Source organism: Quercus robur, chromosome 8 (genome assembly GCF_932294415.1).
Source record: "Quercus robur chromosome 8, dhQueRobu3.1, whole genome shotgun sequence".
In the NCBI taxonomy this organism is placed as follows: Eukaryota; Viridiplantae; Streptophyta; class Magnoliopsida; order Fagales; family Fagaceae; genus Quercus; species Quercus robur.
In genome coordinates this window covers 22453685-22525773 of record NC_065541.1, presented here as the reverse complement: position 1 = coordinate 22525773, position 72089 = coordinate 22453685, and the positions used below count along the sequence as shown (strand labels likewise).

Here is a 72089-nt window from a genome sequence, read left to right as displayed (position 1 = left end):
TCTATCTTTCATTCTTCTTCACATTGAAGACATTTAGTTTAGCTCTACATCCTCCTTTCTTTTTCTTCAAATTAAAGACATTTACTCTCAGAGGCTTCAACAAATTTTCAGGTTCTATCTTTTGCAAGTTCCTCTTTGTTTTCTTTTCTTTTGTTTATGATTGACTTTCTTTAAGTTCTACTTTTTTTTTCTTATATGTATCACATTAACTCTTTTTTTTTTCTTCTTCTTCTTTTTTTTTTAAACGTAATTTTGAAATAAATGGTTCCTTCATGCTGTAAGTATTGTGATCCAAAGACAGGGCTGCCTTATGTTACAAAAGAAGCATTCAAAATCATTCGTAAACAGTTAAACAGTATGGCTTCTCTTACCTTCTTTAATAGCCTTTGTTTACATTTTATTTAAAAAAATTTGAATTGAAATAAAAATAGTTACCTATAAATGATCAATTACTATTTCCTTCTCCTTCCTCACTTCACTTCTTTTTATTTTTTTCCTTCTTCAATTTTTTTTTTTTTTTTACCATCATTGTATATGTTTTTGGCGTTAAATTTTTTTATCTTTTTATATAGGAATGTAGCAACCTTGAGTTCTACATTTTTTTTTTTAATGTATCACGTTAACTATCCTTTTTTTTTTTCTTTTTTAAAAAAAATGTAATTTTGAAATGTTGGTGGTCATTGAATGTATATGTTTTTGGCATTAAATTTTTTTATTTTTTTATTTAGGTATGTAGCATCCTTGAGTTCTACTTTTTTTTTTTTTATATGTATCACGTTAACTCTTTTTTTTTTTTTTCTTTAAAAAAAAATTAATTTTGAAATGTTGGTGGTGACTGAATAATTTTAAACGTGAGTAAGGAAAGTGAAGTTAAAAGAAAATAATAAATAAATCTTGATAAAAGAAAAAAGGAAAAAAGAAAAAAGAAAAGAGAGAGAGAGGGAGAGAGAGAGAGAGAACGTGAGGTGAATTGCTTTGAAAACTAACAAAAAGTTGTCCTATTTTGTAGGGAGTTAGATATATATCTTTATTCTGAACAATTTTAATAGGATTTTCAGGAAAAATGATCTCATCAAAATTTAAATCAAATACAAACTCTAACAAACTTAAGCTATTATCTTTAATAACATGCACGCTAACGTTGGTTTGTTAATTAAATTTTTTTTTAAAAAAAAAAAAATACTTGGTTTAACCTTAATTCTTTTATCTCTCTCAGATTCACGTACGCACAAACTTTTTGGATTGCATTGAGGAGTCATTGGAATGGAATATTAGATAAGTTTGGGTGAGAATTCCACATTTTTCATGCCTAAGATACCCTCATCATACCCACTTACAAGTTTTTAACTACCGGGGATAGATATGTAAATTAAAACTCCTACACTTTAAAACCACAAACTCACGTACGCTTTGTAGTTTCTATCTCACTTTCTCTCTCTCATTCTTCTTCAAATTGAAGACATTTAGTTTAGCTCTACATCCTCCTTTCTTTTTCTTCAGATTAAAGACATTTACTGTCAGAGGTTTCAACAAATTTTCAGGTTCTATCTTTTGCAAGTTCCTCTTTGTTTTCTTTTCTTTTGTTTATGATTGACTTTCTTTAAGTTCTACTTTTTTTTTTTTCCTTATATGTATCACGTTAACTCTCTTTTTTTTTTCTTCTTTTTCTTTTTTTTTAAAATGTAATTTTGAAATAAATGGTTCCTTCATGTTGTAGGTATTGTGATCCAAAAACAGGGCTGCCTTATGCTACAAAAGAAGCATTCAAAATCATTCGTAAACAGTTAAACAGTATGGCTTCCCTTACCTCCTTTAATAGTCTTTGTTTACATTTTATTTAAAAATAGTTACATATAAATGATCAATTACTATTTCCTTCTCCTTCCTCACTTCACTTCTTTTTTTTTTTCCTTCTTCATATTTTTTTTTTCTTTTTAAGAAAGTTTTTTTTTTTTTTTTTACCATCATTGTATATGTTTTTGGCGTTAAATTTTTTTATTTTTTTTATATAGGTATGTAGCAACCTTGAGTTCTATATATATATATATTTAATGTATCATGTTAACTGTCCCTTTTTTTTTTAAAATGTAATTTTGAAATGTTGGTGGTGACGGAATGTATATGTTTTTGGCGTTAAATTTTTTTATTTAGGTATGTAGCAACCTTGACGATATGAAGGTGCAACCTAGTCGAGGAATATATACATTTCGTGCCCAAGGTGCCATCTATCGTAGAATTGGTAGTCTTTTACCACATACACCTCTAAGTGTACGACATCTACAATTGTATATCTACGACACCGATCTTGAAATACAACGCAGAATGTCTCAATCTGTAGAAGCTCATGAAAATATTGTGCAACTTATTCAAATGATCTTAGACATGCATAACCCATTTGTGGAGAAATTTCGTCAACTATCTCGAAGTCCAAATTTACATCAATGTAAACTCCTGATTAAAGAACAACCTTTAAACCAACCTCAATATTGCATTCCTAGTGCTCAGAGGCTCTTCTATTTTTTGGGTAAAGGTTAATTTAGAGCATTTATTATAATTTGGGATTACTACATTTTTCAATCACAAAAAAAAAACCTAGGGGTGTGATGAGTGTCATGTATGGAGAAATAATTTTCCAATTACACCCCTAGATTTTTTTGTGATGAAAAATTATTATGATTGGAAAATTATTTCTCCACACATGACACTCATCACACCCCTAGGTTTTTTTTGTTATTATTATTTTTTTTTTTATAGCTATCATAGTTATCAAATGCTATATGTAGAAAAATAATAATTAAAGAGATAATATCAATTGTTTTTGAACTTTTTGGTGTTGTGAGAACCACGAACTGGAAATCCTATTTTCTGTGGTTTGAGGATGATGCCCCCATCGTTGCTTTAAAGTAGCGACTTTTAAGGTGGAGATTCATAAGTTAAAAAGATGCTTTGTTTGTTTTTTCCTATCTATTCCTCCGTCACCTCATCATCTTCTTATGGTTGTGTGAGTTGTATCAAGATATGTAGCAGGGGTGATCACATCAATTCATGCAATCTCTTGGCACCTTTTTAACTTTGTCGCTATATATGTGCACTATTCACTCTTGTGTTTTTAGATTTTCCTAAAACAAAAGGTCGAAATTTCATTTTTGATGCTTTCATTTTCTTAAATTAATATTCCACCTATGAATTGATGGTTTGTTTCATAATACAATTATCGTTTGGAGAAGGATTGTAGTTCTTTAACAGAACTCTTCCTAAGGTTGTGACTCTCCATGACAGGGGGTATACTTATCTATGAATAGGAGGGATCTTAGAACACGCGTCATTCTAATCTCCCTCAAATTTTCCTTCATAGTGATGTTTATCTTCCAACTAAATTAGATTGGATATATGATGCATGTTTATAAGTATTTTTTTTTTTTAAATGCATCATTAAGAAGTAAAGAGTTCTTTCTCTTTCTAAAGAATATTTTTGAACTTAGTGAAAGGGTATAATTAAAGTGTGTATGTTTAGCAATTAGTTTGTTTTTCAAAAAGAAAAAAAAAATTATATATATATATATATATATTACCTTTAAAGTTTGGAATTGTTTTCATCTTTTCCTTTCATGTTTGATTTCGTTTTCATGTTAACCATGGCATCCATTTTTACTGGCAATCTGATAGTTAAGTGACAAATAAGTGTCATCCATTAAGACTTGTCACCCATATAAGCTCATTATGTTAAGTAATTAGAAAGTTAAATGATAAATAAGTGTCATCTATTAAGACACATCACTAGAATAATAACATAAATGGTTGTATAAAAAAATTAAAAAAAAAAAAAAAAAAAAAAAAAAAAAAAAAAACATAAATGGTTGACAATATGAAAAGCCCGTAATTAAACTTAAAATATTAAAATTGAAAATTTTGAAACTCATGTAAATTTCCAAATTAAAAATAACCCCAAATTTTAAGGGAAATAAAGACACCTAAGTATATTTTTTGGAAATGCCAAACAAAATAGAATTTTTTGGGTACCCAAGTCTTCCTCAATGCATAATATCATTTTCCTTATATTAAAAGAATGGACATTACACTTTCAAATATCGTTGTCTTGGGCTGTCCTTCTATGGGGAAAATTCTTAGGAATGAGGCTCATCGCATCATTTTCATAAAATGTCGATATTAATTAGTCTAAATTATGTAGTTTGATCATGATTCTTAGAATTTATGGTAAATGCCCAAACACCTATGTTAATTTGTGGAAATTATTTTCTCCCAAACTCATACGCATATTTGGTTCTTTCAACAACACTGTTTATTGATGTCCTTTTCAAAAAAAAAAAAATAACAATTAAAAAAAAAAAAAAAAAAACAACAACAACAACAACAACACCGTTTATAGTCCATTGTTGGATTTTTTTTTTTTTTTAAATTAAATCATTTTACTTTTTGTTTACATTTTTGAATGTTGCCACATAAACTTTGAAATTTAATATTTTTTCATGTCATTATTTTAATATTAATTTTTAATCAAGTTTTAATTTTATAATCTCATATCTACATCCTTCGTTTGAATCTTGATATATATATATATATATGTGTGTGTGTGTTGGGGGGTAAAATAAATAGTTTCACATACAAATACAATTGTAATAAATATTTATTATAATAAATGTCTATTATAGCTATCATAGTTATCAAATTTTATATTTAGAAAAAAAAAAATTAAAGAGATAATATCAATTGTTTTTGAACTTTTTGGTGTTGTGAGAACCACGAACTGGAAATCCTATTTTATGTGGTTTGAGGATGATGCCCCCCCACCGTTGCTTTAAAGTAGCGGCTTTTAAGGTGGAGGTTCATAAGTTGATATAATTCCCCCTAGGTTAAGAAATTTGTTTGTTTTTTCCTATCTATTCCTTCGTCACCTCATCATCTTCTTATGGTTGTGTGAGTTGTATCAAGTTTTGTAGCAGGTGTGGTCACATCAATTCATGCAATCCGTTTTGCCCCTTCATGTTTTCATATTAACCATGACATCCATTTTTATTGGCAGTCTTACGGTTAAGTGACAAATAAGTGTCATCCATTAAAACATGTCATCCATATAAGTTCATTATGCTAGATAATTGGAAAGTTAAATGATAAATAAGTGTCATCTATTATCCATATAAGTTCATTATGCTAGATAATTGGAAAGTTAAATGATAAATAAGTGTCATCTATTAAGACACATCAATAGAATAATAACATAAATAGATGACAATATGAAAAGTACATAACTAAACTGAAAGGATAAAAATTGAAAATTTTGAAACTCATGTGAATGTCCAAATTAAAAATAACCCTAAACTTTAAGGGAAAAAAAAGGCACCTAAGTATAACTTTTGGGAATGCCAAACAAAATAGAATTTTTTGGGTACCCAAGTCTTCCTCAATGCAGAATATAATTTTCCTGATATTAAAAGAATGGACCTTACACTTTCAAGTATCATTGTCTTGACTTTCTCAAAAAACTAATACTCCGTATATATCGTTATCTTGAGAAGTCTTTCTATGGAGAAAATTCTTAGGAATGAGGCTTATCACATCATTTTGATAAAATGTCGATATTCATTAGTTTAAATTACGTAGTTTGATCTTGATTCTTAGAATTTATGGTAAATGCACAAACACCTTTGTTAATTTGTGGAAATTATTTTCTGCCAAACTCATACGCATATTTGGTTCTTTCAACAACACCGTTCATTGATGTCCATTTATTTATTTATTATTAAAAAAAAAAAAAAAAAAAAACAACAACAACAACAACAACAACGTTTATAGTCCATTGTTGGATTTTTTTGTTCTTTAATTTTTTTTTTTTTTTTTTCCAGGAGATAAAACATCAATTATTGGTTGTAAAAAAAAAACGAGTGTAATGTAGTAACACGGGTATAGAACTAAAGAAGGCATAACTTAAACTAGTCTAATTTAAGTGGGTGTTTAGGTGAGAGTGGGATGCAACAATTATGGCCTTGGAACTTGGTTCCAGCTTAGTCGATTGTGCTCGGTAATGCAGTTTCCCGAGCATTTCATGATTTTCCCGGACACGGTTCATACGCTTGTTCGGGAAAGCTTATGCCGAACACTTCTCAGAATTTAAGGCCCAAAACTTGTTTTTACACTAAGGCAGTTTCAAGAAGGGCATAGGGCAATAGGGCTGTTCCGTTGGGCCTGGGCCCCGGGCCCATATGGGTCTTGGGATCTCGGTGCCGTACATTAGCCCCCCTTGATTCATACCCAGTTGCCGGGAAGAATCAAGGAGTTGGCCGAACTTTTTGACCTCGGAGATCTTATGGCCTGGGACTCGTGGTTATGGTTTCTCATTAATGCTCATTTCAAAAGACGTGCCATTTTACGGCGTCAGGTACAGTTGTCATTATTGCCTGACGGTTCGTGAACCGAAGTGGCGCGCGTATCGGTTACGTTTGGTATTCGCAGGGCCGTTCGTAAATTGTGCCCATTTATTGCTTGATTAAACGTTTCTTTGCCCCCCCTTTTGACTCTATAAATAGTTTCCCTCAGAACATTTTTTCATTTTTCCTCCACCTCTAATCTTTCGCGCTTATTCTCTGCCGACCAACTTTTTGTGCGCTTACTCACCTGCCCAGTGTTCCTTTCCTCCTTAGAACCCAAAGTAAGTTTTCTTCCCCTTACTATTCCTTCAGCTTTATTTCTTCAAGTTCCCTTTCATAGCATTAAGCGTTATAGATGGGTTACTCTTATCTTCTAGAGTCCCCGGCTGCCTTGGCCACCTTTAGGAGCACATTTAGTATTCTCGATGACGTGGAAGTGGCTTACTGCCATGAGAGTGATATTGCTCTCCACCGAGGATTAGGCACAGCCTTCTTTCCTCTGATGTCAATTTTAGAAGGCGGGATTAGGTTCTCCGTAGATCCCCTTTTGACATATACACTTAGGTACTACGGACTGTGTCCCGACCAGCTTCCCCCCAACTTTTATCGGGTAGTTAGCTGCGTCAGTAGGTTGAACCATACATTTGATTTATAGTTAAATTACCATGACATTAACCATATGTATAGCCTCTGTGGGAACAAAGCTACCAACTATTACCTAAAGACAAGAGATAATCGAGTACGGCTGATATCATGCCTACCTGATTCGAACAGGAACTCCGCCGGGGAGTTCGTTCAGGTGCGCGGCAATTGGTTTGTCGGGGACGTCCCTTGCCTCCTTTCACTTCGTGAAGTGGGTTTGTACCAATCCCTTGGTCTAATTGTCTTCCTCCACTTTTCCTTTTCTTTTTATTGAAGTAAATCTTTATTATCAGATACTGATATGACACTTGCTCTTTTGCAGACGGCAAAGTGTTTGTTCCGGACATCAAAACCGTCCATGCCAAGGATTTGAACTCCATCCTTCGTTCCAAGATATACGTGCATTGGGACGGACAACTCCGGGCTTTGCAACTAATCCTCGGAGTAGAGCCAATTTACTCCACCTGGCAGAACTTTAAGCAGGCACTTCTAGTTGATAGCCCCCTGCTGTCATACATAGACGTCCGGTACGCAAACTTCTTGCCGCCGAAACTTACAACCGGGGAGGCGAGGGAGTTTGGACAGCGCTTCACCTGCTCGGACGAGCTAGCCCCTTTGCGAGACGAGTCCGCGGAACACGTGTCTCGGCGCCTTAGAGAGTTAGCCCACGAAGCTATCCAACAAGAAGACCCTATTCAAGAGCAGCCGCAGCCCGAGAATCCGCCCGTCGAGCCCCAGCAACCAGTGATTGAAGCGGCTGCCTTGTCGACTGAAGTTATCCAACCCAGCGGAAGGATGGTGTCAAGGAAGGTCATGACCATTGACCGCTTTGTGCCCGGTGCACGGCAGCCCAACCAGCCCCCACCTTCTCAAGGTCGGAGCCAGGTGCCTCAGCCTCCACCCTCTTCTCAAGCTGGACGGGCCCGTAAGAAACAAAAGGTCACCGATCAACCATCCACGAGCCCGGGAGATGCTGCCGTCCAGACTCCTCCCCAGCCAACAAGGGGGATCGATATCCGTGAGCCGTAGACCCAGGTTGGTACAGGGGTTGCGTCCTCCTCCCAAGTGGCTCCAGCGTGGAAGCCCAAGTTCTTATTGGACGGCAAGCCTTTGCCTTCGACCGCCTGTGTGCGGATGTGGGAGAAAGGCGAGGGTGGCCGTATTGCCCAAACTCTGGCCGAGGGTCTTCTTCTTCCCGAGGACGTGCACGCCTTTGAGGAGGGATCTGAGGAGTCTGTGGGGCGCCGGTTAGAGTGGCACGCTATCGCGGTAATTCTTTAGTTATCTATTTCTTCCCATACATTCACTTCTGCTTACTTACTAACTTTTGTGCTTGCTAGGTTGTCCAACTGGCTCACATAATGGCTGGCCGGGCACGGGATCTTGCCAAGGAAGTCGAGCGCGAAAAGGGGGCGCGGGAGTCAGCGGCCAAAACAGCGAAGGAAAAACTAAAGGCAGCTGAGTCCGCCGAGAAGAAGGCTGCTGCTGCGAAGAAAAACAGGGCGTTGGCGGAAAAGAGGTGTGCGGAGCTCTTGACTAAGCAGAACGAAACGGAAGTCGAGCTAGCTGAGGCCATCAGCCTCAATACTTCCAATGCCGAGGAACTAGCCGACCTTAGGGCAGCCCTGGCGGCCTGCGAGCAGAAGTGGTACAACGAAGGCTTTACTGATGCCGAGAAATCTGCAGAGCCAGTAGTGGCCCAGGCTCAGAACCTGGGTTTTGAGGCCGGGTGGTTCGCCGCTCTCCAAGCACTGGGAGTTCCCGAGGATTCACACCTGAGAGACCCCGGCCAAATTCCCTTTCCGAGCCCTATTGCTGCCATGTAGGATCCCCCGGCTGCTGTTGAGGAGGAGGAAACGGCAAGCATGAGGGAGCTAGTTGAAAAATTTGACGCTTATGCCGAGCCAGAGGACATGGAAGCCACCAGCATCCCGATTGTACAGGACCTTCTCGGCGAAGACTCGCGTTACCCCCTGACTGACCAGCCAGAAATGACGGATCCGACCCGACCCTCCAGCTGATTTTCTGTAGCCTCTCACTTTATTTATGCTTTCACCTATTTTTATCACATTTTCAGTTTTCTTAATGGTTTATTTGCCTATGTCACCGGGATGTGGTGAACAAACAATTTCCTTTACTTGTTTGATCGGTAAACAGCTTCTTTTTTTAACTTTGGTTTTAATTCGTTGAATGAATTTCTATCTATTTGTATGTTTCGCTTGGACTATGCCAGTGTTTTGGCCGTAAATGGAATGATACCCCAAAACCTATTGCGCGGTGCTTTGGAGAATCCGAGAGTGTCAATGGATTTAATGTTTGTAAAGGGTTAGGGTTTCCGTATGTACGGCGATTTTGATCCTACCGAGGATGATGTTTTCATCCTTTATCCTTTTATTCCTTTGTGACGATAAGGCTTCCACCCGCTCGGCGAATTTAGCCTAACCGAGGGCCAGGTTTCTGTCCTTAGTGTTTTTAGTGATAAGGTTTCCAGATGCTCGGCAATTTTAATCGAGCCGAGGGCTAGGTTTCTGTCCTTAGAGATTTTAATGATAAGGTTTCCACCTGCTTGGCGATTTTAATTGAGCCGAGGGCCAAGTTTCTGTCCTTAGTGTTTTTAGTGATAAGGTTTCCACATGCTCGACGATTTTAATCGAACCGAGGGCTAGGTTTCTGTCCTTAGAGATTTTAATGATAAGGTTTCCATCTGCTCGGTGATTTTAATCGACCCAAGGGCCAGGTTTCTGTCCTTAGAGATTTTAATGATAAGGTTTCCACCTGCTCGGCGATTTTAATCGAGCCGAGGGCTAGGTTTCTGTCCTTAGAGATTTTAATGATAAGGTTTCGACCTGCTCGGCGATTTTAATCGAGCCAAGGGCTAGGTTTCTGTCCTTAGAGATTTTAATGATAAGGTTTCCACCAAGCAGAGATTTTAATGATAAGGTTTCCACCTGCTCGGCGATTTTAATCGAGCTGAGGGCCAGGTTTCCGTCCTTAGAGATTTTAATGATAAGGTTTCCACCTGCTCGGCAATTTTAATCAAGCCGAGGGCCAGGTTTCCGTCCTTAGAGTTTCTATTTACAATTCTCTTGGTGTGCAATTATGGAATCAAAAACAGCATATACAAGCAACTTCATCATAATCTTGATTTTAGTAAAATACAAGTTCTGGCTTACACGGATGGTCACGCGTAGAACTTCTTTAAGTTGTTGGCGTTCCACGGCCGGGGAAGCGGCCTCTCGTCAAGGTCTTCTAAGTAGTAGGCCCCTGCACCGGCAATTGCGGTAACTCTGTACGGTCCTTCCCAGGTTTGAGCAAGCTTCCCTATAGCTATGTCTCGCACGTTTCCCACGACCTTTCTTAGTACCAATTCTCCGGCACTGAATTCCCTCCCCTTTACATCTTGGTTGTATCTTTGGGCTAGTTTCTGCTGATACTTGGCGAGCCGTATGGTTACGGCCTCCCTGCATTCTTCTAGCCAATCCAAACGCTCCATTATCAGGTCGGAATTTTGGGCGGGGTCAAACCCCGCGACCCGTGCACTGCATAAGCTCACCTCGTTGGTATCACAGCCTCCGCCCCGTATGTTAAAGAGAAAGGGGTCTCGCCCGTGGATCTTCTGGGGGTCGTACAGTAAGCCCATAATACATTGGGTAGCTCTTCTGCCCATCTTCCTTTCGCCTCGTCGAACCTCCTCTTGAGCCCATTTAAAATAGTCTTGTTCACTGTCTCAGCTTGGCCGTTGCTTTGTGGATAAGCCGGGGTTGAATACTTGTTCCTGATGCCGAGTTCGTTACAGAAGGTCCGAAAAGCTTTGCTATCGAACTGTAGCCCATTGTCTGTTACTAGCGAATTTGGCACCCCACACCTTGTGACTATGTTTTTCCATACAAACTTTTTCACATCAGTATCCCGGATGTTTGCCAAGGCCTCGGCTTCCGCCCATTTTGTGAAGTAATCTACAGCCACTAATACAAAACGGCGGTTTCCTGTTGCTCGGGGGAATGGTCCGAGGATGTCAAGCCCCCATTGTGCGAACGGCCACGGGCTGCTGACGGGGTTCAGACGACCTGCTGGCTGATGGATCAAAGGGGCGTGCTTTTGACACTGTTCGCACCTCCGAACATATTCGGCGGCATCCTTCTGCATCTGTGGCCACCAAAACCCCTGGGTCATCGCTCTGTACGCTAAAGATCGTCCCCCAACATGGCCGCCACACACTCCCCTCATGTAGCTCGGTCAGAAGCTCGCTTACTTTCTCGAGATGTAAGCATAGAAGTTAAGGGCCTGCGAAGGACCTTCGGTACAGTTTGTGATCCGAAGACAGCCAGTACCGGGGAGCTACCCGACGAATCTTTTTGGCCTCGTCTTCATCATCTGGAACTTTATCCTCGGCAAGGAAATCTATGATCGAGTTCATCCAGCACGGATTAGCCACCGCTACCTTGGCAACCTCCACTCTGGCTTGGTCGTGAATACTCTTCACACTGATACTTGGTTCCCTTATAAGCTCTATTGTGACTAGCCGTGGCGTATCCTCGGTAGCCGATGAGGCTAACGTGGCAAGTGAGTCGGCGTGTTTGTTTTGTGACCGAATTACCTGGGACACCTTTACCATTCCGAATTGACCGATAATCTGCTTTGCCGCACTTAGATAAGCTTTCATTCGAGAGTCCCGAGACTCGAAGTCTCTTGTAATTTGATAAACAACCAGCCGAGAGTCCGAATAAATCTCAACATCTTTTGCGCCTAGATGCAATACGGCCCTCAAACTGACCAGTAGGGCCTCATACTCGGCTTCGTTGTTTGAGGCTTTGAATCCCAATCTGAAGAAGTGTTCCAATCGTGTGCCCTCAAGGGTGATTATGACAATACCAGCCCCGACCCCCATAGCATTTGAAGCGCCGTCCACAAATACCTTCTACGGACGAATTTCTGCATTACAGATTACCTTGCCGTCGTTCTTGGGTGTGAATTCTGCGATGAAATCTGCAAGAACCTGTCCCTTCACTGAACTTCTAGGTTGGTACCTTATGTCAAACGATCCCAACCGAGTCCCCCATTTGGCAATTCGGCCCGTGAAGTCTGATCTCTTTAACAGTGACTGTAATGGATACTCGGTGAGGACGAACACCGTATGAGCCTGGAAGTAGTGTGGCAACTTCCTAGTGGCGTGCACCAGGGCTAAGACCAACTTCTCCAAGGGTAGGTACCTTGTCTCGGCTTCTACCAAGGTTTTGCTTATGTAATACACAGGCATCTGTACTCCTTGGTCCCTTAGTAACACAGCACTTACGGCATGGTCGGTGACTAAGAGGTACATAAACAAATCCTCCCCGGGCTTCGGGGCCGTCAACCTTGGCACCTTTGCCAAGTATTCCTTCAGCTCTCGAAAAGCCTCATCACATCCCTCGTCCCAATGAAACCCCTTCCACTTCTTCAGAAGTTGATAAAATGGCCGGCAGCGATCGGCGAATTTGGAGATGAATCGGTTTAGGGCGGCTAACATCCCGGTAAGCACTTGCACTTCCTTGGGATTGCTTGGTGGTCTGAGACAGTTCACGGCCTCTATTTGGTCGAGGTTAGCCTCTATTCCCCGAGTAGAGATCAAATAACCTAGGAACTTGACAGCCGTAGTATCTCGAATACTCCCCGGAGGTCTTCCGTATGTTGTGACTCTTTTTTGCTTTTTACCACCATGTCGTCAATATATACTTCAACCGTGCATCCAATTTTTTCTCGAAACATTCTCGTCATCATCCGCTGGTACGTGGCTCCAGCGTTCTTCAATCCAAACGGCATGACCTCGTAATGATAGTTTGCACTCGGGGATATAAATGCTGTCTTTTCTCGATCCTCGGGCGCCAAGGCAATCTGGTGGTAACCCTGGAAAGCATCCAGGAAGCTCATCCTCGGGTGCCCATATGTGGCGTCTACTAGTTGGTCAATCTTGGGCATTGGGAATGGGTCCTTGGGACACGCCCTGTTCAAGTCTGTGAAGTCCACACAAACTCTCCATTTACCGTTCTTCTTCTTCACTACAACTGTATTTGCTAGCCATCTCGGGAAGAATATTTCTCTTATCACTCCGGCTTCCTTCAGCTGCTGGACCTCCAGGTTTACTGCATCGACATGTTCCTTTGACGCTCTTCTCGGTTTCTGCTTCTTCGGAGGAAATGATGGGTCCACGTTGAGTTTGTGGACAATAAACTCGGGATCTACGCCGGGCACTTCATACAGGTTCCAGGCAAAAACGTCTACGTTCTGCAAAAGGAACAACAACATCTCTACCTTTTCTCGGTCATTCATGCTTGTACCTATTTGGAAATACCTGTCAGTATCTGGAAGAATTCTAACCTTCAATACCTCCTCAGCCACGTCTGCCCTCGTTTCCCCTTGGGGCTTCTGTAATTGCTATGAAGTTTCTTTCTCGGTCTGTTCAGCTTGTCCGAGCTGTTCACTTTTCTACCTGACCACGGCGACAAGACACTGCCTCACCACTTGTTGGTTCCCCCTCACCTCGGCAACTCCATATTCAGTGGGAAATTTTACTTTCACGTGGAGGGTGGACGGAATAGCCTTCATTGCGTGAATCCACGGCCTCCCCAGGATTGCGGTATACGGTGAGAATGATCGGACTACTATGAAGGTAACTATAACTCCCTTGCCTTCCATGTCTACTGGGAGAGAGATTTGTCCCTCGAGAATTACGACTCTCCCGTCAAATGAGACCAACGGCGTGTTATATTTCGCCAAATCCTGGGTCTTCAATCCGAGCCCTTCGAACAGGTCCGGGTACATGACGTCAGCCCCGCTTCCTTGGTCGATCATCACCCTCTTCACCAAGAACCCGCCTATCCGGGCCGTCACCACCAATGCATCGTCATGAGGTTGGACCATCCCCTCCAAATCGTCTTCTCCGAACGAGATGGTCAGCCGTTCAACTCTCTTCTTCTTCTCGGCTGAATCTCTTTCCGTGCAAGCCACTGTCAATACCCTTTTTGCTGCTGCCATTCCTCTTGGTGCAGCGTGGATGACTTCGATCACCCCTAGTGGAGGCGGAAGGGGGTTCCTTTTCTGTTGGATGCCCTGGCTGGCTTCTCGGTCAGTGGAGTCTACTACAAACTCTTTCAGGTACCCTGCCTTTACTAGCTGCCCGAGGTGATCTTTTAGTACCCGACACTACTCGGTGGTGTGTCCTTTGTCTCTGTGGTATGTGCAGTATAGGTTTTGGTTCCTCCGAGATGGGTCGCCCCCCATTTTGTTTGGCCACCTGAAGAATGACTCGTTCTTGATCCGATCTAAGATTTTGTGCACAGGCTCTTTGAACGCCACATTAACTCCTTCGATTTGCACCTCTAGTTCCTGCATTCTGAAGTCTTTTTTGGGTCTTGTCGGCACAACGCCTTGCCGAGATCTCCCGAGTAACGGAGCCTTCCCCCTGCTCTGCAGCCGATCATCCTCCAGGCGTTTGTACTCCTCTATGGGTCTCATAAGTTGCCTCATATCCTCGAGAGGTCTTTTCGTCAATGACTTGTAATTCAGAGTCTTCGGGGAGCCCCATCCTAAAGGTGCTTGCCGCAATTTTCTCATTTTCTCCACTAATCTCGTTGTAGAGTTCCCAGTACTAGCTGGCATAACTCCGAAGGGTCTCTCCGACTCTCATCTTTATGGAAAGTAGTGCGTCTACCGGCTGTTGCACTCGGCTGCATGTCACGAATCTACTGCCAAACTCTTGAATCAGCTCGGCAAAGCTACGTATGGAGCCTTTCCGTAACCCATTGAACCATCTCAGGGCCGTTGAGCCGAGACTGGAGGGGAATACCTTACACATCAATGCATCATTGTGTGCATGCAAGGACATCATGTGGATGTAATGACTGACATGCTCCACGGGGTCTGTCTTCCCCTCGTAGGAATTGAATGGCGGTTGTGTAAATCTGCTTGGCATAGGGGCCCGTTCAATCTCATCGGAGAACGGCGACCGGGCAGCCATTCGTAAGGCTCGGCTCATGGCGTCCATGGCCGCATTGTGGGGCTGCCGTTCCTTCGGTGATTCTGACCCTCGGTCATCGTATCCATACGACTGTGAACGATCCCACTGATGACGTGTCTCTCGGGAGTGCCGGTGTGACTCTTGAGAGCGTGATCGGTTTTGGAATCGTTGCGTACCAGATCGACTGGAGCCCTCCTCGCCCCAATTTCTCCTTTGCCAGAGGTTGCGATTCCTTTCTTGGCGTCGACCCCTTGCTTCCAGCTCTAGATCCATTACTAGTCTGCGTAACCGCTCTAGTTCTCAGTCTCTATCATCATACAGCCTATGCGCCAAGACACCCGAAACCGTTCGGTGGGTCTGATCCGACCCTTCTCCCAATCTGGACCTTTCCTCTCCTCTGGGGTGCTCCCTATCCTCCCGCCGTTTCTGCCTTCTCTCCCTCCACGTCGATCCCCGAGAAGATCCTATGGAACTACTCGGCGCACGCCCTCCTAAACGCTCCTGGGACATTTCCCTTGTTTGAGTCTCAATCAAACCACAGCTTCATAGGAAAGCCCCACGGTGGGCGCCAATTATGGGAACCAGAGGTGAGACTATTGGGTTTTAACTCACTTGGGCTCACAATTTATTTGTAGTGGGCTTCAAGATTTCCTACTCTGGGTCATTCTCGGTAGAGAGACTCAAAGCAACACTCAATCTCTCTTCTTCCTTGACTGTTTTCTCTCTATTTTTCTGAACCCCTTTTTCTTCCCAAACTTCTACTATTTATAGCTAAGGTTAGTGGGGATATTATGATTACAGCCACCGCTAGTGCTGTTGAAGGTCCAATATTATCTGATTTAAGTGGGTGTTTAGGTGAGAGTGGGATGCAACAATTATGGCCTTGGAACTTGGTTCCAACTTAGTCGATTGTGCTTGGTAATGCAGTTTCCCGAGCATTTCATGATTTTTCCAGACACGGTTCATACGCTTGTTCGGGAAAGCTTATGTCGAACACTTCTCAGAATTCAAGGCCCAAAACTTGTTTTTACACTAAGGCAGTTTCAAGACGGGCTTAGGGCAATGGGGCTGTTCCGTTGGGCCTGGGCCCAAGGCCTATATGGGTCTTGGGATCTCGGTGCCGTACATATGGGTTTTTGAATTTTTGAACACACTAAAAAATAGAACAGGAAAAGTAAGATCAACAAAAACAGGTATAAACCAAAACCAAAAAAAAAAAAAAAAAAATGCTAATAATCAAAATCAGTAGACACAAATAGAATTATGTATGTCAAGATGCATGAACAAATGTCCCTAAACATTGGAAGTATTAATGCATGGACATAGGTGGTGATCATAAATAAGTACACTTCTTCACCCATACGTCACGTGCGTTTGAGGTGATATCCCTATAGGATTGGGGTCAAGTGTTATGGCCTTCAAACCTTCTGAAGAAGCTTGCCAAACAGGTGGTGAATGCATTGATCATTTTCATCATATCCATCACTCCGGAATCACCATCTCGACCCCTTGATTGCTCAACAGCCCAATTCCTTTTGTCATTTCTTGGTCCTCTTGACCTCTGATCACTTGCATTCTTCAATGCCCTCAGCTTATGACAATTTAGCCTGGTGTGTCCTTGAAGTCCACAGTAATGGCAGAAATGTTTAATTCTCGGACCTCTTTGTGACTTTGAAGGTGATTTCCCTTGAACCTTAGGCTTGACCACTGGTTGGTTAGGGGGCTTATTCAACACCCGTCTGTCAGCCACGTTCTTATTCTCCTCCTCCTTCACTTCCTTAGTCCTTGTGGTAGTTACCATCAGTTCTTTGGCTTTTACAAACTTCACTTTCTTGGAAACATTAACATCCGAACTACTTTCTCCAGTGTATCCCAATCTGGTTTTGTCGAAGAAAGGTTTTTGATGAGAAAGGACTTCATCCAGCTTCTTGGAGGAGACTCGCTCTACTTTAGCATTGGCTTGAACCACCTCAAGCTAAAGAAATTTTATCTTTGAGTAGGCTTCAGTCAATTCTCCATTTAACGTCTCTATTTCACATTTGGCCTCCTTATAATGCACTAGAAGACTTCTATAGTCCTCCTCCGCCTTCTTCATCTTTTTAACAGCTGCCTTGGCCACCCTTGCATATTCTCCAGACTTCTCAAGAAGGGAATTGTAGTTCTCTTGAAGGCCCGCTGAGCTTTCATCTTCTTCATCATCTGATTCTTCTACAACTCCTATTAATTCTTCTTCATTATGCTCCCCTAGCTCTTCTACAAGCAAACTCAAGTCGTGCAAAGACTCAACATGAGCAATAGTCATAAAAGCGGAGTAATTCCCTTCTCCATCACAGCTCTCTTCCGAATCTGAATTGGAAGAGTCCGAATTATTGAGAGTTGTGGTATATGTCTTGCTCTTCATTCTCAAATAATTAGGACATTCTTTCTTGACATGTCCATGTTTATTACACTCGAAGCAAGTGATTCCTTGCGTAGATTGAGACTCCTTCCCATCTTTCTTCCTAAATTCCTTCCTATCACCCTTGGGAGGTGAAAACTTTCCTTTGTTGAAAGGCTTCCCACTGTTGTTCATCTTCAGAAATTTTTGAACGTTCTTTGTAAGGAATGCTACTTCCTTCTCCACATCATCCTCTTCGAAGGAGTTGTCCATTCTCTCGATGATGGTTTTAAGAGCAAGTAATTTGCTTGTTTCATAAGAAGGCAGTCCAACTCATATGTTTGGAGAGATCCATTTAGCTCTTGGATTTTGATCTTATCCAAGTCTTTACTCTCTTCTATAGCTGTGACTTTTGCTCGGAAACTCTCCGATAAAGACCTCAAAATCTTTCTCACCACTTAAAAATCTTCAATCTTCTCTCCGAGATTGAGTTTGGCAATTACAATTTCATTGAGCTTTCCATAAAAAGAATCGAAAGTCTTATCATCTCCCATCTTAAGTTCTTCAAATCTGGTGGTAAGCATTTGAAACTTTGTGTCCTTGACTTTCTTGGTACCCTCATAGGTTGTTTCAAGGATCGTCCAAGCTTCCTTAGCTGTCTTCATGTGCGATATCTTGTGAAACTCATCAAGGGACACACCACAGATTATAGCATTAATGGCCTTACTATTCGCATTAGCTAATGCAAGAGCTGCCTTGTCCTATTCGGACTTGGTAGTTGTGGGTTTAACATACCTATTCTCAACGGAATCCCATATGGACTCATCTATAGCACACAAGAAAGCCCTCATTCGGACCTTCCAAAAAGCATAGTTTCCCCCATCAAAGAATGGTGGGGCATTAAGAGATTGTTACCGATCCATCACAAAGGGTTAAGTAACACACTCAGGTATTTAAACCACAGCGAGTGTACCTACTCTGATACCAATTGAAAGCTCAAAAATGTGTTAAAAACACAACAACTGTTTAGACCCTTAAATTAAAGTTACTACTCGATAGATTTTACACTAACTTAATTCTAAGTGCAGAGTAGTGTAAATGTGAGTGGATAAACAAACAAGCTACTTTAATCCATAATCAAGACAACACAACAGAAAAATGGAATGTAAAAGAGTAAGGAAGAGAGATGCAAACACAAGATAACACGCAAATATGTTATCGAAAAGGAAACCGAAGAACTCGGTGAAAAACCTCTCCGCCGCCTTCCAAGCGATAATCGATCCACTAAACAATCAGTTGAGATACATGGGTTAGTAAGAGACCCTTCAAGCCTAATCTACCCGATGTACCTAAGCCCTCCAAGCTCCTACTCCAACAAGGCTTCTCGGAACCATGTTTTTTCTAGCTCTCCGAATCCCGCCTCAAGCTCCATGTTGCATTTGCCATCCTTGGCTTCTTCCAATGCTTCCTAACAGCACCAAAACCTCACTTGACACTCTAAAAGGGTGTGGTAAGTGTTTGAGCTATCAACCTTTCAATGGTATGGAAATGGAGAGGTAGGAGTTGAGGAAAATCCACAAGCAATTGTGTAGAGGACTGTGGGTATAATAATCTCTAACTCTCAAGGTTTTTGACTAGGGTTTTCTCTTAGAAGCACGCCTCAACTTTTGTGGGTAATGTGGGTATAAATAGTGTAGGCATAGAAAATGTGTATTAGAATTGACAGTCTGGCAAAACAAAATGTCTCGTGGGTATCTCACGGGAAGGCCTTACCCAGAGATACTTGCAAGACACAGTTGTTTCCATCCTATCCTGACCCTTTGCATTCCAACATGTGTAAGTCATAGGGGTCACTTTGCGGGACGCTTAGTTGTGAGATACCCGCGAAAACTCTTCAGTCTTCAATTGCTGGAGTCTTCACACTCTCTCTTTCTATCACACAACCCTCACAATCAAATCCCACAATAAATACAGAGTACAAAAGATTGAATAAAAATACAATCAAATATGGCACAGAATTAAAGCCAACAAAACACATAGTTATAAATTTCAACTTTACAACTTCAATCTCATCGCTCTACCCATGGGTCTGAGGCGGATGGCGATGTGGGTCTAAGGCTGATCGATGGCTTGGGACGACGTGGGTCTGAGAGAGTAACGTTGAGAGAGTGAGCTTGAGAGAGATGAGCTTCAAATGAGATGAGAGTGAATGAGTGACATTGAGAGAGTGAGCAAGTCGTATTATTTTAATCCTCGGCTGGAATAATTTTTTTTTTTTTTTTAGCTCTTGGCTACAGTGCACATCTATAGATAGATGTGCACTGTAGTAATGAAGTTAAAAAAAAAAAAAAAAAAAAAAAAAAAAAAAAAAAAAAAGATTTAGCTCCACTGCTGGATAGTGGTTTTTTGTGTTTTGGTGGAGTTAAAATAGCTATATAGCTATTTAGCTTCACCACTGCAAGTGCTCTTAGGGTTATTTTGGAAGGAAATGTAACTTTTTCAGAAATTTCATTAATATGACAATGCAAGACCCCTCCTCAAAGTTGTTTGAAAAAAGTCCAAACCCCAGATTGAAGTGGTGAAAAGTATGTTATTTATTAATACCAAACTATTTTGTTGAATAAATCTTGGTGCAACAAAATCATTCATAATTTATTTTACATCGGTTAAGATGGTATATATATAATTTATACATAGAAGAAAAAGTAGTGTAGCAATGCGTAACTATATAAAAATATGGTTGGCACCCATCGCATTGTCACTTCAACAAGTTTTTATTTTTTATTTTTATAAAAAACTATGTTCTTAACATTTTTGTATATTATTTTAGCTTTGCAACTTTTTTTTTTTCTTTTTTTGGATACAAAGAACTTTGCAACGTATTAACACAATAAGTTATAACTTGTGTAAAATTATTTTTACATGGTCTTGCTAATAACACTACTTTTATCCAATGTTATGAATTTCGTTCCGTTCCGATTGAAATGGATGGAAAATACTCTATTGGCAAATAAACCAGAATGTTAACCCTCCTTATTTCACTTGGAGAAAATTCCAAGCCATTTTGGATCATTTCGGGTGTTTTGGATCATTTTAGTAAATAATAGCCAAAATTCAAGTTTCGATTGGCATGAAGTTTGGACTTTTAAAAAAGAATTCTTAAGACCTTAACAAATTTGTACACTTAAAAACCTAAAAATAATAAAAAAATCAAATTAAAAAAAAAAAAAAGACGCTACAACTTTTAAATAAAAAAACTGATGATGAGGCTATAATGCATGATGACTTTAAAAAAAAAAAAAAAATTATAACAATAATGCATGATGAGTTTATTTTTGGTGAGAATAATGCACGACGAGTTACTATTGAGGAAATTGAGGGCGAATGTAAAGGAAAACAAAATATAAATAAAAGAAGGATCATGCTAATGAGTGCCTTTAAAGTATTAGTTAATAATCCATTTTAGAAAAAAATTTGACACTACTTTTATGGGAAATGAAAAAAATTCTCAAAATATTAATTGCTTTCTTAAATGGATTATTGATCAATATCCTAAAGACACTTGTTAGAATTTTCCATAATAGAAATGATATAGATTGATGAGAAGATATTTAACAATGAGAAGTCGATAGTTGGGAGGGTCAGAGACTTGGAAGATATGTGTGGAGTAGAAAAATCAAGATAAAAAACTAAAATAAAAGAAATAATATAGATTGATGAGAAGATATTTAACAATTAATGAGAAGTGGATGGGTTGGAGGGGCAGAGACTTGGAAGATGTGTGTGGAGGAGAAATATCAAAAGAAAAAAATTTAGATAAATATGAGATGAAAGTGAAACAGGTGGGTGGGAAAAAAAAAAAGAATAAATGTGTTGGAGATGGAGTTAGCTTAGGCAACGTGCTAGCCGAAAATATTAAAGCCCCTGCTGAGCCTTAATTTCAATTGTTTCATTGTTGCATAGCCTTAAATTAGTATTTTAATTAAAATAATAATAATTTTAATGAATTGATTAGGCCAATTTTAAAATAATAAGTTTTATAAATTTATTAAAAATAATAATTTTTATGTTCATTGTTGCATAGCCTTAATTAGTATTTTAATTAATATAATAATAATTTTAATGAATTGATTAGGCCAATTTTAAAATAATAAGTTTTATAAAATTTATTAAAAATAATAATTTTTATGAGCTTTTTCTAAGGTAATAAATATGAAATATATTTGGAATTCGTATTTAAATGAGTGGATTGATCTTATATTTGGGCAGGTATTCCAATTTTGTGAGAAATTATTTTTATTTTATTTTTTTTGTATCATTGCACTCTGTTATTTTTTGTATCATTGCACTGTTATTTGGTGTTAACTGTGTTGAATTAGGACATTCAAGTATAAGCAACAAGGTAAAGAGGCCATATTGGAAAATAATGGATTCTTTTATGTAACCTATATGGCTCTTCAATTTTTCTGTTTCTTAAAGATAAAGATGTTAAACCTGTGCCATAATGGCTCTTCAATTTTTCTGTTTCTTACTTGTGTTCTTTTTGTTTTCCTCTTTTGGACCAAAAAAAGGTACAACAACGCACTACACAAGACCATCAAGTTGTGTTTCTATCTGTCTATTGTACAATTTTATTTTATTTTCTCCTTGGCATCTAGATTTGTTGTCATCTCTAGCTATTTTTGTAGTTAGAATGGTAGCTTAATTTGATGCGAAGCATCCCTTTTATATATTCAACAAAATAATAAAAATAAACCTAAGATTTCTTTAAATCTCATTTTCAATAGTTTTTAGTGTGTTCAATTTAGCATTTTGTTATTTTGTTGAAAGTGAACAATTTTTTTTTTCAATTGTAGCCCAATAAAATAAATTGTAGTCTAAAAAAACAATATCATGAAAATTTTTTAATAACCTAAGTTTAAGATCAATTGCATCATTACAATTGACCATTCCTATGCGTAAACGTGGGTTATATACTATTATGTATTTATAGCCAAAGTTTAGAGAAAATGTAATTAGATTTTAATTGGATTCTCAGTTTTGTGTCACGTGTCTTATATAATTTTTAATTTCATGCCAAGTAAATTATTGAATGTAGAAATCAAAGAGTCCAAATTTAATTAGATTCTAAATTGGAGTCCAATTTTCCATCACGTGTCCATCTAAGTTTTTAATTTTTGTGGCGAGTGAATTATTAGATGTAAAAACAAAAGAATCTAAAACCAATTAAATTCTAAATCATATATATATATATATAAATGAGAAACCATTACATATTTTAGAAATGTATGGTTTAAAAAAAGTGTAAGTTAATACCATGTATAATTTGAACATCTTCTCAAAAAAATGTATAATTTAAATTGTATAATTGTGATTGTGTTTAACTGCACCCATGCATTTGCACAGGACTACACACTAGTTGGTAATAATGAAGGAAAAAAATTGAAATAAAAAAATATGCAAAGAGTTACAAATTAGTGCAAATCTGCTTTCATTTTCTTTTAGAAAGAAAATGGTAGAGGTGGAGACGCATTTGAATTGACAACCGGTGTTTGGAGTTCGCCATTGATAATGGATCCTATTGCTAAAGATTGAAAGTGAAAGAGGAGGAAGGGGGAATATTTGGGTTTTACCGTGAATGATTAGAACTTTTTATGAGAAATATTACAATTTTTTTTTAATGTTTTTACTAGTGGATTCATGACATGGCATAATCTTAGCCTTTTATTTTAAGTGGATGGTGAGGATTTAAAAAACTCTACATGGTAGAATATCTTAGGAACTCTAGAAGATTTTAATCCAAAGTTGACATAGATGAGGGCCCTTCAGTTGCAACCAGTTATGGGATTAGAACTTCTGAACTTGGAAGCATCCTGACTATCATAATCTTCAAGAATGGTGAGGGAAAATAAAAGACAAAAAACAAAACAAAATAAATAAATAAAATTATAGGTGCTGTTCCACAATTTACCTAGACTACCAGCATAGAGAAATTCTTTTAGAGGATGTAAGTAAAGACTAAAGACTAAAGAACGCGTTTACTGGAATAAATAAGCTGTTTCTGGTGCTTGTTCCTTTTCTTTTAGCTTCTGATGTCCCAAGTTTGGATACATTGCTCCCATAATAAAGTCATATTCCTCCTGTGTAGTTATTAGATGCAGCTATTGTAAAAAAAATTCTATATAACTGTGAATAAATTTTAACAAGTATAGTAAAAGTACAATCATACAAGAACATAAAGATTTACATGGAAATCCTTTTTTTTTATATGAAAAAATCAAGAGACAATTTTCACTTACTCTCCTTTTCAAGTGAAAGAGATTTTTTTCTTTTCACACTGCTATCTTTTTCACTGTATATCTTTCACAATTTTTTCTTACTCTCTTTATTTTCTAGGGTCTGGTTAATGTGTGCCCTAAGGGCACACATTAAGTTTTCTATTTTTAGAAATATCTTTTCAGAAATTGAAAAAGTTGTCATTACTTTTTCAATTCTCAAAAATTTTTTTTCTAAAAGTAAAAATTAATGTATACCCTAAAGACATACATTAATAAAATCCTATTTCCTATCCTCTTTGCTTGCTCTCACTCGTTCAGTTCTTCATTACTGCACCGGTCCTCACACTCTGGGACTTCACGCTTTCACTCTTCTCCAAATGGCCGAATGGCCTTGGTTTATATTTCTTCACCCTTTTCTTCTTTTCTTCCTTTCACACTCTTCATATCAAATCACAATAAATACAAGCCACTTACTTTGACTTTACTTCAACCAAAATCTCTTCCTTCAGCTCTCATCGGCCGAATGGCCTTTGCTTGTTTCTTTTCTTTTTTCTTTAGCATGTCCAACACACTTCGGGTCACTTCTCATCTAGAAGTCAGACTTCTCACAAGTCATAGAGTGACATGCTCATTAAATGAGCTCTTAAAAAAGCATGTGGGCTGGACCTATGGTGCAGTGCACCCAACAGCTGTATGATCAGACTTCGGTTTTTTTTATGGAAAATCAGACTTCGGTTATACTTAGAACATGTACTTACCGATATATATACTTGTTATTCGAATGTCTATCTTACAGTTTTCTTCTCGTATGTGATTATATAATTTGGACAGTATTGGCTTATGTTTCTTTGTATTATTATTGAAGCCCCTTTATGAGTGGCAGTGTGAGTCTGTGCGTGTATGTTATTATCTACATATTTAATTGGGAGATATTGGGTACAATTTCAAATTTTTCAGTAGAATTTGTGATTTTCATCATAATTTGCAATATTGCAATTATTGAATCAATCAGGTGGGAATAGCTTGACTTAATAGTTGACCTCCAAGTGTCTTAAAGGTCTCCCATTTCACACCCTCTTTTGAAGAAGAAAAAAAAAAATATATATATATATATATATATATATACACATATATATTCTGAACTTTATTGTCTTACTACTTTTATCTCCCATGATCTCTCTCTAGCATATTTAACAATTTTACACCATTTTGGACACCGTATATTTTTGCCTTCAAAAGTTAGGTTTGTTTATCCAAAGAATTCAAGATGTTCTTCATTCGACTTCTCCTTGCTTCAGCTGTCACGTTTTGCTTCACAAGTTTTGTTTTTGGAGCCAATGACACTGTATTGGTACATGATGAAAGTATGTTCTCACTGTCTCTCACACACACAGTTGTGTATATGATAGCTTGAGTTTCTTTTTTCTTTTCTATTTTCTATAAAATCTTTGTTTCCATTTGGATGTAATGGAACTCAAATTTGGTAGAAAATATTCACAAGTATGATTGATTTGATATTCTTTTTAACCTTACTTATATGTGGTTTTTTTTTTTTTTTTTGGTGGTGATAACGCTTCACAGTACAAGCTTTACGTGATATAGCGAAGACTTTGGGGAAGAAGGACTGGAATTTCAATGTAGATCCATGCAGTGCACCATCTGTATGGGTCAAAAATTTAGATGATGATGCTGTTAACTGCAGTTGCAGTATCAACAATACCACCGGCTGCCATGTTGTCAGCATGTATGCTCTCTCTCTCTCTCTCTCTCTTTTTATCTTTTTTTTTTTTTTTTGCAGAATGCTCTCTCTCTCTCTCTCTCTCATACGTACATTCACCAAACATTTATCTGCCAAACCATTGAAGTACTGTGTTACTGCCAAAATATGAAACCATTATAGCCCGTTTGGATGGAAGTGAGGAAGGGGAGAGAGCAAAGAGGAGGAGAGTGAGGTTGACAAAAAAATTGAATAAACTAATTTTGTGCTAAATCTACTCTACTCCCCTTCCCCTCTTCAATCCAAACGAACCATTAGAGTTGCACGCGTGGTCGGATGAATTTATTTCTTCCAAAAATAGAACTATGCATATAAAACTATGATTTTTAACCTCATCCAAAATAAATAACTAAACGTGATTTTTAACAATTAAACATTTTATTTCGGTACTAATCTATTTTGACATATGGATTTGAACCATATAAATATATATATATATATATATATATAATATTTCATATTTTATTACTATAGAAAAAAATTCATAAAAGTTATTATTTTTAATGCATTTATAAAAATTATTATTTTAAAATTGACCTAATCAATTCATTTAAATTATTATTATTTTAATTAAAGTACTAATTAAGCTTATGCAACAAAGAAACAACTGAAACAAGACTCGGCGGTTTCAGCTAGCATGCCACCCAAACCAACTCCATCTCTAACACTTTTTTTTCCCACCTACCTGTTTCACTTTTTTATCGTATTTATTTAATTTTTTTTCTTGATGTTTCTCCTCCACACGCATCTTCCAAGTCTCTTACCCTTCCACTTATCCACTTCTCATTTTTAAATATCTTCTCATCTATATCATTTCTTTCATTTTATGTTTTGTTTTTCTTTATGTTCATCCCCAACCCAGGCCAGTACTTGTACCAGGCAAGACTCGTACCTCATTTTTCACTCTCAGTTTCCTCATTAGCAACTTGCCATGCATTATGGTCTCATCCTTTGCTTTTTTTATGTGTCTAGATTTGTTTAGGTTTTAAGAATTTTTTTTTTAGTCCAACCTTCATGCGCCAATCAAATATTGCATTTTGGCTGTTATTTACTAAAACACCCAAAACGATCCAAGATGGCTTGGAATTTTCTCCGAGGTGAAATGGAGGGAGGTGGGGGGGTTTACCATTCCGATTTGTTTATTGGTACGGTATTTTCCATCTATTTCAGTCGAAACAGAACAAAATTCATAACATTGGATAAAAATAGTGTTATTAGTGATACCATGTAAAAGTGATGTTACATGAGTTATAATTTATTATCTTATTAAGTTGCAAAGTTCTTCATATCTTTTTTTAAAAAAAAGTTGCAAAGCTAAAATAATATACAACAATTTTAAGAACATAATTTATAAAAAATAAAATAAAAACTTGTTGAAATGACGATGTGATGGTTACCAACCTTATTTTTATATAGTTACCATTGCTATTCTACTTTTTTTTTTTTCCTGTGTATAAATTATATATATACCATCTCAGAAGCGGAACTAGAATTTTATGAATGAGGGGCAAAATAATAATAAATATAAAATTGAACTAATTTATTAGTATCATACAAGAAATATGAACAACTGGACGGTTAATCATATTTCTTTTGAAAATTTTAGGTAAATTTAGGGCTAAAAATCTAATATTTAAGAAGTTTGGGGGCCAACTATATATTTTTTGAAAAATTTAAGAAACTTTAGGGGTAATTTTATAAAATTAGAAAAGTTTGGGGGGACCATGACCCTCCACCCTTCCAAGTGAGTCCACCCTTGTACTATCTTAATCGATGTAAAATAAATTGCGAATGATTTTGTTGCACTAAAATTTATTCAACAAAATAGTCTGATATTCATGAGTAACACACTTTTTCACCACTCCAATTAGGAGTTTGGACTTTGTCAAATTTACATCCAATAGAAAAAAAAAAAAAAATATATATATATATATATATATATTGAATTGAGTTATGGTGATTAGTTTCAATCAAGCCTTCTTTTAAAAAAAAAAAAAAAAAAAAAAAAAAAAAAAAAAAAAAAAAAAAAAAAAAAAAAAAAAAAAAAAAAAAAAAAAAAAAGAGGGTCAGTGGACAAACTTTATATCCGTTCACAAATTATACAAAGCTTGCTTAGCAAAAGGAAAAGCCTAAAACGGAAACATTAAATATTTTACTTCTTGAGGGAAAAAGGTCAAAAAACTAATATTGAATTGGTAGATCTAGGTGGAGTTTTGATACAGATTATTCAGTGCACGCCTACGTTTGCATTTAAAAACAGTGGGTCCTGTATACTGTTTACGGGACCCACAAACTACTTTTTTTCAACAAAAAGAACTTTAAAATTGAGTCTTACAATACTGTTTACACATTGAAAAGTATGATGATGGGGCTGTCAATATTGATAATTTTTCAGTGAGTCATAAGTTAAAAGTTGTACAAAGCATGTCTTGTCCTTGAATATGAGGAATAATATTAAGAACCGCACTATTCGTTTCATTTTCATTTACTGTCCCATTTCTCTTTTTCTAACGCGTCGTGCTATTGTTCCCTATAAGAATTCATTATTTGACAAGATTTTATTTCTCCGAAATTAAAGGTATATGACCGTGTTGGTTTGATGTCTCCATCAACTATTGCAACTTGCAATATATCTTTGAGCGTTAGCATTAGGGTGTAAGTTTTTCTTTTAGCATCTATTAACAATAAGGGTACATTTAGTAGACTGTAATAGGTACTATAATGTAATAGTTATTCTTAGAATTTAACTATTCAGTAATTTAGTTATATTTTTATTAAAAGATATAGTTATTCCTTATGAATAGCTATTCTTTAAAATAAGAAATATCTATTCATCTCTAAAAATGTTGTAATATAAATTCCTTAGTAGGTATATTAATCTCTAAAATTAATATATTTTCAAATAAACAAACTTTCCATATGCACATAACAATTATGAAAATAAAAAATCATAAAAAGATATCTAATCTCTATTTCAAATTTTTTAATATATATATATATATATATATATATTTTAGGATATATAATTATATAAGTAAGATATTTTCTAAAATATATCTTAAGTTTGATTTAAAATGTTTTCATTCCACCGTATTCATTGTAATATCTATTCCTATGTAATTACCGTTCCAGTCTATCAAATGTACCCTAAAAGCACTAGCATCTAGGGATGCAATATACATATATATATATATATATATATATATATTACATCTTCAAACACCACTTTATTTGGTTTACCAACTTATTTCACAACTCACCATATGTCCCAGTTTTTTATTTTTATATACAACCCAATAAAATAATATAAACTATATAATAAAATAAGAAAAAGTACACCTCTCTCTCTTTCCTCCTAGTCTCTTTTTCTCTTCATCCACAATCACAACCACCACACCCCAACCACAAATATAACTAACCACCACACCCACGATCAAAATTAGCCGCCTCCACCACAACTAAAAATCAACTAGTATCCACAATTAGTATCCATCCAAAAATCAATCCCATTAAAAAAAATAAATAATTAAAAAAAACACACACACACACACACACACTAAACTAAACTAAACCAAACCATAGCACAACAACCACCACCCACATAGCCCATCACCACCTAAAATCCAACAACACCGCCACGGCCACCACCAACATCAACAACAACCACTGCCAAATCCATACCCACAAACCCAAATTAAAAAAACAAAAAAACAAAAACAAAAACCAAATCAAAACCACAATGCACAACCACCAACCACAAAAAAACACAACCACCACCACCACCACCAAACCCACCATTGCAATCTACCACCACATAGATCGGACTCCACCACCTCAAGATCCACCAAAACCTAAACCCATACATCCACAACCCACCCCCACCACGGATCATGCCCACCACGACCCCACACCCATCGACAACCCACAACCCGAAACCCTCCACTGCCAAGGCCAATCTACAACTACCCACCCAAGACCGATTCAAAGCCCACCCACCCAAACCGATTTGAAGCCACCCAAAACAACCAACCAAAATTTTGAGACAGATAGAGAAAGAGGCAGGTGTCATCGTGAGAGGAAGAGAGGAAGAGAGGAGAAAAGAAAGAAGAGAAAGCAGTCAAAAAGTGAGAGGAAGAGAGAGAGTGTGAGTGATGAGGAGAGGCATAAAACATGATGAAGAGAGAGAAAGATGAGATATTTATGAATAAAATAATATATATTTTTTACAACCTAAGCTGCAGTTGGTTCTCATATATGACAACTAACTGTTCACAAATGGTTAAAAAAAATTTAAAACCTATCCCCAGATGTAGCTTCTTTTTGCCTTGTTGGTTGCTAAAATAGTAACTGGGGGGATTTTACACCCTCAATGCTAGTGCTCTAAGGTTGTATATATACAATCCTACTGTTAATGGATTGTAAAAATACAAACACATATTTTAAAAGAGTGGGAGAGGAAGAGAAGAATTGAGGGAAGAGAGAGATGGGAGAGAATTGATTTGTTTATATTATTTGTTGGTATAATTTATATTATTTTAATGAGTTGTACGTAAAAATAGAAACTGGAGTATTGGGTGAGTTGTAAAATAGGATGGTAAAATAGATAAACTAAGTTTTGAGGATATATAATAGACTTTTTTTTTTTTTTTTTTACATTCTTGGATGCTAATGTTCTTAGCTATTTATTAGAAGGCAAAACAATAGAATACTACTACTCAATTATATATGCCTTTTTCTCCCAATATATATATATATATATATATATGTGCCTACGTAGTTGTCAAAAATATGTGAATATAGTTGTTAAAATTGAATTAATATTATGAATCGATTTTTAATTTTTTGTATAGTATATTATATCGTATCATGTATAGTAAAATACACAAACACTTACTAGTTTTTTTTTTTTTTTTTTAATTATAGATATACATAATATTAAATATAATATCTATGTTTATTATAAATTTGAAATATATTTAACTTATAACCAATTTAATAATCAGTTATGTAATAATATTTAAGAAAACTAACTAAGTTAATCAAATTAACATATGTTTATAAGATATACATTCAAATGGATTAAACTCAAAAGTAATAATACATGTTATATATGAGTCAAAATAATAATTACTTTTCATCATCTTGCCTAATCAACTTCATCTAAGTCAATGTTATCATCATGCTCATCATCTTGCAAAACTATTTATTCATTAACATTTTCTTCATCATCATCAACATTTACTATCTCTTTTCTTGCTTTTTTATTCTTTATATTTCTTCTTGGCATTCTTGCTTCTTAGACTTATAACAATAATAATAAAAATTTTAATTTAATACATTATTCATAGCATAGAAAAGAAATTTCTAAATATGAAAATGAATTGTCAAGTATATAGCTCAAATTTTGTAGGAGAAAGAGAAGAGGGGGGAATTAATAGAAAAACCTCATTTTAAACTCACATGTCAATGTATTGTATGATAGATACAATTAGTGATATGATACAATTCATATGATATGTACCTATGTATTATATGATTCATGAGCACTTCCATTACAATGCAAAATCTTGTGTACACCATACAGTAAGCATCATACGATACTAACAACTATGAGTGGAGACATAATTTGTAACTTTGTATGTGAAAAAACTCACAATTCCTCCTCTTGAATCAACTGCTGATTAGTGTTGGTAACGTAGCTAGTTGAGTTATAAGGTTTAAACAATAATAACTTTACTTAATAATAAAATCATTTAATAATTGTTACTTTCCACTTCATATTCATCAATCACCATTGGTAGTACCAATAAGCTGAGCTACAAAACTCTTGACCTATCATAACTTTACTTAATAGAATCATTTAATAGTATCAACTTTTCATTTCAAATCAAATTAATATAGAATTTTTCTTATTAATTAATCATAGAAATAAAATAAACTTATTTACCTTAAATGTGGCATGTGAGACAGCAAAATAGTGATGGTTTTGTTGGTGACTAGTTGGAGAGAGAGATGTATGATGGAACTATGTGAAGTTTTTTTTTTTTTTTTTTTTTTTTTTTTTTTTTTTAATAATGGAAATACTTTTTTAAGTTAGAGAGAAATAGAATAAAAAAGGTATATGAGTGTCTTATTCTTCTTCTTCTTTTTGGTGGGGGGGGGGGGGGGAGGGGGAGATGGAGTTCAAATCATAGATATGGGTGGTGGCAAAGGATGTTATTACTGCCGGACTATCATTTGAACCCTCTTCTTTTTATAATCATACACTCACCACTTTACTTGGGAAAATGGGTATGAGATACAATTTTGTTTTAGATAGAGGCGAGGGAAAATGATACAAAAATATTTATGGTTTTCTTGGTCATATTTGTAAATTAGCAAATATGACCCACAATCTCAACCAATCACAGCCACCAGTAAGGCTGCCCACTTCCATCCTATACCTTCATATTTTTATCAACTCCAATTGCTAAAACGCCATCAATTCTTGAAAAGTGGGTTGTCTTGATGGGCAAATCACACAACAATTTAGTGGATTTGACCATATTCCAACATATCTTCTTTTGTATGATCTCCCATTAGGAGAAAAAATCCCAACTCAAAAAAGTTTTAAGTACTCAAAATGATTTTTAGTAGAAAACATTTTTGGGAAAAACTCTTTATTTTCTAGTGTTTGACTATGTTCATGAGAATGTTCTGGAACGCAAATTTGGCAATTGGCTTGTACGAAAAACCAAAAAATATTCTATATATTTTTTTATATAATATTAAATTACAACTTTGATTCACCACTTTAAAATATTAGTACCTAACATACAAAATCATCCTAAAAAGTAGGAAAATCAAAATGAAATTATTTAAAATTACACTAACAAGTACAATCAAAATAAGAGTGCAATAACCAAAAAGATAATAATAATAATAAAAACTATCAACTAAACTTCTTTTTATATATAAAAAATAACCTAAAAAACAAAGTACACCCTCTAAGTTTTACTGAAATTTATTTCAGTCCTCTGATTTTACTTTCATTCAATTGAGTCCTCTAAGTTTCAAAGTTATTTAATTTAGGCATTTTATCCAATTTAGTTTAACAAAATTGCCATTAAGTATGCAATAACTAATGAAAAAAAAATTTGAAAAAAAATTCTTACATAAAAAATCTATAAAATACTTTTATTAATTTTATATATATTTTCATGTGAAAATAATATTTTTTAAGGGCAATTTTTTTAAAAAATTGATAGAAGGCTTGAATTAAATAAATTTGAAATTTAGAGGATTCAATTGAGCGAAAGTAAAGTTATAAAATTAAAATGAATTGTAACCAAACTTAGACGGTGCAATTTGCATTTTAGCCTACAGGCTACTATCAACTTTTAATTTTAGGTGAGACCAAAACTACTCATTCATCGAATTACACTTTTGGTTGCATAATTACAAAACACTTGAAACCTTCCAAGGAACACTTGAAAATTTTTTTGCATGATTTAAAAAAAATTGGAAGCAATTCCCAAAGTTTTAAGTCATATTGTGATTGCTTTGAAGTTTTCTTGGGGTATCTTGGTCATTTCCATGGTGTCATTTTTTGTCATTTTAGGGGCATTTATGTCACATTCAAGATTTTAAAGATATTTTGTCATTTTGAAGTGTTCAAGGTTATTTTGATCAATCGGTAAGTTTGGGGGTGTTTCGGTCATTTTGGAGGTTTTAGGTTGGGGAGTGCATTGGTTGAGTTGAGAAATTCTTAACCAATTCATTACATGTGTGGAAACCAATCCAACCAACATGGGTCAAGTTTGGTTGGGTTGGGTTAGTGGGTTGTGCATACATATTTTATATACTTTACGCCTTGTAAAAAATTAGTCTTTCTTAATTATTTAAACACTTTTTTCAATAAATTGTTACAATTCATATATTATACTTAGATTATATCAAATTCACCAAAATTAATTCTTATAATACCAAAATCTATAAATTTAAAAATTAAAATAATGATATTAAAATAAACTTATATAAATAGCGGATTAAATGGGTTAAAAAACTATCCACTTAAACCTTACCCAACCTAAGACTCAAAATAGTATTCAAACCTGACCCAACCCACTAACCCATGAAAACCAAGTCAAGACATCAGGTTTAATTAGCTCTTTTTAGGTTGGTAGGCTTGAAGCACACCCCTAATTTTAAGTGTATATTTGTCATTATAGATGTTTCCAAAGTATTCTAGTCATTATAGAGGGTTTTGATCATTTTGAAAGTTGAGTGGCATTTTGGATGTAATGATGGTATTTTGAGTATTTTGGAAATGTCGGTGGATATTTTACCGTGGATATTTTGCCATTTTGAGGGTTTTAGAGGTGTTTTGGTTATTTTATAGGCCTCATTGTAGTTGATTGGGGGTTTTGAGGGTATTTGTATTATTTTGGAGATTTTTAAGAATATTTGTCAACTATGACCTTTGTTACACTTTTCACCCCTGACATTAAGTTTTCTGTTAACTTGGATAGAAAAATATAGTACCACGTAAAAAAACCTAATTGTCATTCTTCTCAATGTTTTAAAAACAATAAATAAATTACACTTTGCAACCCTAAACTATACTTCTGATTACACTTTAGACTTTAAATTTTGAATTTCCATCCAAGTTAACGGAAAACTTAACGATAGGTTGCAAAGTGTTACAAGGGTCATAGTTTAGGGAGCAAAATGTGCATTCAAAAAATTTAGGATGCAAAGTATAATATAGGGTATAGTTTAGAGTGGTAAAGTGTAAACTATCTCTTGACTTCTTTTCAAATTTTTTTAAGATTCTCTTTTCAAAAGTTTAACCATAGTTTTGTTATGCGGTTGTTACTCAACTCATCACTTTCACCGGTGAAAGTGATGAGTTGAGTAATGACCGCATAACAAAACTAAACACATGTGATTAAAATAATACTTTTCAAACTACAGAGAGACAATATAAAATTAGTCCTAACCAATAACCACAAGCTGGTAAATTGTTATTAACCCTTAAAAATATTATAAAATTTCAACCCCTTGGTCCCTTTTTGGTTTTGCCCTTAGTGGTAGGTGGCATCTTAGGGCCACCCCAATAGATACCTCTTGATAGTTACCTTGTGTGGGTGGGGTGGGGTGGGGGATTACACATATATGATAGAATAATCAAGCCTTGAAGAGTTATGAACACTTATGTTAACAATAAAAGAAAACAGTAGGTGCCCTATTTGTTTTGATAGTAACAATTTTTGGAAAATGAATAATTTTAAAAAAAGTTTTTTTCTAAAAAAACTATCTCATTTTCCTATATTTGGTAGCATTCTTAAAAAGAGCTGGGAAAATATCATTTTACTTTCCTTATTAAGCTTGGTGTAAAATAGAGTTGTTTTCTTTTTACAACTCAATCTCATGCCAAGCTAAATAAAAGAAAGTGGGGGGGGGGGGGGGAATTACACTTTACTACTCTAAACTATACATTTGATTATACTTTATATCCTAAACTTTTTAAATGCACATTTTGCATCCTACACTATGGCTCTTGTTACACTTTTCACCCCTGACATTAAGTTTTTTGTTAACTTGAATAGAAAAATATGACATCACATGAAAAGACCTAATTGTCATTCTTCTTAATTCTTTAAAAATAATAAATAAATTACACTTTATCACCCTAAACTATACTCCTGATTACACTTTGCTTTCTAAATTTTGAATTTCCATCCAAGTTAACAAAGAACTTAACGATAGGGTGCAAAGTGTTATAAGGATCATAGTTTAGGGAGCAAAATGTGCATTCAAAAAGTTTAGGGTGCAAAGTATAATATAGGGTACAGTTTAGGGTGGTAAAGTGTAAACTATCTCTTGACTTCTTTTCAAATTTTTGTAAGATTCTCTTTTCAAAAGTTTAACCATAGTTAGTATAAACATAGCCAATAAATTTAGAATAAAAAAGAAAAATTCTCCACCACCCACTGAAAAAAGAAAAAAAAAATGAAGTAAAACTCATATTTAATATTTTAAAATACACTTAAATTAAAATTTTAAAACAATGGTTTTTAATTTAAGGAAGATAGTTTGGAAACCTGCCTTTAAGTAAATGGCATGTTAGTGGACAATATTTTCAACATTAACTTAACAAAGTTTGGTTAAACAGATGTTAAGGGGGAAAATATTTTTCCCCTTTCTACCCAAAAAAAATTTCCCCTCCAGTAGGGTTATAAATGAGCAAAGCTTTGCCCAATTGTGCATGTTTGAAATTGGCTCGCTAGTAAAAGTCAAGAGTTCAAGATTGGCTCAAGCTTGAGAGAAGCCAAATTAATGTTTGAGCGTTAACTTTGGAAAAGCCCAGGAGTTTAAGCTTGGCGTTGCTTGACTTAATTAATTAGTCAAGCTAAGTTCAAGTTTAATGTCAAGGTCAAACTCAAGTCAAGCTTTTGGGCTTGAGATCAACAAAATTACATTGTGAAATGCTTAAATATCCAAAAACCAAGTAAACAAACCTAAGAAAATAGCATACTCATTTAATCATGTTTTTGGTCCCACATATGATTAATCATTGTTCAAATTACAACTTTACATTATTAAACCCGTCCATTCATCCTTATTTGTCTATAACTACAATTGTTCAAAATAGGATTTTTACATCTATGTAAGATGGTGAAGAACTAAAAAAAAGACTTGTTTATAACTATTAGGAATGATAAATAACTAATATGTTTCATATCTTTACATTATTTTTACATCTATGTAAGATGGTGAAGAACTAAAAAAAAGACTTGTTTATAACTATTAGGAATGATAAATAACTAATATATTTCATATCTTTACATTAAATGATGGATGAAAAAAAAGACTATCCCTGATCCACTTAAATTTATTTATTTATAATTAAAATATAACTAAAGTATAAAGTATTAAAGGCAAAACATGTTTTTCTACTGCTGGAAATACAGAGTTCTGAGAGCACAAAATCTCCCGGGCACTCTGCCACCAGAACTGGTGAACTTGCCGTATCTTGAACGTATGTAAGTACTAGTCAATAGCAAATAATTAACCTGTCTGTGTTTTTGTGGTTTTCATCTCTTATTTATAATTTGTGCCATCTCCTTATACAGTGACCTGACCCGTAACTACCTTAACGGCACAATCCCTCCAAAATGGGGCTCCTTCACAAGGCTTGTCAACATGTACTCTCTCTCTCTCTCTGTCCCTGTGTGTGTGTGTGTTTTTGTTTGTGACTTTCATATTGTTATTCATGGCTTCTTCTGTATTGCAGTTCTCTTCTTGGAAACCGGTTGACCGGTTCCATTCCCAAAGAGCTTGGAAATATCTCAACTCTCAAAAATTTGTGAGTTCTTACTCTTACTGCGCACCCCCACCATTTCACTCTGTTTCTATACAATGTATGATGCCCCCTTATTGATATTGAATTAGTTGAGTGAGTGTAGTGACTAGTGTGGATGTGTGATAATTCTCATGTCGGGGCAAATTTTGCCAAATAATAATCTTTTGATAATAATGATTTAAATTGGTACTGTTTTGAAATCATTTGGGTATTTAGCAAAACCCAATTTTGAAGTGTTGAAAAACACAATCGCTTAAAATTCAGTCAAGTCAGCTGAAATCGTGTTTTGAAAACACAATTTTTGTTGAAATTGTATCTCTAAAACTTTATTTTATATTAGAGGCTAGATTCTCAAATAACTCCAAAATGGTACCAATTTAAATAAATAATATTTAAAAAGTATTGTTTTACAAAATTTCTCCCCATTTTAGGCATGCTAAACTAGTCATTTTAAGGTATAGTGCAAATGTAGCTAGCATTTTTCCTCATATCGTTATACAATGTTTTGTTATAAAGGAATTCCAATTTGTTATCAACAGGACCCTTGAGTTCAATATGCTTTCTGGAAGTCTTCCTAAAGAGCTTGGGAACCTAATCAATATAGAAAGGCTGTAAGACCCTTCATTTGAATTACTATATTTTAAAAACTTATTGCATTATACTTTCTTTTTTTCTTTTGGTTGGCCTCCGTGGTAAGAATGCAAGATGTAAAAGTGTCATTATGATCAAGCAAAATTGATTTACATTAATTTATTTTTACTTGTATAAGCGTATTGATGCATATCTTTTTTAGCTTATTGGCTTTTCTAAATTGGTATTGTTATTGTCATAGACACTTTACTTCAAACTATTTTACTGGGGAGGTACCTGAAACGTTTGCAGGGTTAACGACAATGAAAGAGTTGTAAGTTTCAAGATCTTAAAAAAAAAAAAAAAAACTATCTTGAAGATTTTATGCATCTATTATACCTTCTAAATTCACATATTGCTCCTCCCCCCTATAATGCAGTCGGATTGGTGACAATAATTTTACTGGAAAGATACCCGATTTTATTCAGAATTGGACAAATCTCGAAAAACTGTGAGAATTTTGACTGTCTTCTTTTTATTTTTTTTTTAAGAAAAGAATTGAACTTGATGTATTATTTACTTATTAAATCAAAATTTCTTAACAACAGGGTGATTCAAGCAAGTGGTTTGAATGGGCCGATTCCTCTCCACATTGCTTTTTTGGAAAACTTAAGTGACTTGTCAGTGTTGCTTTATAAATCTGTAGCTATTTATTGTTTTATAGGCAACTGCATTTTCTTTTATTTTAACTTTTTACTCCTACTCAAATTTCGATATCTAGGAGAATTAGTGACTTAAGAGGACCTGAAGCAAATTTTCCGCCACTTCTTAATATGACAAAGATGAAAGTTCTGTGAGTTAGATGCTTCAATCAAGAGTATGATTTTATTATTGTTATTATTTTGCAACTCAATATAAAATATTTTGTTCTGTTTCAGGATACTAAGGAGTTGCAATATTACTGGGCAACTACCTGAATACCTTGGGAAGATGAATAAGCTGAAAACCTTGTCAGTATATAATTCTTTTTTACTTAATTGTTTGCTGTACATTTTTTTCCTATTATTTTAAGGGTCATGTAGGATAGGCTAAAGCAAATTATTGACTCTGCATTTTGACTGTCTGATGGTAGCAATTATCCAAAAGGCAGGTTACATGCATGTTTGCATGTGTGCACGCACGCTTGCAGACAGTTTTAAGTTTTAACTACCGACCATGGATATACATGAATGTATGGTAGCATAAGTACAAGACATCTATATACATGCTGATGGACTATAAATCCAAATGTCTTTCTCCTTTTTATTCCTTCTCAGAAAAGAGTACTATTTTTTTAGGAGAATAAGGAAAAGGTGAATCTGGTGATCAACCAGTCTGAGGTCACGAAAATGAAGAGAAAGGCTTCTATGGTAAAATCATATCAGGAACCCACAAGAAGTGACATCCTTGAGAATGGAAATAAAATTTTTCTTTAACTTAGTGAAGAAAAAGAAAAAGAGTTGTATCTTAAAACTTTTGAGATTCCTGTACCCCTGGAGCATTACCATGTAAGCAAATGATATCTGAATGCACATGTGGAACACAAGCTCACTGTTTTCTGTTTGTGTTTATCTAAGTCATGTGCATGTGCTATGTCTCATTCCATCTCAAATGAATTAGATGCTTGATACAAGTATGTTTACTCAATAGTTATTGTTGGTACATATTTTGTGAAGTGATATGCATGAGCAGGAAAATGACAAATTTGAATAGCCATTTTGGCTCAAAGTTACCACTGCACGTAAATCAAGTTCATTTTTATTTTCAGCTTCATTGAAAGAAAAAGGAAGAAGAATTTTTTGTTCTCATTTATTTAAAATCCAAATCATGCTCAAGTCTACAGTAGGATTTTTCCCCCCAACTTGCTTGAAAATTTTTTTTTTAAAAAAGAGATAATTTTTTATGTTCATTTATTTAATAACCAAATCAAGTACAAGTTTCCAATAAACACTTGTTTATGAGGTAGTTATGTAAATAAATAGTCTTTTAGTGTGTGTATTTTTTATTTTATTTATTTATATTTTTTCTTACGTTTCTTTCTATTGCAAACTTCAATATATTATTTGCATAATACAATTTTTCGAGTAAATGATTTGGATTTTTTTTCTTTTCTTTTTGGGAGAGTTTTCTGTTTCACTAAAATTTGATTATATAAGTTCTCTTGCAGAGACCTCAGTTTTAACAAACTAACTGGAGGAATTCCAAGCAGCTATGACGGTCTTCTAACAGGGATCGATTTCATGTAAGCGTTTTGAATTTAGATGTAGATTTCCTTACACTGAAGTAAAGGTAGCTGTCTAAGAAATTGTGTGAAAATGTTTGATTTTGTTCCATTCTGAACATACCAAGTAGCCACTATATCAATTTGATTAATTTTACAAATCCAAAATTTTGGCCTTAAAACATCTCGAGTAAGATAAACAAATTTTTTGCATTAAATTAAAATGCAATATGAATTTTGGGCCTAAAGTTGGCTATTGTGTGCCTAATCCAACAATAGGCTTCAAGGATAGAGTTGTCAAAAAGCCTTTAGAGTAAAATCTGGCCATCCATAAAATGATTACTGAAGTTAAATGTAGACCATTCTTGGGGTTCAAGTGATAGTCTAGTAGAGATGGCATCCTTTATGGTGCCTCATGTCCGTGGTTCAAACCTCCCTCCCCCTTCCCCACTATCATCTACCTAAATATATGTATATAAAATAAAATAAAAAAATTAAATGTAGACCCTTCTTTATTGTCTTCTGAGTCAGAGTTCCTCTGTCATATGGTGGATGTAATTGACAGTCCTACTTCTATTGGCTAGAGGTGGGGGACCTTTTTATTTTTCCTCCAATTCACCACTGTTAATATATATTCTAAAATCATGAGAATGTGTACATGTGTGTGTTTGTATTTCAAGTTAGCCATTTCACTGAGCTCAAAATTTGTGTCACTGGCAAGTCATATCAATGTGCTGTGTAACTACATAAGTTGTTCTGAATCTTGTAGATTGAATTTGTTTAGGTATCTAACTGGAAACTTGCTAAGTGGACCAGTGCGTGATTGGATGCTAAACAAAGACAGAATGTAAGCTTCTCTTCCAAATTAATGTGAAGGAGTTTGTATCATTTACATTAATAAATTTAAATTCATGCATTATTTGTTCCCCTTTAGTTTGCTAACTCCTGTGGAGAATGTCTTGTATAATGTAGGCAATCTAGGTTTAACTGTATTCTCAACATCTGTTGATAACCATTGGTATTAAGTAGTTATTCGCATGTTTGGATATAATTTCTTCCATCTGATTTGTTGTGGATGGTTATATATAAAGGAACTTTTTTTGCAATGAATATTGTTTCTTTAAAGGTTAATTTACAAAACCATCTTAGATAGTTAATCAATTGTAGCATAAATGAGTGCATCAAAATATATTAAATAGTGGAGTCATAGGAAACATGTTGCCTATACACTTCCCTAGCATTTTACAGAACTCATAAAAGTATTGTGGGGATTCCAAAAGTTTCTAAATGTTTCCAACTCTCCATAGTCTTCAGCTATTGTATATTCATTAAAAAAAAAAAAAAAAAGGAATTATTTATTCGATAAAATTTTAATCACTTAATCGCTTCAGGAGCATCAAAAGCCTAATCTTCTACTTCTACGTGATCTTTTCCTTTGCACTGATGCATATAAATTGTCCTATCCCTTGCAATCCCTCAACCATGCATACATCAATTATCCTATCCCTTGCAATCCGCCCATGCATCATCCAAGAATTGAATGTGATGAGCCGTATCACTAAGCTCCAGCTATCGTATTATATCTCCTTTTTAACTTCAAACTTTAAATTTTAGTATCTTTGTATAGTTCATAGTTTAACATGAAGGAAAGAGTCTCCTTATTTTAGGTTAGCTCTTATGATCTTGATATTTGCATATGGGGTTGGTTATTTAAATTATCAAAAACACAAAGGTGGGCTTAGGTAATGTAATGGTAAGCATCTTTCTCATATAAGAGTGGTTTAGCTTATATGTGGGAGTTTGGATGAAAGCTTTATCTCCTAAAATATGTAGGATTGAGTTTCACTGAATTAAAAATGAAATATTATTACCCCTTCCATATATGTTATCAACTATCCTGTGTAAAATAAAAGTTTATTATTCCTGCTTCATTCTGTTAGGTAATGAATTACATCATAATTTTTATGTGCAGTGATCTTTCGTATAACAACTTTCCCAATGGAAGCTTTATTTGTGATCACCAAAGCTTGTAAGAATGCTTTTGTCTGTGTGTGAGTGTGATCTTTTATTTACTAGCTAAGCTTTGGACTTGGTGATATTTTATGTAGGAACTTGTTTACAACCTCTTCAAAGGGGAGTGACACGTAAGTTTTTTTTAGTTTCACCTTTCAAAGCATGCATTACAAAGGTTTTTTGAAATTAACTTTCTGGTATATTGTCTTGATTCATTTTTTTATTTTATAATCTTCAATGTAATATTGTCTTGAGTCATGTAACATATATTTAATCACAATGTAATATTGCTGACTTGCTTTGGTACCTCGATTGCCTTATCAGTGGAAATATTTCGTGTCTGAGGAGTTCTTCTTGTCGAAAAAGTAAGTTCTTGTATGGGATATTATAAAATTGATTTAGTATTAAATTCTTCAAGATTTACCTATGTTATGCTTATGATTGCTTTGGTTCAGATCTGTACCAGTTCCTCAAGTATATCCTAAAGGGTTTTCTCTCACGCTTGTAACCATACTGAATAATGAATCTGTTTTAAGAGATCCTACTTTACATCTATGTTTTAAAATTCTTCTAAGCTACACAATTTTGCGGTTGCTAAATCATTTTACAGTTTCAAGTCTTTCTTACAGACTTGCAGTGTTTAATGTGACTAGGCACTAACCATGTTTTAATTTTTTTGTGTTCGGAATTGAGGGCCCCTCCCTTGCTTGCGGCCCCCAAGATTGGAAATTTATTGTAAATGCTTCCAAGTTTATGAATCTTTCTCATCTAATTTATGTATTACTAAACATTTTAATTTTTAATAAATCTTCCAAATTTTGTCTTTTTGAAGTTTGCAAAATAATGCTAATGCACTGGGATTGAACTTTTGTTGTTAGGATCCATTTCTAGCCTTTATGTAGTTATCTAGCTATCTTATCTAACAGTGGCATAAGTCTCATTGGATATAGTAACACATGAGGGCACCCCCCTAATAGTACTAAACACAAGAATGAGCAGTGTCCTTGAATGACCGTCTCATTTGGCTTGATTTTGCACCAAATGAAACTCTGTCTCATCACACACTCCTCCCCAAACCGCATTTTCCCCCAACCCCCCCCCCCCCCCCCCCCCCCACAAACAAAAAAAAGGGAAAAAAAATATTTTTTCCCTGTTACTAATTTGCATTAATATTAATTTAAATATGTTTAAAATGTTCAGCTGTTAGTAATTCATTTTTCCTATTTCCCCAGTTGTCTACGACCTCCAGATAAATTGTGGCGGACCAGAAGTAACTATAGATGGAAATATTATGTATGATGATGATACAGAGCCAGGTGGACCTGCAAAATTCTTTAAGAGAGAAAATTGGGCATTTAGCAGCACTGGTCACTTCATTGATGATAACAAACCAAAGGACATTTATATTTTGGGAAATTCCTCCAAACTCACTATGGCTAATCCTGAACTATACATGACTGCACGCCTTTCTCCTCTGTCTCTTACTTATTATGCTTTTTGTTTGGGAGCTGGAACTTACAAAATAAACCTCCATTTTGCGGAGATAAATTTCACCAATGATAATACATATAGCAGCTTGGGAAGGCGTGTATTTGATATTTATATTCAGGTATTTAATGACATTATGCTCTGACCTTCATCAACCAAAGTTCTTATGTTTATAGCTTGTTACTAGCTGGTCACTAACATGTTTAGAATATTGAAGGGAGAGCTAGTGGAGAAGGATTTCAATATTGCAGATGAAGCTGGTGGAGTTGGCATGGAAGTCATAAAACCTTATCTTGCAGTTGTGAATAATAACACCTTAGAGATCCGTTTTTATTGGGCTGGGAAGGGTACAACTGGCATCCCTGGAGGAGGAGTCTATGGTCCTCTTATTTCGGCAATTTCTGTTCATCCTGGTGGGTTTAGAGTCTTTAGACCTTGCATTTGCTTCTTGTAATCAATTTTGGACGCTTAGAAATAGACCATGTATTAACTTGCAAATCCATGTTTATCTTCATTCTATAAATTCAACATTGTCAAGAAATTCTTTTAGGGTAATACCCTAGGATCTACAATCTACTCATTTATTTAACTATGTGACTAAAGTCTTTTGGGTTTTGGCTTTTCAATCAAGAATTTTTTTTTTTTGCGGTCTAATTTTATTAGTTTGATATATAGGACCCTAGAATGTGTCTAAAGTCTTATACTATTATTGTGATGATTAATGCATTCCTTACATCAGTATGTGGTACAAATGCCACAGAATTCAGATGGAGTGGATTTTATTTTTATTTTGCTTCTTAAAATCTCTACTGGATTCAGGACAAATTAAGCTGATAATTGTCCTTGTGTTTTGAAAAACAGTCGTGTTCATTTAAATTTAGAACTTGTGAAAAGAGCGAGTCTTGATTATTTCTTCGTTGAAGTGGTTGTAATGGTTTTGATGGTTTTTTGTGTTCCTTTACGCATTACATAGTTGGCTGGAAAATGATTTTACCCCCTATCTGAGGCATCTAATATTATATCTTTTGAACTATTTCTTTCAATAGACTCTACAAATGGCAGCGGTGTATCAGTAGGAGTAGTAGTTGGAATAGTGGCTGTAGGAGCATTTGTTCTATTTCTGGCTCTGGGTATCCTCTGGTGGAAAGGCTGTCTAGGACAGAAGAGCAGAATGGGACAAGGTATTTAGTATTGTAAATGCATATTGATCTGTTCCTAAGGAAAACTTATATGTTCAGTGAATTGGATTTTGCATTGGAGCTTTTTGCATGTGTATATATATGCCCCTGATACGCATGCTTGTAGAATGACTTTAACTATTCAAAACATAATAAAAGATATTAAATATTTACCATTATATGCTGCTAGAAAACATCATTTTGCCTGAATGCCTGGTGTAGGAATTGACTGCATATGGGTGTTTTAGAAGTTATGATTTATTACATCTGCTCAAATGTTTTGACAAAAACTTAAAAAAGTGTAAATTTTTTCAATTTTCCTAGATATAATTCATATGTGAATTTGATTCTTCTACAGATCTAAAGGGTTTAGACTTGCAAACTGGTTTGTTTACCTTGAGGCAAATCAGAGCTGCAACTAACAACTTTGATGCTTCCAATAAAGTTGGAGAAGGTGGTTTTGGTTCTGTTTATAAGGTATTTAACACTAAATTTAACATTGATCTATTCTATTTGAACTTTCATTATTGAGTTTTGACTCCACGCAAAAAAATAAAAATAAATAATAAAAAAAATAAAATCTCTATCCTTGTTGCAGTTTCTTCTTTCTTATGTTAAGATGTTGAAAATTATATTCGCACAGGGCCTCTTGTCAGATGGTACAACAATTGCAGTAAAGCAGCTTTCTTCCAAATCAAAACAAGGAAATCGCGAGTTCGTAAATGAGATAGGCATGATTTCTGCTCTTCAACACCCTCATCTTGTTAAGCTCTATGGATGTTGTATTGAAGGAAATCAACTATTACTAGTATATGAGTACATGGAAAACAATAGCCTTGCTCGAGCTTTGTTTGGTAAAAATTTACTTCATACACTTGATGTTTTTGGTATTTGTAACATGCTGTAAGTAAGATAATGTATATATGAATAATTGATTTTCTATTAAATTTGAAAAATTAAAGGCTCAGAAGAATGCCAGTTGAAGTTGGATTGGACAACAAGACATAAGATCTGTGTTGGGATAGCAAGAGGTTTGGCTTATCTTCATGAAGAGTCAAGATTGAAGATTGTTCATAGAGACATCAAGGCTACTAATGTTCTGCTTGATAAATATCTTAATCCTAAGATATCTGACTTCGGTTTGGCCAAGCTTGATGAAGAAGATAATACACACATAAGCACCCGCATCGCTGGAACTTAGTGAGTTACTGCCTTCGTTAATTTCTCTTTTATGAATATTATAAAAAAGTGCTGATAATAAAATTTTATTTATATAAGGGAAATATAGGTGTTTTTTCTTGTAAGAAAATATCATAAGGATAATGGTTATGTGACATTAGGAGGACAACAACAACAACAACAAAAACAACCAATTTTTAATCTCAAAATATTAGGGTTGGCTATAGATCCTCAATAGAGTAGTTAGAGTTGGCTAGATGCATTCTTTTTTACTATCATATTCATTGTTACCTCCTTAATTGACATGTCTATTTTTACTAATTCTTCTAATTTTATTTTAGGTCTTCCTCTATCTTTTTCCATTCTCTTAACTTGAATCAATTCTCTCTTTGTCATTGGTGCATTAATCACTTTCCTTTCTACATGATCAAAATTTTTTAAGCTATTCTTCCTCATCTTTTCATTAATAGGAAAAATCCTATCTTTCCTTATATTTGCACTTATTTATATTAACACCCTCATTTTAGTTATGCTAATTTTACGAGCATGTTGCTTCTCAAAACTCAAAATTTGTACCTAAAAAAAAAAAATCACCATTCAATACCATTGAGCATATCTACTCTTACAAAAAATTTTCCTTTAACTATTCTACTACACAATGCTCCTTATGCCCTTCTCTACTTCATCCACAATGCATTCGCATTCTCTTCATTCTTTTCATCTTTATGAAATTATTGGAAACTGATTCTAAATCATACCTATTCTTTAATAAGAATGAGATACACAATGATAATATTCTGTGTCTCTTGTATTATAAATTCATACCTTCTTCAATATCAACTAAACCCACATAAACTGTACATGTAGCTAAAGCATGGATATGTTGATTTTACGTTTATTGACACGGTCTCATTTATGCTACCATGACCATATAATTATCACTTTTGTAAATCTGATTATATAATAGGTGCACCATTTATGTGGTTAAAGCGTAGACTACTGTTGTCATGTATCATGTTCATTGTAATAATCAAAATGAGATACAAAATGATCAAATTATATGGGTGAAAATACCATTTTGGTTCCTACATTTTTTACTCACTATTAATTTGGTCCATATATTTGGTAGCAGTCAATTTAGTCCCTGTTATTTTCAACTTGTAGTCAATTTAATCCATATTATTTTCAATTTATAGTCATTATGGGTCCAAATTTGGGTTTTTTTTAGTTAAGTTGATATGTGTGTCTACTAGAGTTGGAGATTGGTAAATTTGATTTGTGTTTTTGTATTTGGTTGTCAAGAAAGTTCAAGAAAATGCAAGAAAAGTGATGATTTGACTATAGGGAATAAATTGACATGTTGAAAATAACATGGACTAAATTGACTTCGACCAAACTATAGGGACCAAATTGACAATAACCCCCAAATGTAGAGACCAAAATGGAATTTTCACCTCTATATGTGTCTTGTATCATAAATTCATACCTTTTTTTTATCATCAATTATACCCACACAAACTCTAAATGTAGCAGGAGAATGGATATATAATTGTTCAAGTTAAACATAGATACAATATTTTAGATATGGTTCCTTAAGTAACCCTCCTAATATTCAGCCATCTGTCCACTTAACGAAAACACTATGTGGCATTAACACCATCCATTTCTTTCTTCTTTTTTGTTTCCCCTGTATGTGTTAACACCATATACACAAAAACACAAGAAATCCTAGAACCCCAATTTCTCTGACTTCTCAATTTTCACCCTCAATCGCTGACTTCTAAGTTTGTGAAGAAATTAAGCTCTGCTTGCTTCTTTCTCTCTCCCTTTCATAAAAACTGGTCCAAGACACGAACAATCACCCAATATAAAAGGTACACTTGAGATGTTCAATTTGACCACATGGAAAGGAGGTAATGAAAGTGCCCACATCTACTGCTTTAAGAGTCCAACATAGCTAAACTAAAAAAAAAAAGAACACATAAAGAAGTCATGTGCCCAAACCCAGAACAAGCATTGCAGGCATTGAACTTACATCAAAGAGCCGATAACCAATTAAAAAAACTTATATTTTATGGGGAATCATTTTAATGGGAAGGAGTTAAGTTTTTCTCACGGAATGGGTTTTTTGGTTCTCTTGGGGAAACAAAAGTCGGATGGTGTTTACATTGTTTAGTGTTTTGGTTAAGTAATCAGGTTGTTGAAATTTAAGAGGGTACCTAAGGAACCATACTTAAGATATTGTATCTAAGTTTTTCCCTGATTGTTCTATGTCCTACACACAACAAACACAACAATTGAAGTTTATAAACATGTTCTCATAAATGTCTGCATTATGACATATTAATCATTTTGGTATAATTGATTATAGTCATCAACCATCAACATACTGTGTGTTTGCCAAAAACCTAAAGTAATAAGCATAGAAAATCTGTGATCAAACACCGAGGTCACGTTTGGAATAGAAGACACATAGAGAGAGTCAGAGAGTTCTAAGTGTCATAGCTTATGACACTATAGTGGTGTGCCTCGAATTTCATAACATGTTGACTTGTTGTAAGGAGGTGTTTAGGGATCCATATTAGTTCAGTTTAAGTTTGCTTATGGATTTATGTATTCATTAGACTTCTCCACCTACTAGCTTAATCCTTTTGGTATATTGGAGATGGAAAGCATGTGGTCTGCCAAGAGGGTGAGTGGGATGTTCATGACCTGGGTCTCCCCAGCCAATATCTGGTCAACTGGAAGCAAGGTTTCACTGTTGAGAGCTACCCTATAAAATTAAGGAAGGTGGTGGTGGTAGTTCACTTGAAACTAACCTCATTTGAGTTTTTTGTAGGGTTTGAAGTTGGGGTTATTAGCACACAAAGAGAAGAAATTGTGCATCGGTAGTAATTATGGAATTGGAAAAATCCATCGGTTTTGTGAGGATTTAGAGCTGAGATTTGTCATCCTCAAATCCTAACTTAAAATCCATTTGGAAATTTTAAATTCTCACACCAGAATTTGTAAATATTGAACCCAAATGATGGCTATGATTGGCGCACCCAAACACATGGTATCTCTCTCAACTTGCCCCTCTCTCCCTAGAAAATGCAAGTATTCATTTTCTTGCATAAAAAATGGTCCATTGATGCAGACAGTCAATAAGAGTTGGTCTAGTTTTGATGCAAGGCCTTCTTGCCACATTTCATTGGTTACTTTAATTATTACTGAGTCTTTGAAGTTTTTTGGTTAGAAAGTTGTTGGTTTAGTTTTAATTAAAAGTATGGTAGGATAAGGGCAACCTGGTAACTTCTAGATTTTTTGGAACGTGTTGTCATTGGCTGTTGGAAAGGCCCATGAGTCTTATTTTGTGTTTGGAGTCCTTTTCCTATTAGGTTTAGAAATTCTTAAGTATTCTTTGTTATTAATAATCCTAGTCTTTATAGAATTAGGTTATTTAGGAGTCCTATTCCTTCTAGAAAAGGTTTTAACAAAAGCTTATATTAAGGTTTTATTGTAGTCAATAATATTCATAATGAAATTGATTCTAATACATTTCCTTCAACTTATTTTAAGCTTTGAGAGTGCGATTGCCTTTCCCCTACTTAGGTGTGATTGGCTTAGGGTTTACCTTTCTTTAAATCTTGTTTTATTCACAATTTTAACACTAGACATCCATCAACATCAATCCTAATTCAAGAACCCTTCAAAATCTCATCAAGAAATCCAATTTAGTGTTGAATTCCAAAAAATCCTACATCATGAATGGAAGTTGTCTTTCATTCCGCCTCATGCTATTTAATTTTGTTCTAGTTGTTTTCTTAGCGTACTAGAGTAGTAACAATTAAACTTCTGAAAGTCATATAGGTCACAATTTTGGGTTACTTATCAGCTGAACGTATCTTTATACCAAAATGATACAGACAATGCCATGTACATGAATATGGATAAGGTTGAATTTATGTTGTATGTTGTGGTCAACAAGTAAACACTCAAGCCAGTCTAAGAAATCCCACATTGTCATGTATCAGTATAACCAAAAACAATCTAAAAGAAAATCCTTCATATCTTTTCGCATAATCTTGAGACTTATATAGGAATTTGTTCCATTGCTTGTTTGCTACTACATCAACAAAACCAACAGCATGCTGCTATTGATGTCAAGTGTCAACATCTCATTATAATCTTTATCTAGGAAATTTTAATTTAATATTTGTAAAAGTTGCAACTCTAGAGGTGGCTGGACTATGGCTTATGGCACCATGAGTTTGGTCCATGAAGGTTTTCATCTTACTTTTACATAGGTTTTCATTTAGGAACTTCATTGATGAATTCGCAAATGCTTCATTAAATGGCATCAAACTCACAAGAATTTTAATTTTTTGAATGAAGGTATTAAGGAAACACATCTAGAATAGAAGGTATTCGGGGAAACTATTTATTAATTAGGGAAGAAAACGAGAGAAAAATCAAGGGAATTTTTACACTCAGCTTGGTTTGAAGGAAATGGGTGAGGAAACAAAAGGGAGAAAAAAAAAATGTTTATAGAAAAATTTTAATATTGAGCTTAATGCAAGGAAAATGTTTTGAGTATCCTTCAATTCAACTTTGTTGAATATTGCTATAATAAGCATTCATCTTCCTATTAAAAAAAGGGTAAAACATTGAAATATGCTTGGTGGAAAAGTTGTGCATAATTTTGTGTTATTGCAGTGGATATATGGCACCTGAGTATGCAATGCGGGGTTATTTGACTGACAAAGCAGATGTTTATAGTTTTGGGGTTGTTACCTTGGAAATTGTTAGTGGGAGGAGCAACACTAGTCACCGACCAAAGGAGGAACCTTTTAATCTTCTTGATTGGGTAAGTTTGATCTTTTACTCTTTTCATTTTATTGCTTTTTATTGTTCTTGCTTAATTTTTATTTGGGCTCTTTATGTTTTTGGGAAAACACAAGTTAGGGGGTATTTTATATATATGTACACACGCAAGTTAAGGTCATTTTGATTTATTCCTAATATGTTTAAAATTTTGGATTTGAAACCCTAGTACTAGATATTGGTTTAATTCAAGCTCGTCTGCCTATATTCATTTTTGAGATGGCCGTTAAATGTTACTTAAGCTCAAAAAGACAAAATTTTAATGCACCAAAACTATGTCATTTTGTCTAGGTCAAGAAAAAAGTCCATACCTAGTTAAAAATTTTTTTTTCTTGCTAAGAGCCTTGTAGCTCTACAAGGAGCTCTTAAGTGTTTTTAACCAAGTTAGGGGGTATTTTATATATATACACACATGCAAGTTAAGGTCATTTTGATTTATTCCAAATATGTTTAAAATTTTGGATTTGAAACCCTAGTATTAGATATTGGTTTAATTCAAGCTCGTCTGCCTATATTCATTTTTGAGATGGCCGTTAAATGTTACTCAAGCTCAAAAAGACAGAATTTTAATGCACCAAAACTATGTCATTTTGTCTAGGTCAAGAAAAAAGTCCATACCCAATTTAAATTTTTTTTTTTTCTTGCTAAGAGCCTTGTAGCTCTACAAGCAGCTCTTAAGTGTTTTTAACCAAGACACTTATAGCATGGTTTTAAAAAAAGACCAGACCAGTTGGTTCAACCAATTCAATAGTGAACCAATACCAGTCAAGATTTTCACAAAAACTGGTAATGCATAAAAAGTTTGCTCAAAACCAGAGAATCGGTGATTTAACTATCCTGAATTGGCAACCGGGATGATTGAACTGGTTTTGAGTGAAGAGAGATTTTCAGATCTAATTAGATATTTGGTCGATGATTTGAATGGTTGAAGTGGTTAAGGAGAACGCAAAGAATAGGAGAAGTTGGATCTTGGATCTAAACGAATAATAACTCTAAACAATTTCGCTGGAAAGGAATCTCAAAACTTGGACTTGAAGTTTGTGATGTGAATGGTACACCTGCTAGTATTATTCTTTGCAACTTATTTGTTAGATTCTAGACTTCAAACTTTAGATGGCTATATAAAATATTATTATTGTGTGGCTCTTTTATCATTATTATTTTCATCATTTGTATTGCTCTCTTTCAACTTACAAGTTACAAGTTACAACACACAATACAAGTTATAATAATAATAATAATAACAACAACAACAATAATAATAATAATGATGATGATGATGGTTAATTCCATTAACTTATTCTAATATTTGGGTTAGTATTAACTAGGACCAAAACATTTCAAAACTAATTAATTTAGTCTCTAAACTTAACTTAGTCCCTAAACACCGTTAGGCTTGTTAGTAATTTTTTCTCCTCTCTTACGGACCAAATTGGTCAGTTTTGAAATGTTTTGACCTGTTTGGCATTAGCCTAAACCTGAGAGTAGGTTATTAGAATTTACCCCTAAAATATAATAATAAAAAGGTAAAAGAAAATACAAACTATTTGGTTCTTCTCCCATCTGATATATTATTATCCCATAATTGTGCCAATAATTTTATTGTTTTGTATTTTCTTTTGGTTCAAATACTTCTAAAAGGTCTTTTTTATTTTTAGATTTTCTTTGTTTAAACATTTAGAACATATTATTGCTTCCATTTTTTTAGTATAATAAGATGGAAAAAGTCACTCACAAATTATTTTAATTATCTAAAATGTTTTCTAGTTAATATTATTAGTTATTATAAATGTATAATTTATTTTTTTAATTTAATAATTATTTATTAAATTATTTATGACATTACCAGTTCAACCATCGGTTCAACCTTTGTGACATCATTGTGACATCAAGTTCAAATCCCCTCTAGCTCTGAATTTGGGTTAACTAAGTCGAAGTGACATCACTGATCTTGATGACCACAATTACCACTTAGCCAATCAAACCACCAAATCTCAAAATCCCCAAGTCTCTACATGATCGACCCAAATCTCTTTGCACTCCCTAAACTAAGAGCCTTGAAGTCGAATTCAAAAAACACAATAGCCTTTACCTATTTGAATTTCACTCTATTTAGATGCCTAGAAACGCTAGGATTTGAATTCTTTTCTTTTATTTTTGATTTTTTTAGTTTTTATGTATTTCTTTTCTTTTTTTTAATATAAAACTTTTTGTTAGACTATTTGATTTATGTGAAATAATTAAAATGACATGTCATGATTTTTTTGACTAATTAGCACATGTGACAAGCATGAGTGGTATTTAACGGCTACATTATCAGCAAGCATGGATGAAAGGGCTTATGTCAAAATACTAAATAACATTAAAGGTTCAAATCTAAATTTTTATATATTTGGGGGCAAAATCTAAATGATCCCATACTCTAAGGGCTTAATTTACAATCTAAAATTTTGATGGTCACATTTTCATTTAAGGTTAATTCCATGTTGATAAAAAGTTTTATAATCAACGTTAAGAAATTTAACTCTTTATTTTATTCCCTTACTCCTAAATTCTTCTTTCTTATTTATATACTGGCCAAGCATATGTTAATGTCTTTATTCCCAATATGGGCGTAGATTGGTGACTCGCAAATTTAGATGTATCTCTACCAAGAGCTTTATAACTCAATTGATATATCTTTGTGTTTCCAATAGAAATATTTAGGATTTAATCTTCATCCCCCGTTATAATTCTTCATTTTTATGTTCCTGTTCCTAGGCACACCTTTTGAAAGAGGAAGGGAATTTAATTAAGCTAGTTGATCCAAGGTTGGGCTCAGACTATAACAAAGAAGAGGTGATGGTCGTGATCCATGTGGCTCTCCTATGCACTAATGTTTCTTCTGCAGCTAGACCCACCATGTCTTCAGTTGTGAGCATGCTCGAAGGCAACATTATTGTTCCGGATTTGGTTTCAGATATGAGTTTATTACATGATGAAATGAAAGCGAAGGAACTGCGAAAGTATTATCAAATCAATGAGGAAATCAATATGAGTGAAAGCACGAGGCGAACAAAGTCATTGGACGGCCCGTGGACTGCTACTTCTTCATCTGCTGCTGATCTCTACCCAATCAATCCAGAATCTGGTCTATTGGAAGATAGATTTTAGAGAATCTCAAAGGTTTCTCATCATTTCTTAATGTTACAAATGATTGATGCCTAACAATTTTAAGAACCATGAAGTTGAAATCATAGAACTTTATATTTTTGGTTTTTTTTTTTTTTTTCAAGACTCAGAGAGGAGAGCGAGACGCAATATTGATAGATGGTGGAATTCTCGTGCAAGATGAGGATGATAATAAAAACTTGCCTCCTTACACGAGAAAAGTGCATGTTCAGAGGCTTTTGCCTTTTTTTTTTTTTTTTTTTTTTACATGATTTTGCATTTAAGAATTAGTAAAAAGTTATTGTTTTGATAAAAAGAGAAAAATGTTTTGACGATTTTAACCTTATCCCCGCATGGTCTAGAGGCTATAACAGGGAGGTGTTTTGACAAGAGCTTTACTAAACAAGGTTCCACATTAGCTACAGCCCTATATTTATTTCCTTAATGTTCTGCCTTCCCCAATTTTTGTTAAGACCATGTGTGATGCTCTAAGTTGATTGGATATTAATTGAATGTGTGTTTTGTGAGCGTGTTTTGAGTCCTACATTAGGCATTCATTAGGTCAATATGAGTTTTATTAAAAACAAAAATGAGTCTCAACTATTGATACCAAAATTATAAAGGAATACTCAAACTAAATAACGTCTTGCACTCCAAATATCAAAATAAGAGTTTCTCTTGCCTAATTCGAGAGTTGAATTTGGAATGTGCAATTGATTATCCATCCAACCTCACATTGATTTTAAAATTGTCAATTGAACATTTCACAACTTGAGGTTTCAAGCTCCATTCCTCTGGTTTCAAGGTCCACTCCTCTTGTAACAAAGGTATAGAGGCTTTGCTAGGAAAGGTTTAAATTTTGCTCCAAGTCAATTTAAGAAAATGTGCAACAATGTAGCAAGAGCAAGGTTTATAATTTATAAAAAATTCCCGCAAGTCAGTAAACTCTAGAGAAATTTAATGTCCTTAAAAAATTTTAATACCAACTCAATTGTTGTAAAACTTGATTCTAATTTTTTTTTTCTCCATTCTAAACTTTAGTTAGGTTTCATGGTTTTAAAAACCCAAATAATCAAAGAATCCAAATTGGGTCTGGTTCTCGGTTTTAACTGGACTGAATTAGGGTTTAGTTCCCAATTGAATCGTTTGGTCCATTCAATTTTTAAAACCATGTTTATTTTACAAGTAAATTCAAATAAATACATTGCAAGTTGTAATTAGTAGATTACAAAAAAGTGGGATATAAGATTTGTATTCCTCCATCAACATTTGAGTAATGATGCAGTCTCAATAAAGTATTATAGGATAAGCATTTCAAAGTTTTTATAGCGAGGAGTAGGGATGGCAATTTTTCCCCGCCCCTCCCCGCTTCGCCCCGCGCGGATTTTCCCCGCTCCGCAAAGGTGATGGGGCGGGGATGGGGCAAGATTTTAGCCCCGCACCACAGGGCGGGGCGGGGATGGGTTTAGGCTTTTTAGACCCACCTCGCCCCGCCCCACATTACTAAAGGTTATAATTGTAAATTTTTCATACCCTAAAACCCTACTATTTAAACAAATATTAGCATATTTTATTCTATCCAATATGATTCTCTGCTTTTATTTTGTTATGTGTTATACTATAAGATTTTTATTTATTTATTTATTTTTAATGATTGTCTTGTTAAACACTTGGATATATTATTCAATTTTTTCTAAAAATTGATTTGATTTGATGGAATAAATTTAGTTGTTATTTCATGTAAATTTTTATTAATGAAATAGGTTTCATTAAAAAAATTGTACTAGTTGTAGGGCAAATTAACAAAAAAGTAGAGTTTTACGGGGTGGGGCAGGGCTTCGTGGGGCCCCAAGGGACGGGGATGGGATGAGAAAGTATTCCCGGTCATGCGGGGCGAGGTGGGGATGGGGCAAGACAAAACCATGCGGGGCAGGGACAAAGACCCTATCCTTCGGCCCCGCCCCACCCCATTGCCATCCCTAGCGAGGAGTGCAAGGTTCAACTAGGCATGTTCGATGTCTCGCCTCTGTCTTGTCTTCAAGATAAGAAAAACCCACGTAGAACTATGCCAATAGAAGTTGAATGAATTTTTTCATCACTATGAGGTGGTTTCAACAATATTAATGAGAAAGCGATGAAAGAGAATTGATAGGGATAGTGGTGAAAGTAGTAAAAGAGTGAAGACTGTTTTTTTAAGAATTGTAATAAAAAATGTGCAAAAAAAAAAAAAAAAAAAAAAAACTATAAATAGGATATATATTCGTGGCAGAGCCAAAATTTTAGTCTTATGGGAAAAGATTAAAACAAAACGTTGAATAAAAAATTAATTTAAGAAAAATGTTAATTAACATAAGTAAGAAGTAGTTATATAATTAAACATAAAATTTGATTAATATAGAAAATATAGTGTAAGTGTAAGTTATAATTTTTTTTTTTTTTTTTTTGGTGCTTAGCTAATATCAATTTATTATTATTTTTGTGCGTCTAGAGTTAGAGTTAGAGTTTTTTTTTTTTTTTTTGAGAGAGTAGTGTTGGAGTTGAGACTTAATGATCATTGATATGTTTAAACTACTTCATGATCAATAAGAGATATATTATACAAGTAAAATTATAAATAAAAATAATCAATATATAATTGTTAATAGATGAAGTTAAAAGACTAATTGTAATATATTCAAACAAGTCATTTTAATTATTTAAAAATAAAAACTAAACATAAATAAATTTGAACATATATATTAGAAGTATGATAATCAAAGTTGTGGAACCTGAACTTGGCCAAGCGTTTGACCAGATTAACCTTGAATCGGCCTAAAGACCAATTTTTAATGCACAATTCAACCCACTTCTATATTTTGGGTGTCTGGAGTAGAAACCATTGGGCCACAAATCTTTTGATGGTAAGTTATGGAAAATTATTATATATAAGGACAATTTTTATGAATTAAATTTACTAAAAAAATAAATAATATATCATAGTTAGACCTCAGTTGAACTCTAGTGTAACCTCAAAAACTTTGAACCTTTCTTTTCTAGTTCTTTAAATGATCTGAGTTTTAAAACCATAATGATAATACACTTGATATTTTTAAATGTTCTATAAAAGCCTTGATTTTTTAAAGAGATTATATTTATATTTTTTGTAAAATAATTTAAGAGTATCAATGTATGTTATATGCATCTCAATTTTCATTATCATTGTTTGTTATATGTGCCTATTACAGTTTTCATTAGGTAGGTTTTTTTTAAAAAAACAAACCTTAAAAAATAGATGGCATTGTAGAAGAAGTAAAAGCAACAATAAAAACAAATAAATCTGTGCATCAATGTTGCCATACATAAAATTTAATATTTTAAACTACATTCAAGATAATTTTTTTTATTGGAAAGATTAAGAGAATTAAAAAAAAAAAAAAAATCAATGGAGATATTTTGAATTTAAGATAAATTTTTATTTTATGAAAAAGTTTGGGAATATTTTCTTTTAAAAACGTGGGGATTTGGGATGGATTGGGGGGCCCCTTACCCTTGCTCATGATTTTTTTTTTTTCTTGGAACGAGGGCCACATAACGCAGGATATATATATGAGATGGGTTCAAGTTACTCCTGGTGTAACTCTTTAGCATTACACATTTTTTAAACCGTTAGATTTAAGTAAATCCGACAGTTAAAAAAAGACCCTCATTATTACAAATATTCTTATTAAGATCTCATTAATTACCCTCATTTATTACATTTTAAACCTATCTCTAAACACAAAAACATTTGACGTCTGACTCTCTCTCTCTCTCTTTCTCTCTAGGTTTCTCTCTCACTATCTCCTCCACCATTGCTCCTCCACCATTGTTCCACCTCTACAGGTTGCCAGCAGGCAGAGAAAAAAAAAAAAAAAAAAAAAAAAACACTAACAATAGAGGTTTGTGAGTGCTCTGTTTTTATTTTTCCTTTCTTTTCTAGTTTATGAGTTCTCTGTTTATGTTTCTTTTCTGGTTTGACTCTCTCTCTTTCTCTCTACGTTTCTTTTCTGTATCATGCTTGGTACATCGTTTGTGTTAATGATGGTTTAATATGCTAGTGACTACTCAAATGCTAAGTGGCGTATAGAAAATTAAATGGTGATGGTAGCTGTTAATATAAAGGCTACGGGCATGTTCATTTGAACTAGTTGATATTGACATTGAGTTTCAAGTCTTGTCAAGGTGGGAAAAAATCTTACATTTTACTTTTATAACAGGATTTGGCCGGTGAGAATATTGTGGTTGATTGAATTTAGTGATCATGCTTGTAACATTTTTACCAAGAAATTTAATTGTGATTCGCACATGCTTGATGTTTCTTTGGTTCCTTTTTCTGTTCCCTCTTTCAACAAATTTAAGCTCTTGGCCATTAGTTTTGAGAATGACCCACCACCAATCAGTCAATTTACCATTAGATTTACAAGGACATCAATATTGATTGTTAAAGCAGCTCTTGGAAAAGCAAGCATTAACACGAGGAGAACCATGTTCAATCAATCCCACCTTTCCCCATTTATATAACTATTCAATTATCAAACAAAAAAAAAAAAAAAGGAAAGTTCTTGTCATTTGTTGGTAGTTCCCTAGTTACATCTTGTAAACACTCGATTTTACACCCATGATTTAATCAAGGAAGACGATTAGAGTGACCATCCATGTACCCCAAAAATCATCACATGCATTAATTCATTCATTGCATATCATAAAAATGATCTTGAGATTCTAACAGTCACGACGGTATGTCTGGTTTCTAAATCGAACTGTCAAATCGAAAGATGTCATATGATCAAGTTTGCACGGTCAGCATGCATTGTGTCTAAGTAGAGTAGACCATGCATGATTAATTTAAATTAATTCTGATTGGTTAAACAATTAAAATTAATTAAATAATTTTGTGATTAGTTGATAATTAGTGTTTAAAATAGGATTGCTTCAATAGGAAAAAAGGGGATAATTGGATAATAATAAAATTGTGGATAATCTGAACTTTATCAAGATTTATTTTAGAGTATTTATCTACAATATATTTGTTGTTGAATTATCCAGAAAAGAGATAAAAATCTAGAATCCGAATTGAAAACACGTCTAAAAAGGCTTGGTTCAAGAAAACCTAAAAAAGGAGTCCAAAACACACCTGAACATGAAAGTGTGATCAGCACCCAAGAGTACCATTCGACACTTTTGGAGTGCCGAATGGCACCCTTTTGGGCTTTGGCCCAACTCTCTTCAGGTGACGATAAGGCACATCCTTTTCGACTTTTTCACAGAAAGGCGCGTCCTGATTTGCATTCTACTCATCGTTGCTTATTTTTTAAGCATTCTAGCCTCTATAAATAGAGACTAGATCTCAAAATTCAGCATACTCTTTTACATTCTCAAGAGAGACACTTTCTCATACCCCTAAATTTCTCATATTTCCGATCCCTATTATGATATTCTCTCAAGCTATGGTTTTTAGGTTTCAAAGATAATTGCATAAATTTCTTTGAACCCTAAAATATCCTTTCAAGAAGAAGAGTGCTTCATGCAAGAGGTTGTTTCTTATTAACCCTTTTTCTTTTTTTTATATATTGCTCTTATTGTGATGATGCATTTTTATTTATTTTAGTGTAGTTGTGTCAAATATTCATATTATGAATTGTTAACTTATTTTGTTAACTTATTTTGTTAAAATATGTTCTTGATTCTTTTTATTATTGTTATGATCTCTTTCTTAGTTTCAAAATCCTCATGTTATCAATTCTTTTTTTAAATCAAAAACAGATCTACATCTTCCTTAGATGCAAATCTGAACTTTTCTTAAATCAAGAACTGATCTGCATCTTCATTAGATGTAGATCTGCATTTTTTTTCAAATTAAAAACTGATCTACATTTTCATTAGATGTAGATCTGATTTTTTTTTAACATAATAGATTTTGAAATAGAAAAGGATCATGAATGGTTGTGTTTGTTGTGTTTGTTTTATTTAGTACACATAGCATAAATTTATTTCATGAATGAAATCCTTTTCTCAAGAAATCTTTTTCATTTTTTTTTTTTTACACATATAAAAACATATCTGATTTTTTTTTTTTTAAATACAAAAATCTGATTTTTTTTTTTTTATTATCACAAAACAGATCTGATCTTTTACAAATCAAAAACAATTTTTTCTCAGTTCTCCAAAAATAAATCTGATATATTTTCAAATCAAAAGATTTTGTTTTCTTTAATAAGCACAGATCTGAAATTTTTCTCTTTAAAAAACCAATTTTTTTTTCAAGTTCTCAAAAATAGATCTAATTTTTCTAAACCAAAATCAAATTTTTTTTAACTCACAACAACATATCTGAATTTTTTTAAACAAAGAAGACGATGCATTTATAAATAAACTTGTGTCATTTAGTTTTGTTCATATATGCAACATGTCATTCATAGCATGCATAAAAGGGGTACATAGGTCATGAGAGTCTAGAAGACCAGACTCTGTTTGGGTGGAATGGGTGCCTAACACCTTCCCATTTTGTAACCTAGCCTCCGAATTTAGAGTCTTTGGATAGGTAGACCTAGGCTTTATCTTTGTTCTTTATTTATTTTGGGTAGATTGTAACTAGGACAAAAAGACATGTATTTTTGGTAGTTTGTAACTAGGACCCAAAGCCATGAAATTTTCAATTTATCAAACATGTATATATTTACTCAATCAATGAAATGAAACAATTCAGTCATGTATAGTTATATTTAGTTTTTCTTATTTATTTATTTATTTATTTTGTATAAAAATAAGTGGCAACTCCACATCACTTACCTAAAAAGAGAGGTTCCCTAAAAAGCACTCCAAAAATCTCTCTTTCTTAAGGCCCCCCAAGTTTGGTGGTCCCTCACAATGGCGACTCCACTAGGGATGTCAAGGGCTAAGTTTCGTATTAGACTTAAGTGACCAATGTGTACCCTAGTTTTGCATGGTCTTGCATGATATTGTTGTTTGTCTGTTTATTTATGTTTGTTGAGATGTTGTATGATACTTTGTTGTATGATATTTCGTTGTGTGTATTGTTTGTTAAAAGCTTTCCCTAACTGTCATAGTGTGTGACATCAAAATCTTGCGATAACTATGATTTATGTTTGGCAGTTTGGGTATTTGCTTTGTTTTGATTTAGGCATTTTGGTTAGATTTATATCTCCCTCTCTCTATGCTTTACCATTAGAATTTCTCTGCATTTATTTCATTTTTTTTCTTTGTTTAAAGTTTATTTATGGTTATGGGCTCTCTTTCTATGTTTTATTTTATTTTATTTTATTTTATTTTTATATATTTATATATAAAGAGTGGATAGGTGGGTTTTAATGATTAGGAGTGTAGATACTTAAAATTTTAGATGCTAAGGAAAACCAATTGTGGTAAATTATAAAAAACAAAAAATAGTATTTGGAGAAGATAAAGTATTCAAAGAGGATAATCAACATTGGTATCTTGAAACTTGGGTATATGGTGTTGCAGAGAAGAAATAGAACAAAGAACCCTCCCACCACTAACCTGCCGGAACTGCAAACAGTAAGTTTTCCTCTTTATTTTTGAATTTGTGCATTAAATATTATCTTCTTTTATCTATAATAGTGGGATTAGTTTGGATGTATATCTTTGGGTTATATGTGGCTGTGATTAAGGTATTTGCATTATGATGGTGGTGTATAGCTTAAAATGTATAGGTTAAAACACAAGAATGGAATTAAAGTCGGTGACATGACTAGCACAAGAAGCAAGTAAACTCTGCACCACTTAGAGATGGCACATCCCAAGTGGAAACTACATCACATCTCTTTGACTCACCAAACCCACCCTTCATCAAAGCCCCCTTGACTGCAAAGCTTAATAGAAAACATTTTTAGCTAAAGTCCAATATTTCTTCTTTTCTTGGTTTGGATGGAATCGGATTTTTTTGGTTACCTAAGTTTAAGATAACCTGGCTGTTTTTTTTTTTTTTTTTTTTTTTTTTTAAGGAATTACACTCTTTTAGACAAAGATACATATACTTATTGAAGTTGGTATGATCTCCAGTTATGGTTGTGACTCCTATTTTGGTAGTTAACTTGGGACTTTTTTCAATTGACAAGTGGAACATTAACAAATTTGTTCTTTGTTCTTTGTGAGATGTATACATGTTGATTGTGATTTTTATGTTGCAAAAGCCATTAAGAGTAGGAAAGAATCCTTAAAATTGCTTCTAATATTGCTGCATTTGGATGATTTAAAAGTTATATAGGCATGGCTTTATGCATAAACATGTGATGTTTTTTTGCTACTTTTGCGTGTTTGAGCTTTTGACATCTAATTTTTTGAGTGAATGATCATGGGATTTTTCTCCTTAGTCTATGTATGCGTTTAATTGTAATATATGTGTTCCAATTTTGGTATTATTCAATTCTAATATATGGGTGTTGCATTGTGTTACTCTTATAGGAGTCTAACACTAATCATCTTGAATGCCATTTGATTTTTTGGTACATGTTAGTCTATTGGTTAAATATTTACGTATTTTTAGCTTCTATTGAGAGATGATGTCTTTAGGAAATGTCTTTGAAATTCCTATCCACAATCTATATTTTTATGAGTTAAGTTATTTTTTAATGATGATGCTTATTCCTAAATCAGTTTATGATTCTTGATATGCAAATTATTTACAAATAGAATGTGCTATACATACATATATATATATATATATATATATTATTCCAAATGCTTGCTGAACATTGAATTTACAATTTAAATTAGATTAGTCTTGGTCCATGAGCATTCAACATGATAGGCATTTTTTTTTTGTTATACCCAAAATTTTGTACATGCATGTGTTTGCTGCACCCATACCCAATTAATGACAAATATATTGAATGATTTATGTTAATAATAATCCTTTGAAGTTTATAGAGTGCAACATAGTGCACCATTCTCTAATTTATGTTGATGTTACTTTGTTAGGTCTTAATTGCTATTAAGAACCGGAGAGTATTTGAGAAACTGCCAGAGACAAATAAGAAAATGGCTATTAATGAAGTTGAGAAGAGGGCAAAAAGTGTCAATATCCTTATGCACCAAGAAATTTATGGAAAAGGATTGCGCTAAAAAGCATCAAGTAGATGTACATGGCTTAGGAGGGATCGGGTAGCTGCAGATTTCTCTGTGAGATTTCATAAATGTAACTTTGATTAAGTGCTACTATCTTTTATTTTTTTATAGGGTGGTACAGTGATTGGTATTGATAAAACTCTACAATATAACTTTTTCAAGAGTTTTGGTTTTTTTTTCCCCTGCCCTAAGACATATCTTTTATCCAGTTTTTGTATTCTTGAAATTAATTGTCCTTTGTGTAGTTTAAAATGGATAGTTATAGTAAGAATCCTGTAATCGTTATAAACATAGTTTGTATAATTGAGGTTCTTTGTATTTTCCTTATTTAGTATGTCTTCATTTGACCATATTTAATGCATAAACAAACCTTCAATTTTAAGGGAGTTTCTAATCATTTAAAATAATAATAATAAAGAAAAATAAATATAAGAGGGAAGGTTTCTTTTTTCTTTAAAAAAATCAGTATACTTCTTTTAATTGTCTATGGAGTTATCATAATATTTTTATGATACCATGATAATGTTTGATTGGCTAATGGAGTTAGTGCAAAAATTTTGTATCATGATCATGTTATTAGAGTCTGATAGACAATTGGTGAAACAACTAATATTCTACTAATAGAATTTTATTATGATTTTACATATTTTTCTGTGAATAATAAATAAAATTTGCCCGCACATTGCGCGAGTCATGCACTAGTATATATAAAAGTAGAAGCCTTTGAAGAGGTGATGCCAAATTAGGAAAAAATGCCATCTAAAATTCTACCACGTATAAGTTAAAAAGCGATAAATTACAATGTTTCACTCCGTTAAAAACACCTTTTGAGAGCCTCCTGGTATAAAAACAAAACAAACCGCTTAATAAATTAGTAAATTACATTCAGAAGGCTTTTGTCCCGTACAGAGAAAGAGAGAACATAAATTCTGATTTTTATTCTATTTCTCTCGTTCCCCTTCTCTGTTCCACTTCTCCATCTTCCAAAACAAACTCCACGGCCAAACCCCTTCTTCATTGTCCAAAACCCAAACCACAAAGGTAGACGGTTTGGTGAAATGGTTTGGTGAAAGAGAAAAAACACAAAAGAACAGAGAGATACAAAGAGATTTCGTAAACTGCAGAAGAACAGAGATCGAAAGATAGATTGATAATTTCTCATTTGTTGTTTGCGGACGACACTATCTTATTTTGTGATGCCTCTAGGGAGCAATTGCTGTCCATAAGGTTGGCATTGTCTTGTTTTCAGGCTTTTACAGGCTTGAAGGTTAATGTTGGGAAAAGTGAGATTGTCCCTATTGGGGAGGTGTATAATCTAGCTACATTGGCTAGTATTCTTCATTGTAGAATGGGGAGTTTGCCTATGAAGTATTTGGGGATGCCGTTGGGAACTTCCTTTAAGACAGCTTCGATTTGGAATCCTATTTTGGAGAAGATGGGGAAGAAATTATCAAGGTGGAAGCGTTTCTATTTATCTAAGGGTGGTAGACTCACACTTCTAAGGAGTACTCTCTCAAGTTTTCCAATGTATTTTTTATCCCTCTTCACTATCCCTAAAGTTGTGACTTCTAGAATGAAAAGTATTCAGAGGAATTTTCTTTAAGGGTCTTCTGAGGGGAGTTTCAAATATCCTTTGGTGGCTTGGGAAAAGGTGTGCGTACTTGTTGAATTGGGAGGTTTGGGGATAAGAAGTGTGGCATCGTTTAATCAAGCTTTATTAGGAAAATGGTTGTGGCGTGACGGGCATGAAGTTACCCATCTTTGGCGGAGAGTTATCTCCACAAAATATGGTGAGGGTCAAGGGGGGTGGTGTACGAAAGTGTGCAGGAGGATTCATGGATGTGGCCTTTGGAGAAGCATTCATGAAGGGTGGGAGAGTTTCTTTAAGCATCTGTCTTTTGTAGCGGGTGAAGGCACCCGTATCCGTTTCTGGCATGATAGGTGGATTGGGGACAACACCCTAAAAGATCTCTATCCTGAGCTCTATGTGTGTTCAGTTGCCAAAGAGGCTTACATCTCTGAGGTTTTGTGGATTTCGAAAGGAGGTACTTCTAAAGTGTGGGACGTAAGGTTTTATAGAGCATTTGAAGATTGGGAACTAGCTGCATCTTATTCTCTACTTCAGCTTATCCAACCTCGTATTCCTCGAGGTGATAGAAAGGATACCCTTTGTTGGCGGCTCAAAGGTGATGGGAAGTTTGACACCTGATCTTTTTACCTAGCAATTCAGGGATCTCCAAATTTTTTATTCCCTTGGAAGGGTGTTTGGAAACCAAAGATTCCTAAGTGGGTGGCTTTCTTCTTGTGGACAGCTGCTCACGATTGAATTCTCACGTTGGATAATCTCATGCTTAAGGTTCGCCCTTTGGTTAATAGGTGTTCTATATGTTGTTGTGATGGGGAGTCGGTAGCCCATCTTCTACTTCATTGTCCTGTTACACACACCTTATGGACCTTTATGCTTCAGGCTTTTGGTATTCATTGGGTTATGCCAGGATCGGTGGTGGGATTGTTATCTTGTTGGTATCAATGGCTTGGGAAGCATATCTCAAATATTTGGAATTTGATTTCAGGGTGCTTAATGTGGATAGTCTGGTTAGAACGAAATCGTCGCTCCTTTGAGAACAAGGTGAAGACGTTGGATGAGTTAAAGGTTTTATGTCAGCGTAGTCTTTTTGAGTGGTCTCGTTGTTGGGGCTTTATAGATTCTTCGTCTCTTTCAGAGTTTATGTTTTCCCCTAGATTATCTTTTTGATCTCCCTCTCTATTGTTTTGTTGTTTGTTTTATTTGTTTCTTGTTGTTCATCATCATGAACAACTTGTACTTGTCCTTTTTTTTTTTTTTTTTTTTTTTCACATTAATAATAGTTCTCGTATTACCTATCAAAAAAGAAATATTACTTTTTATTGAGTTTTTTTGTTGGATAGGTTTAGATTTGATTTTGGTTTTGATTCCTTTTTGTTTTGGGCTTTTGGGTTCTCCATGAAAATGTTTGTTTTCTCAATTTTCCGATTTTTTTTTTCTTGGGATTTTGATTTGGAAAACACCTTTTGATCTGTTTCACAGGGTTAAAACACCTTTTGATAGCCTTCAGTATAAAAGAAAACAAATCGCTTAAATTAGTAAATTGTAATCAGAAGGAAAGGGGAAAGAGAACAGAGTTCGTCAGAACCGTAACCCGATAGCTTAAAAGAGAATTTTCTGGAACCATCGGTTTCCCCACCACTGAAATCAAAACCCAATAGATACTTATATAGTTGTTATTAATTTTGGGATTTGGGGGTTTCTAATTAGGGTTTTGCTACAATTATAGATTTCAATTCCTAATATGTTTTCCTCTCTCTCTCTAATTTTTTTTTTTTAGGGAAACACCATAGAAGATCAAATTCTACCTAGGCTTTGTCTCTCAACTTTTTTAATTTATTTTTAGGATTTTCCCCCCTGACCGATTGGTGTTCAGTTGCCTATAATAATTTGGAGACACAATGTTACTTATCAAAAAATAAATAAATTGGAGACACAATGTTATGCTATTTTTGCTACGTTGGTGTGAATTGATGCTTGAACCTTTTCAGTTTTCCCTTTAAAAAAAATGAAAGAATAGTGGAAGCTATAGCAACAACCCGGCCCACCTGCGGTTTCCTTCAATTTCATTATCATTTAAATACTTTTGTTTGATCAAGCACATGGAGGAGACCATCATTTTCTACATGATTAGAACAATGTGTAGGTGGCTTGATTTTTTATAACATTGATGTGAGATTAGATTATTCTTATGAGAATATTTACATAGAATTGAAAGTTGAAACTTCCTCTGTTAGAGTTCTGTGTTTTTTTTTTTTTTTTTTGGTTGGATTCATGTTGTTAAACTATTTTTTCATTCCCATTTAGAATGTTTGACTCACTCACTTTTGCATTTTTCTGTATTTTTTTGGGTGGATTCATGTTGTTAAATTGTCCTTTCATTCTCATTTAGAACATTTGGCACCATTTCTACCATCACATCCTGTGTAAGAGAAACCTGTCACATCACACATGATGTCAAAATATGCTAGAATAAATCTTAAATCTATTTTGAAAATTTTAACTTTCTGAGAATGATACTACTATATGCAAACCCTTAAACAACTGTCAAATATGTTGAGTATATTGAACATGGAAAAATAATTATTCACCCCGGTATTTTGGTGTATCTGACTTTAAGATTTTCATTGATAATCCTAAAAAATGTGTTCCCAACTTTTGGATTGCAATTCTATAAGATACATTCATCAATTTTTTGCTATAATGTTTTTTCTCGCCTTTGCAGGTACCAGTAGTTGGTATTCCAGGACCAAAATCCAAAAAGGGCTCAACCTCTTGGTACCATCTCTGCTGCTCCTTGGGGTTCTGCACTTATTTTGCCAATTTCATATACATACATAGCCATGATGGGTTCTAAGGGACTCACTGAAGCCTCAAAGATAGCAACCTTGAATGCAAACTACATGGCAATACGTTTGGAGGTTCTTAACTCATCCTTTTCATCTTTTGGTTTTATGTTTGCATATATGTGTTGATCTTGAAAAATAATTTCATTTGGCTTTCTGCAGCATGAAATAGAAGTTCATTGTTTTCTTAGTATAATATAATGATGTGAACATTACAGAGCCACTACCCCATTCTTTTTCGAGGAGTCAATGGAACAGTCACCCATGAATTTCAAGGTATCTCAAATCATACTCTTCCTATGGATTCTCAATTCTGTAAGTTTACTTTGGCTTATAGTGAGTCATTTTAATTGCAAAACATAGCTGGTATACAACATGTGTTTGACAAAATGTCTTACTCACTTTTGCATTTTTTCTTTTTTGATAATTCAATAGTTATACTCTTACATTAGTTTAAGTCAACTTCATGGTTTGTGTCTCTTGGTTTTAAGCCTTTTCCTACAATTAAGGTAGTTTTGACATGTAGGAAAAGTACCTCTCTAAATTTCTGCCACGTTTACCATTAAAAAACGAAAATGAATCACTTTACATAGACTGTTATGTTCTAGGTGTTCACTACTCTTATATTAAAAGCTTTAATGCTGCCTATATTGATTCTCAGGATAAAACTTCAAATGGAAGTTTAAGACCTAAGGTAAAAGTGTTTGTGAACATTTGCAAAGACGGGGAAGGTACCATGGTTCTAGAATTTTGTTTTTATTTCATTGGCTAGGGTTCTTTGGTCACATTTTGTTAATTGCTTTTATTTGGATTTTTCCTCTAGATTTACAATAATCCGGCTTTTGGTTTGGTGATTTTAGGGGTTTAGTGATTTTTCCCTGGAACTTCTTATCGATGCTTAGAAAAACACATAATTATTCATGTAGGTTGAACACATAATTATTCATGTAGGTAATTGCAACGTTTTAAAATTTTCTGTAGGGAGGTTCTTTTAATAATTCAAAATTGAATTTAAAGCCGTCTGTATATATTTTAAAAGAAATTTCCCCTTCTGAATTGTATAGGGTTCTTCTTTCACCCTTATTAAAAAATAGATGGCTTTATTGTTTTTGTTTTTTTCCCTTGGATTTTTTTTCCCCCTGCCAGAAACAGTGCTAATTGGCGGGTGTACTATTGTGGAATTGCATCGTGTTTTGGTTTAGGATTCTATCACCACAAATCAAACTCAAAACCCACACATACGATGCAAAGGGCAAAGAGCAAAGGGCAGTGGACAATTGGGCCTGGATTTTTTAATTTGGAAATATTTCCTATTCTATTTTTTCTTTCTAATTGAAGCTCCTTTGGAATCGCAATTCTCTCTAAATGGTGACAAGTTGAATTTATTGCTTTGGAACTGGGTTTAGTAATTTAATTTGGATGCTTTGGTCACAATAGATAGGTTTATTGTTTAGACATTTTGACAATTTTTTTCAAAGTAAAAACAGTTTTCTGTAACTAATCTTAACGAAATCCTGGGGATCAAATAAGTGTAGGATTGAATGTTGTGCTGATATTTGCTTTTCTTTTTTAATCTTATTTAGGTCTATTGTTCAGTTAAGGTTTGTCGGAACCGCAGGCAAAGAGAGATGGGCTGTATCCCCATAACTAGTAAAGTATTTTCTTTTTTTGTTTTGGTTTTACAAATCTAGGGATTGAATATGATTTGGGTTTGAATTTCTTGATTGGATTGGTTTAGATTTCGTTATTTGAGTTAGGCTTCTGTTAATGATGCCTCCTACAGTATAATACCAGTTTAAATATAATATGGTTTCAGATATCCAGTAAGGTAGTGTTTATGTTGGAGAGTCTGCGCATCATCACTAAACAGAAAAAAAAGAGGGTTTGTACTTTGTACATCATACCTGTTTGATAAATGTCTTATAGACATGTTATTGGTATGATTTATTTTTTGGGGGTTTATTGTTGTTCTCTTCAAATTCATGTTCTTTGAATTGTATTAGTCATTGAAGCTAAAAGATAACATTTTTCTAATGTCCAGTTTAATCATTATTATAGTCATCTAAACTAATGACCATTCTTTGCCTATCGCATTCAGTATATGAAGGACTTAATCTCTCTAATGGACAATATTAGGTTATCAGATTTTTTAAAACAAATAGTGTTACTGCATATTAAAGGATTATTTATTTTATATGGTTGAATGATTATTCTGTCATTTTAAAAAACCTTCTTACCCTTTCACTTTTTGCTGAATACGCCAAATTTCAACTTGGATGGTTTAAAATCTGAAAGTTCAAAGTGTATAGTAATTTATAATTTTCTTAAGAGAAAAATTATGGGATTTTTGGTTAACTACTGCATTTTTGAAAAATAAATAAATAGATTAATAACTAACAAATTGTTATACACCTTCCAACAGATTGTTAGACACTGTTATCAACTTCCTTACAAACTTTTTTGTATTGGTTTTGCTTTGTAAAAAAAATGTCAGTTTGTTAGAGTTTTCTTTGGTTTAAATGTTTTAAAAATTAAATAAAATTTTTTTTGAGGCTTTTAAATTTGCATTTTAGTCTACTTCAAAACTTACATTTTTTCTTAAGGGAATTTCAGTTGCAGTTAGTGATGATTCTCCGGATAAAAGTTTCGATATTCAAAATAGAGCTCTTTCATATGGTTTGTGATCTCAGGACTGTAAGAATTCAGTTGCGATAGTAGCAGAATACCTAAATCCAACATGTTCTATTTTATTGAATACTTATATATGAAATAGAGCATAGAATTATTTTGTTATTGAACTTGAGTTTGGCTTTAACAAACGCTCTATTTTCTTGCTGTTTATTTCAAGTAAACCTGCCATGTTTTTCCATGGATTTTAGATAATTAGAGTTAATTACCTAGCATGCAACACATATTTTATAGGATCTCAGTTTTTAGAGCTTCATTTACATTGCCGTTTGTCAGTAATTTTGTATTTTCAATGACATTTTTTTACTCATGCTAATGTAGATTTATCATCTCTGCTCTGGCTAATAAGACTGTTGGTAACTATTCAAGAAAAGCTCCTGGATTGAGTTGAAAGGTCAGGACAACTTAATTTCACCTTTTTTACTTTTATTTAAATTTGTCTCTTTATCATTTGTTAATGTTTGATTAGAAAAAATGTTGAACAAAAAAAGAAAGATTATTAAATATGTACTTTTTGACTCTTAAATCAGATGCTAAAATTTTTTTCCCTTTACCATGTCTAGGATTCTTCTTTCACCCCTATTGAAATATAGATAGGTTTAGTATTTTAATTTGGTTACTTTGGTCTCAAATTAACATCTCTACTTTTTTGTTTTGATAGCATTGGGAGTATAGCCCAAGCTTAGAGTGTAGATTTATTGACAATTTTTTTCAAAGTGAAATTGGAAGTAGGAACAAACAAAGAAATAGCAAAGATTTTGTTAAATAACTGTTACTTCATATCAAGAGATTATTTATTTGATATGGTTTTATGATTATTTCCTGCCATTTTAAAAAACCCTCTTACCCTTTCACTTTTTGTTGAAATTCAAATTTGCTGAGTTTTTCCTGTCAAGTATGAAACTTAATAATTCATGAATATGCCAAATTTCAACTTGGATGGTTTAAAATCTGAAAGTTTAGACTGTATAATTATGGGTTTACCCTCTTTCTATTGATGTTATGGTCTGAGATTATTATTTCTGGTAGTTATTTTGCGTTGTTGGAATTTTGCTCATGAAGAACAGAAAAAGGCTTATATTTTAGAAGGTGATTCAGGTATTGTTGCTTTCTACTATGCATTCTAAATTTTTTATTTTTTTGTGGGAAAGGGTCAAAAAGAAAGAAATAAACTAAAGAACAGAGGGCATGGTGTGTGTATAGTGTCTTAGGTAAATTTGGAGAACTATGTTGAATCGTTCATACACTAGAAGTTTTTTTCCCTGCCTAAAAAAAAAAAGAACCAAGAAATTAAACCAGAAATAATAGTCCATTTGAAGTGAAGGAAATGTCTATACTTCGTGAAAAGAAGGAATTTTACCTCTGTTCTCTTATGTAAAAGGTTAAGAAAACAAAAATATCCAAACTACTTGATGTGTTTAAATTTGTTAAAGATGAGATTTTAGATGCAATTCCTCCAGCATGTATGTGCTTCAACTTTGGACATCAGTTTAGTAAAAAATTTCTAAAGAACCATTTGAATTACAACTTATCAAAAAAAAGAAAACTATTTGAATTACAAGAATTATGTGCTTTTAATTATTAATAAAAAATTTCTTGACACTATAGTGCCTATGACCATTACACGCTTGAAACTTCCATGGAGGAGATTTGGTGGCTAGGATTATAAGATGCATTCTTAGAATTCAGACTACAAAAGATTGAGCAAAGTGTAACTTGGCAGAGAAAAAATATGAATTTATTTTTCTTTTCCAATTTTGTTTTAGGTTGTTTTGTGGTTTTCAACTTTTCATAGATTAAATAGTGTTTCTTCCAATAGATATTAAAATATTGTTTCTTTGTATTTATACATTGAAATTTTACCATATATTATTACTGAATATGTTCTCCTTAGTTTTTGTGATTGTTATAGATTAGCAAAAATAGTTTGAGTGGATTATGGATAGAAGTGCACTTCTACTAAAGAAAATTTTTTTTGAAACGTGGAGCTCAAAAGGTTGTATTTTTGCTTCTATCATTTCAGAGGTTACATTTAAATAGGTCTTCATTATGCTATTGCCTCTGGTTGGACAACAATCATCCATTTAGCACACCAAAGAATCCATTTTGTTCTTATTGTGTATACCTTTGTAGTTGGCATGTTCAAGATGGACAAAATAAAAATAATGCATGTGAGAAGATATGTAGTTGTCATCATTTTATTTTCCAAGTGCTATTGTGCTATAGTTTTTGCAGGTGAATGATGATGGCCCAATTCATCCAAGTGAAACAGAGCTGGCACTTACAGTTCATCAGGGCTAGAATATGGCTTAGCTCACTAAATGTTTTTTTGGTTTAATGAGTTCT

At 34.1% G+C, this 72089-nt stretch overlaps 1 protein-coding gene and 2 long non-coding RNA genes across 5 annotated transcripts; 2 read left to right on the top strand and 1 right to left on the bottom strand.

The window, feature by feature from the left end:
- Positions 1-23971: 23971 nt before the first annotated feature.
- LOC126695001 (probable leucine-rich repeat receptor-like serine/threonine-protein kinase At3g14840) lies at positions 23972-53847 on the top strand. Of its 3 annotated transcripts, XM_050391589.1 has the most exons (26): positions 23972-24423; positions 24972-25037; positions 25255-25417; positions 36406-36477; positions 36568-36639; positions 36729-36800; positions 37337-37408; positions 37630-37701; positions 37807-37878; positions 37976-38047; positions 38149-38220; positions 38306-38377; positions 39574-39648; positions 40397-40474; positions 41600-41656; positions 41736-41771; positions 41965-42005; positions 42873-43249; positions 43346-43541; positions 44175-44309; positions 44665-44783; positions 44950-45160; positions 45269-45506; positions 50184-50334; positions 53112-53516; positions 53627-53847. In XM_050391589.1, exons 1-25 carry the CDS (start codon positions 24327-24329, stop codon positions 53502-53504), a joined length of 3081 nt encoding a protein of 1026 aa, XP_050247546.1. In that variant the 5' UTR covers positions 23972-24326; the 3' UTR covers positions 53505-53516; positions 53627-53847. The 3 variants fall into 3 exon arrangements, with proteins under 3 accessions (XP_050247546.1, XP_050247547.1, XP_050247545.1); XM_050391590.1 differs by lacking the exon at positions 53627-53847 and having other exon boundaries at positions 40412-40474; positions 53112-53610; XM_050391588.1 differs by lacking the exon at positions 53627-53847 and having other exon boundaries at positions 53112-53610.
- Positions 50341-50873, top strand: LOC126695003 (uncharacterized). Its single transcript, XR_007645944.1, has 2 exons — positions 50341-50468; positions 50776-50873. It is a non-coding gene; the product is annotated as an uncharacterized LOC126695003 (long non-coding RNA).
- On the bottom strand, positions 50346-51066 carry LOC126695004 (uncharacterized). Its single transcript, XR_007645945.1, has 2 exons — positions 50970-51066; positions 50346-50662 (listed from the first exon to the last, which is right to left on the bottom strand). It is a non-coding gene; the product is annotated as an uncharacterized LOC126695004 (long non-coding RNA).
- Positions 53848-72089: the final 18242 nt, after the last annotated feature.

Bases quoted from the DNA above. Each gene is read 5' to 3' on its own strand.
- LOC126695001 (XM_050391589.1), top strand. From the start codon at position 24,327: ATGTGGGCTGGACCTATGGTGCAGTGCACCCAACAGCTGTATGATCAG. The intron at 42,006-42,872 runs GTAAGTTCTTGT...CTATTTCCCCAG, and splicing joins GAGTTCTTCTTGTCGAAAAA to TTGTCTACGACCTCCAGATA. The intron at 43,250-43,345 runs GTATTTAATGAC...AGAATATTGAAG, and splicing joins TATTTGATATTTATATTCAG to GGAGAGCTAGTGGAGAAGGA.